At 43.1% G+C, this 72,089-nt stretch overlaps 1 protein-coding gene across 1 annotated transcript; it reads left to right on the top strand.

The window, feature by feature from the left end:
- The first annotated feature begins 9,246 nt into the window (after positions 1–9,246).
- On the top strand, positions 9,247–25,568 carry LOC311111431 (docking protein 4-like). Its single transcript, XM_084154146.1, has 8 exons — positions 9,247–9,330; positions 17,078–17,185; positions 17,786–17,900; positions 18,017–18,136; positions 23,657–23,846; positions 24,460–24,598; positions 24,694–24,808; positions 25,007–25,568. Exons 1-8 carry the CDS (start codon positions 9,265–9,267, stop codon positions 25,147–25,149), a joined length of 996 nt encoding a protein of 331 aa, XP_084010272.1. The 5' UTR covers positions 9,247–9,264; the 3' UTR covers positions 25,150–25,568.
- Positions 25,569–72,089: the final 46,521 nt, after the last annotated feature.

The raw sequence follows: 72,089 nt of genomic DNA on the forward strand, positions 1-72,089 counted from the left end.
ACAGGGGTGTTACTGGGGCAGGGGGGAACTCTGAAGGGGTACTCCTCCGTAATGGTACTATGACAATATGATTTCTGGTGTAAAGTTGGATTTGAGGAGCTGTAAAGTGTAAACTACAGGGTAAACTCTGCAGTGCCCTCCATTATGAGTCACTAAGATACACTGTGACACAACACACTTACACACATCCACACAATATAAATTGACCCGGTAGTAGTGGTGGCAGGAGCCATAGTTGCCTCACTGCAGCCAGATAAATGGGGAAATTCAATCAACCAATCATGAGGCCAGCTGAGTCCTCTTTCTTCACTTTATGCCTGATTCCCTTTTCTTCCTTTTGTGTAGTTTATTTGGATAGGGACAAGTACAAACACATTGACACATTGAACAAACAATCGTCTGATGCATTGCATTAGTGTTTCTAGCTCACGCTAATTTTCAACACCCGTCTCTAGATGAAAACAAAATGAAAGAAAGAAATACATAATCAATAACAAATCACATAAAATAACATATCTGTACATTACCATAATTATATCCACAAAGCAGATGTCAGTCTCTTTTCTTTCTATTTCCTTCCTTTCTCTCTGTCCTCAGCGTGTTTTATCAGCGTGTCCAGGTCAGTGCTGCGACTGCAGGTAATTCTCTCTGTGCTGACAGTGGAGACAAAAAGCTCCAGGCCGACAGAAAACCCCTGTCTAGAAAGCACCATGAAATGTCCTTCACCACAAAATGGCCAAGTGAATGACATGCGTAACAAAAGAGTGGAATACACCTCTCACTTTCTCTCATCCTTTCCCACTGTCGTTCGAAATGTTGTCCTAGGCTACTTTTATTCTCCACAACCTTGTCCTTGTCCCTGAACCCTTTGGCTTAGCGAGCAGTCTTTATTTGACTTCCTGTTGTTTGCCTCGCTTGTTTGTGTCCTTGGACTCCATTTTCAAGTTATTGTTTAGTCAAACCGATGGTTGATACCATAAAAAGAAGTCAATATTTTTATAATTTCTCTGTGGAAAATGCTTTGCATTGCCATTCCCTGCTCCTGTCAAATGAGCAGACAGTCTAACTTAATATTATGCTCCCATTTGTCTGTCAATATCATACCAGAGCGTAAAATGCTAGTTTAATAAACTGCTGTGCATTCATCGACTCTCACTTCTACATCCACCTTTCATTGGCTCTCTGGGTCCCAGAAGGCCAGGCTGGCTTTGGGATTGAATTGGACACTGAATCCTAAAATGACCTCCAGACTCACAGCCACCGGCAGTTCTATTACACATGTTCGAAAATAGGCAGCGTTCAATTCCAAATAGACTGGGGCAATTGATTCATGATCAATGATGAATGATTCTAATCTTGCATAGCCGGGGGATCAATCATGTTAATGCCCTGTGATTGGCTGAACTTAATTAGCTCAGGTCCCAGTCCATAGTTGATCTGGTGGTCTGCTTTTGCCCGGGTTCGTTTTGTGACCCCATGCTGATTCAGACCGACCATGGTTTCTCTTAGAATAGCAGGGCTAACGGTCCCAGGACAATATCCAGAACAGCCATTCGATGTCAAGTCTCTGTCATGTCCTCTGTGTCAATCGTTTTAGCCAGCCTTGTATCAACACACTGATCCATTCCCCAGACAGTCACATGGTGTGAATGCCTTTTCTGCCACCATGTTTAAAGACAGAGTTGAAGGTGTAAGTGTCAGACTCAAAGAAGGAAAATAAGTATGAAATGAGCTCTGAAACTTGGTGTGGCATTTTATTAGCCATTACTGTGACAGAGCTGTCTATTATCACCCTTTTCATTCCTTTTCATCCTACTCTCCATCTTTGTTCTCTCTGTCCTTTCCCTTCCCACATCCTCCCCTGACCTCATCCCTTCTTCACAGCAGTCTGTCTGTCCTCATTAAGCCAGGGGAGAGATGGAGGGAGTAGACGGAGGGAGGGAGCGTTTCCTGGGCCTTTACAGCTCTCTTCCCATGGGGTCTGCTTGTGGAGTCAAATAATAATTGGTGTGTGTTTATATGTGTGTGTGCGTGCATATGTGGAGAAGGAATCATACTGGTAGTCTGAAGAAACTGCACAGAGTCTGAAAAAAGCTCATGAGATACAGAGATTGTGGCAGGTTGAAAGAGTTTCTCTTGTGAGACTGAAGTGAAGTAGTCATCTGGGGTGTTCTTTTGACTCCATTAATGATATCAAGATGGCGGAGTAAGCCTGATGAGCCCTTAATCACTGGAACTTACTGGAGCAACAACAATGACTCACTAACTTTCACAAGTGGAAGTTACCATTTACTGTCCTGAGTTCTCTCTCTGAGGTAAAACACAACTCTGTTTCTCTCTCTCTCTCTCTCTCTCTCTCTCTCTCTCTCTCTCTCTCTCTCTCTCTCTCTGTCTGTCTGCCCGCCTCTCTCCCTCTCCATCTTTTCTCCCTCATTTAATGGAACATTCATGGGTATTTTTACTGGTTGATCATCCCTCTTGGCTGGTACCCCCTCTACCATCTTGTGTACCAGCTGCTTGTTGCCCCCTGTGTAGTAGACAGCCGTCTGCTCTGGTGGGGGGGTGGGGGCTCTCTCCTGGGGAATGGCTGTCACATGATGCCCTCAGATTGTGGAGGGTGAGGATGACTCATTATTATAAGGGTCCCATTTATAGAATAGACTGAGTGACATAGAGGTAAAAACAGAGATAGACATACTGTATAATCAATGGTGAAAGGAGAGAGATGGGTGGAAGAGAAAGTCATAAAGAGAGAGAACATGTCTTTTCCTCACCCCTAAATGGATGCTAGCTTCTCCAAGTTGAAACTGTTGAACATCACAGAGCAAATCTGAGAAAGTCTGTCAAACTCACAGAGCTGAAGTTAATAACCCTATGAAGACACGCGCATGTGCACGTGCACACAGACACACACACACGCACACTCTCATAGCATTACACTGTACTCCATCTCCTCTCTGTTCTTCCCCTCCCCACCTGATCGATGGCTGGAATGCTCCATTCTTTTCACCTCACTACCCTCTCCTAGGGAATGGAAGTGAAGTGGCTCATGAAATTGACCTGACACTGACAATCAACCCCTTTTTCTGTCTCTCTCTTTTTTGTTCCCTCCCTCCCTCCATATCGCTCCCAGAGAGAAGATGACATATCTGGATCTGTCTTGCGCCTAATGTAGCATGATCTAATTCAGCTGAAATGGGCACACCTGGCATTAGATTAACCTGCCCTGGGCACACCTGGTGCTCTGGGGATTTGATTAGGCTGAGATGGGCACAGCTGAGAGAGAGAGAGGACACAGGGGATTGGATTCACCAGACAGCAGTTCCAACTGGTACACATTGCAGGGAGAGCTGCTGTGCTGCTCTACTGAGCTCAGCTGTTAACTCATATATATACAAACACACACACACACACACACACACACACACACACAAACAAACAAACAAACGCATGCAAGCACGGAGGCACACACACACCCACACAGAAGGTCTGTTTGATGGAGTACAGATGCTGAGGCGTCTGTCTGTAACTACAACCAATGTCGTGATGATAGTGTAGTCACTCCCCTTCCCACATTAGCTTACATTCTGTATTCTGCTAATAACGCCCTCTACTCCTCTCAACTCCAGTTAACCAAGGCTAGAAAGGTTTGAAAACACAATCTGCCGCTTAGCCTCAAGCTATCTCAGGCAGTATCACAATAAACATTCCCTCGCTCATAAGACTCAAACTGACACAGGCCTCTTTGCCTAGACACATTTAGCTTCCAGCAAAAACAAACTTCCTGCATTCTCTCCTCCTCCTTCCAGCTAATCAGCTATCTTGCATTCTCTTCCCTGCCTTAGACTCCCATTGCCTGAATATAGATGTCAGATATGTACTTGAAATGGTTAGGTATTTACGAGTGTACTGATATAAGTAGGACACGTGACATCCCGGCAACTTTGAGAAAAAAACACTTGATATCGAAGTTGTGCCTGTTTTTCATACGTGTATCTGCCATCTCCTTGGCTAGAATGGTCCCACCTGCCTCCTCCCGACTGCCTTCCATTTTTTAATACATTTATTTTCCTTGTTTGAGCAGCCACTTGAGTATCTGGTCAATATATATAATGGATATATATATAATGGATACTCTGTGGTTTAACACACATCCCTGCCTCTAGCTACCACCCCTCCCTCATCTCAACAGGTCAGGAGGTCCATGTAGCTGCTGGCTCTGTGTGTGGTTCAATCCATCTTCCAGCAACAGGGCAGAGTGGAATCAGTATGGAACTCTGACATGGACAATACAACGCAGAGAGGAGAGAGGGAGTAGGTAGGGTTAGTCAACAAGCAAGAAGCGAAGAGAGGAAAGTGCATTTCTAGCCATCTTTGAAAAGCAAGTCAGGTGGTTTTTTCTGTCTTAAAGGGGCATTGTTGTATTTTGAGACAGGCTTGAATAAGCTAAGTATACAATAGGCAGAGGGTAGCATAATTTGTCTATGGGATAATGGTATGGGAATAATAATGAATAGTATTCTGTAAAGTGGTTTCTTGCATTAAACAACACAACATTTTCAGTCACCTCCTTGTCTGAAGGACAAGTGGATAAACAGGTTAATGTCAATCCCTACATGTTTTTTTTTCAAAAGTCTCAAGGAATGTAGGCCTACATTGAACACCACACATTGGCTGCTACTTTAGGCTGAACGATAGAACAGCTATTCCCATGTTAAAATGTTATGGGATGCATTTTCTCCATTTGTTTTTTATGATCAAATAGCCACAGTAGCGTACTTAGCCACTGTTAAAACTGTAACTTAAAGCGGGTACAGCCTCAGTGTTCACAGTAAACACCCGCCAGAAGTTTGCACTCAGCAGACCTGAAATTTGCTCAGTGCTGAAAGAAATTAGAGGGAACATTGGTTGGCTTCATCTCGGTATGATATGTCCCTTTAATGAGTCAATGATAGTGAATGAGATATGAGATCTAGCTTCCCTATTGTTATTCCAAGCATGGCATATCTCTGCTCTCTCTGTCTGATTTACATGTCTCCTCTCTACTCCCATAGCACAAACAGGCCTTTTGGGAAGACAGGTTTAGGTTCCCATGGTTACAGTGGATGTACTGGAAAGTGTTTTTTAACCCTCTGAATTGTTCTTATTTTCCATAGTTGCATTCTCCTTCTTAATTTGTACTCCTGGCACATTGTGCTTCATAGTCATTTGTATGCGGTGCAACTCCAGATTCCTCCTTAAATGTGTGGTTGAGAGGAGCTGATGAGCTTTAAGAAGAGGTTTAGCAGCCAGCTATAATATCTGTGATGTAACTCATCCTCTAAGAGAAGTAGAGAACAGACAACACCTGAAAGGCTCTCCTCAAAGCAGCCTGTTATCAAGTCGCTCTGTTCCCAGAGACAGGCCTGTCTGCAGGCTTTTGTCTCAACCTACACTTACAGCCAGAACAGGTGTTCCTGCCTCGCCTTCATTAAAACACTGCTACCCCCTCCGTCTCACCTCACGTCCTTCTTTAACAAGCTGTTTGTTCCTCGTTCGTTGGGAGAGGAGCGAAGTGGGATTCACTAATCTCTGAATTCATTATCTGCCTATTACCATCCCCGGCACCTGGGTCCCGACAGACACTCCTGTGTTCCCTCCATCATAAACACACATTATAAAGTAGTGACTGACGATACCGTCTGTCTGTTCCTAGAATCCCACTCCCAGCTCTGTGCTGGCCTAGTGGCTATGCTCCATTGTGTAAAACAAGCAGAGTACAATGGAATGGTTTCCTGTGCCGAAAGATGACACATGGTGTGATAAGGCTTTGTTTCTGTAGGGACAATGTGTTCTCCACACACTGAACGTATGTTAATGCGAATGTATTCCTCACTGATACATCACCCGCGGGCCGTTTACTGTCCGTCTCAGGGGAAAAAAGCTACTGATGTGTATCGATCGAAAAAAAAAAAGGTAAATCAGCACATCGCCATGGTTATGGGGCGGAGGTGGGTAGAGGGGGTGGGGGGGGGGTCTGGAACTGGGCCCTGGTGTTTCGCTGTAGAGGCTGGCACAGAATCAATCAGTGCAGGATCAGAATCAATGGCCTGTCCTATTTAAAAATGTTACGTTGGGTTTTGACAAGCTGATCGTCCATTGTGTGCACCCTTGCACTCTTTATTGATGTTCCCATCACAGACACACACACCCACCATCCCACCTCTGGCTTCAACCCCTGTTCTCCAGGTTATTCATTGCTGACCATGGATGTTGTTTGTAATAGGTGAATATATCAGCAATACTGCATGTGTAATGTGGAGAGTTGTGCTATCCTCCACTGACTCCTCAATCACCTCCATACCTACACTATTGAAGCTCTGCTTAACTAAGCATGGCCCTGGGAGTTATTTTATCTCACCAGGGTGCACATTTGTCTCATTTGAATAGCTTTCATGGGATTTAATTGCTTTCCAATTGTGCTCCAAGATATAATGGCACATCAAGTGTGTCTCAAGCACTCCCACTATGCTAACATTGAGCCAATCTCATCCACATAAGGATCCTCTGTGCAGCCAACATATATTCTTGTTCCCAGCCGTGTGTCTTTGCCAGGTACTACTTTCTTAGAATGCTGTTATGAGCCTGGCAAGCTAGGTTACCCACAATGGTAACACCAGCATCCCCAGAGGGCCACAGTGGAGCCAGTCTGCAGATGTTTAGCTCTATATGTTGGATGTGTGAGTGTTTCAGATGTGTGTGTGTATCTCTTCTGTCTGTAAGGTGTGTGTGTGTGTGTGTGTGTGTGTGTATTAGCCCCCTCCCCAGTGTGTGTGAGCCACTTCTCTAAACCAACAGTGCTGTGAGCGATTAGCCTGGCTCTGTCCTGGTTAATGAGGTCCTTGTTAAAGTTTAATGTCTCTGTTCCGCCGTAGTCAGGGAGATTTAGCGGCAGCTCCTCAGGGAGAAGATGCACCACACTGATGTCTGCCCCAGCGAGTAGAATAGTGATGCGTGGGTTGACTTATAACCCGCAGTCCCCGCGGTTATATCCGCGGGGCGGACGGGTTTAGGGTCATTAAATATTGGGTGGATGAAGGGTGGGTGGCGGGTGGGCTGGTTGAATAAAGAGAAAACAATACCTTAAAAAATCCATATATAATTGTTGTGCAATTTATATCTATAGGCTACATTGAGGTTTTTATTTGATTATTTTAGTCTATCTGGCGTTAGCGTGTAAGCCTAAGCTTTAGGATCTAACTGTGTGCGCGCCAAATAGCCTACACACCAATCACCAAATGCTTTTGGGAACGGGAGGGCCAGAAAAGTTATTTTTGGGAAAGATTTGGTGAAGTGGTAAAAGAGGATGATAGCAGTGCCGGCTATGTTATGTGTGATGATTGTGAGGCGCTATACAAATTTGACAGTCTCACAAGACAGCGACTTCAAATAGGCCTATGGCACATCAAGGGAACTGTTCAGATGGGTTAAATGGAAACTGAAGTCTGGACACTGACTGTAGGTTTATAACCTCTCACATAGCCTTAATATTAAGCAATTCTTGCAGTAAAATGATACACCAAATGTAGGATACATTTCTACTTGGGATCTTGAGAGAATGTGAATGTGAAATTAGATACCATCTGTAGAGGTGCTATCTTTATCAGCATCATAAAAGCGGATAGTATTTCAACCACATAAAATATGCATCAAAGCCAAACTGAAATCTTATCAGAAACATGTTGGGTCGTTTTCACAGCTTTCTATTTCCTTACAACTGGTCAAACTGATGTCGTTTGGAAATTCTGCACAGAAAATTGTTCAAAAAATAAATAATCATTGCATTTTCTCCCCGGTCTCTAAACATCTTTGCTCTGTGAAAGAAGCAGAGATGACAGAGAAATGTACCGATGTCAACTAGATTGACACATTCATTCTATTGATTTATGACATTATTCTGGGGAGCAAGGGATTATTTAGTCTTCTAGGGCAAGATATAATGACGGAAGAGAAGCTGCATGTATCTAATTATAGACAATTTGACTAAATAGCATACCAACATGTCGGAAATTATAATCAGAAACATATCTAAATCAGGCAAAAACAATCCTGTCCATTTTTTTTTTTTACTGTCTCTGACTAGCCTACAGCACATTTTCTATATTAGCGGGTTAGGGTCGGTTGCGGGCCTCAGATTTACACTTTATCACATATAGTTGGGTGGTTGCAGATGAGTTATTAGCCATTGCAGGTGGGTGCGAGTGAACAAACAGCTGATCCGCGCCCCACTAGAGCAGAACGCTAACGATGGCATCGTGTGGTCACAGGAGACACTGCCTGCCTTTCTGTCTCACTCTGCAATGCCCCCAAGGGTGTTCATGATGCGTGGTTGTGTGTGTCTGTCTGTCTGTCTGTGTGTCTGTGTGTGTCCTTGTGTGCATGCTTAAATTGCATCTGTGTGTGTTTGAATGTCTGTGTAGGGGCAATGATGCCATTGGAACTAAAGTATACTCTTGAGTCCCCCTCACCCCATCCCCTCACTTTAGAGCTCTGCATAACACATGGCTGCTCTCAGTACTGGGTCAAACAGATCTGGCTCATTTACGCAAGAAATCTCCATGATGGATCATCTAACCAACCAACATTCTTTTGATTTCAGTTGTTATTGAAGTAGTCTGCTTTGGTTTACAGCTGTCTTGCTTAACTTAAAATGAGTTTCTCCTCATTACTCTGATGTTTTCTTCTTGCTTGACTGGGAAGGAGGGTCTCCAGAAGAACCTCTGTTTCCAAGCCAATTCTAATGGAAGTTCCAGTAACTCCAAGACAGAGGCTGTGCTGTACACTATACATAATGATGTGTCACAGAAGCCATGCTACCAACTTGCCCTCAATAATGGTGTCTGCCAAAGCAATGAATAATGGAGGATAATGTTCCGTGTGTCTGCAAGCCACCACCATTCTCTCCTGCCACTTTAATGAATAATATATCCCCTGTTTCTTCTCCTCTCTCTCTCCTTCTCTCTTTCTTTAGGGACTGCAACGAAGGGATGAGGGGACAACGAGATGCGATAGAGGAGTGAGGGCGGTCTGAGGGCAACAGGATCTGAAAAGGAAGGCTTGGCTGATATAGAGGAGGGAGAAGGTAACCCCAGGACTTAAGAGGGGAAGAGGGGTGGGGGGGTGGGGGGAAAGGAAGGCGGAGGGCTAGGTGCAGGGCTGGACTGCAGCACTGAAGGACTGGATGCTAGCCTCAGTAGGCCCCAGCAGGTCCCAGCTCCCACAGAGATGGCCTCCAACTTCAACGACATCGTCAAGCAGGGATACGTCCGCATGCGCAGCAGGAAACTGGGGGTGAGTGGAGCCCCAAACTGAACTGGGGGTCTTTGGGGGGTCTCCGTCCTTAGCGAGGGGGTTGTGTGTGTGTGTGTGCTTGTCTGATTGTGTACTTGTGTGTGCTTTTGCATGTCTGCCCAAGGGAAGATAAAGATACTTTTTTAAACAAAACAAAAGATGATGCAAAACAACTGTCTGTATCTCATGAAAGAGAAAATAAAACAAGGAAGTGATGGAGGATAACGGCCTGGTTGTGGTGACATACAGTTTGTTGGTTGATTTATTCATTGATTTTCTCTTCACCTCTGTTTCAATCTATGAATATGAACATGAAGTATGCATATCAGTATGGTAATTCACATGAGTCAGAACTGAATGACGTACATGTGGTTGTTGGAATTAATCTATTGGGGATGAGTCAGATGAATTATATGTCAATGAACACAAATGAAATGTTTTAATTATACACTTATGAATATTAGTCAGTATGGCACAAACTGCCTGACATTTTAGCCTCCAGTCATAATAACGACTGCCAAGCACAATTTATCTGCTTTAGTTTTAACGATTCTCCGAGAAACTGTACAGGACTTTCAATGGTTTCAATAATGACATTTTTTATTTATTCAGATAAAATTATCCTTAAATGGATCGTTTTGGTTTCCCTCATTTCGCGGTATTGTTTTGTCTGTGTTGGCGTGAAGCCAGACTGAGGTGTGTCCTCACACAGAGGTCAAGTCCTTATCAGAAGGAGACTGATAGCACAGAGGCGGAGTGAGTGTGACACGTCGTGTGTCAGTGGAATAATTAACTGGCTTCAACCTGTTCTGTGAGAAAATGCCTTTATTAGACGAGGAAGGTATACTGTCTGGTGAGGACACAGCCTGGTAAAAGAAGGGTTAGATTTGTATGGCAAGGCTCATGATCTTCGTCATTTTCCCCATAGAACCATTTTTGGTTCCAGGTAGAACCCTTTAGTGGTAAACAATATTCTACTTAGAACCTTTTAGTGGTGAAAGGGTTCACTTGGAACCAAAAACAGTATTAGGCTAGTAGTTTGTGCAGTAGTAGTTTAATCCTGTGGTTGTGTTTCTGTGCTCAGGGGTAAATATACAGGCTTAGTGTCAGTGTGGTGTGGCAGTCCTCTGATGCACAGACTCAGTTACAGACACGGTAGCTCTAAAGAGAGATTACCCATGTCTGTATCTCTCTACCTACCCAGAGGAGAGAGTGGACTTACAGCTGTGCTCCCCCTCTAGGCTGGATTTGATATGCTACACACACACACACACACACTCAAACACACACACACAAATACACACACACACAACACACACAAACTGGTTTCTCTCTCAGCTGGTTCTGGCCCAGTATCTCTTATTGTGGTGTGCATACATGTTGATGATGCCTTGGGGCCTTGTTGGAGAGTCCCAAAGAGACCATCAGACTAACCCCTCTCTTCTATCCCCTAACCATATCTATCATTCTACCACCTCTTCCACCCACATATAATCCCTTCTTCAGCATCCCCCAGCCCTGCTAACCCTGTACAATGAACCTCATACCTCCCTCCAGCACTTTCTATCTCTGTCTCATGGCATGAAGTCTCTTCTGTTCTCTGACTAATTATTACATGAGGCAGGGTCTTGGGTTTCTGACCTGAGGAGAACACCCCAACAGTAGTTAGGCTTGTCTCTCTCTCTGTCCCTCTCACCTACATTTCTTTCTCCTTCATGCCTCTGTGGGGGAGTCGCTAGGAAGTGTGCACTCAGCAGGATTGTGGTTACTGTGGTAGTGTGGGGGTTGTGACACATACCTCCCCGGGGAAGGCAAGCAGTGGATTACCTGAGTTTGGTTTACACCCTCTCTCTCTCTGTCTGTCTGTCTCTCTCTTGCTCTCTCTCTCTCTCTTTCTCTCTCTCTCTATCTTGCTCTCTCTCTCTGTCTGTCTGTCTCTCTCTTGCTCTCTCTCTCTCTCTCTCTCTCTCTGGAATCTTGTCACTGCATGTTTTTTCATGGCTTATTTTCTCCTCCTTCATTTCTGCTTGTATCTCTTTTGTTCTTCTTTCTTTTTTACCAATCATCATCTCTCCCTGTTTTCTTCTCCTTCTCTCTGCCTCTCCTTACAGTGAGCACACAAAGTGAAATCAGAGGCCTTCACTCTGTCATTGTTTAGCAAATGTAACTTCCTAATTGTAAGTCGATTTTCCCCTCCAGCTGTTCTATATTATGACTGTGCACAGAATAACAACACAATGTCATAAACTCCCGCTTATGTGGCGCTAATGCTATTACAGCCGTATTCCTGCTTATCCTCCAGTTCTGCCATGTCATGTGTGAGTCCGCATTAGCAGTTGAAACAAAGCCTGTGTTCTGTTAGCTGTTTTAACGCTAGCTTCAGAGGACAGCCGCCCCAACTGGCCATTTCTCTCTGACACCACAGCTAGCCTGATTAAAGACTTCTGAAGACTATGGTCCAGTTGGTGCTCTGGCTTTCATCTCTGAAACAATTCCCTGCTATTGTTTTTGTAGTTTATATTTTATAAAGCCCTGTGGTTTTGGGGGAGAACATTCCTCTCTGTGTTTGCTGAATGTTCCTCTGTGTGTCAGTGAGCGTGGTAAAGGGCTGTGATTGACAGCTGAGGGTCCCATAGGAGGTAGAGCTGGACCTGGGTGTGATAGTCTAGCACCCAGAAGCTGTCTAATAGCTGTCTGCTGCAGCCTGTCTGCTTTCTGACGCTTATCTTCTCACTACACTACTATCATATGTGCATACCAAAAGACATGTAAGCATACCACATGCATACGGAAAGGAATGTAAGCATACCACATGCATACCAAAAGACATGTAAGCATACCACATGCATACCAAAAGGAATGTAAGCATACCACATGCATACCAAAAGGAATGTAAGCACACCACATGCCTACACAGATTCAAGCTATGAAAATATATACACACACACCCTAAAAAAGCAAACGTGCACGAATTCACACATACTCTAGTCTAAACACTGTGTATGAACACAAAATGTATCATTGTGCCCCTGTCCACTTCTCTTATCACATACGAGCACACTCTGTCTGCACAGACCAGAACAAGCACTCAAACACATCAAATGTGTACCCAGACAGTCACCTTCCTCTCCTGCCAAAACCATGCCAGTCTACTGCCACTCTGGCCTTCTAAGGCTGGACAGCTGGCCTCGCCATCTCTGTCTCTCCTCCATAGCCTATCAGAGCTGTTCCGGACCACTGCGCTTCTTTGCTCTGTCCTCCCCCTCCTCTCTCCTTCCCCCCATCCCCTCTTCCTCCTCCCCTCCAGCTCTCACTTTCACTCTCCCCAGAAGACCCTTGACTCCCCCAGTCCTCTGGGCAGGCTAATTAACTCTCTCTCTTTCTCCCTCATCTCCTCACTCTCCCTTTCCCTTTCTAACTCCCCCTCCTGCTGTGTTTCAGTTAAATTGCAGCACCCCAATCAGACTAATAAGAGGCTGTTTAGCATTCTGCTTCCGTTAGCGCTCGGTCCGTAGCGGTAGCGCTGTGCTAGCTGGCCTCTCCTCGCCTCTTCTAGCCTCGGTGGAGGAACGGCCCTAATTGCTTCGCAGCCATCCCACTTGACTGTGCCCTGTTTTATAAGCAGGCCGGAGGAACATCATAAGACACTTTACTGGGGAATCAACCAATTAGACGAGCCAAGGTTGATCAGGGAGGATGGAGAAGGTCTGAGGAGATGTGGTTTAGATAAACACAATGTCAGCGAGGACGTGTTAAATGTTTAATCCCACCTGAAGAGAGAGAGGGCTGATTGAACTGACTGACTGACTCAGACAGGGCAGAACCTTCTGGAATAACAGCTTGTCCTGATCTCTCCTTGTTTTGACCTACCACCGTGTGTCTAGTCTAGGAATGTCAGAATGATCATGTGCCTTTCCATTATATAAACAGAGCCGACTGTATGATGCGTAGATTGCCTCTAGCTAGATATTACACTGACACGAGACGGATTCGTGGTTTTGTTTCCTCACCACTTGTAACTGGCAGCGGTTGGGAAAAATTGCCAGCGAAACCTCAAAACGTTGTTTTCTCAAGTTCAGACAATCCTAATGGAGTTAGGTCAAACTACTGTTTTGATGGGAGGGAGAATGGAGTTGAAAATAACAAGCATCAGAAATCAAATGGACTCCCTTCACCTCACAATCCCCCTGCCTCTCTGAGACTGTTCCCACAGCTACAGTGACAGATCTAGCTCTCTCTTCTATCTCTCTCCTCTATTCCTGTTTCTCTCCTTTTTCATCCCCCATTTTTATTTCTCTACCTGAGCCAGCCCCCTGAGGAGCCAGTCATTTTGAGCTTCCAATGGGATCAGCTTAGAAAGATTGGATGGTGACTCATGTTTCCCCTTCAGATTTCTAGGTGAATAGATTTGGAATAAGATGGTGCCAATCATTCCCATTCATTTTCTATTCAGACCTGCACATTTCTCATATTCTGAACCACACAGCCTGTGTGTGTGTGTGTGTGTGTGTGTGTGTGTGTGTGTATTTTGGTGCCTGTGTGTGTTGTCCTGATTTTGTGTGTTGTCTCTGTTTGTGATAGTTAACCTCATTTTGTGTGTTGTCCTGTGTGTTTGTGTTGTCCTTTGTGTGTGTGTGTGTGTGTGTGTGTGTGTGTGTGTGTGTGTGTGTGTGTGTGTGTGTGTGTGTGTGTGTGTGTGTGTGTGTGTGTGTGTGTGTGTGTGTGTGTGTGTGTGTGTGTGCTGTATAATACGCTGGATATCAGCGTGGTGTCAACCTGTTAGCGTTATTAGCCGATTAATCCTGGGACCAGGCTGGGGTGGGGCTTGTCCAAACTGGGCTGCTGTGACAGGCAGGATCTCCTGGGAGCTAGGGGGATTAATGTAGGCTAACCGCCTCTGGCTCCTTCTGGGGCAGCAGGGAGCCCGGGATGGGCAGGAGAACCAGTGTGGAACCAATTATACTGAGGAGGGCAATCTGAGTGCAGTAGCAAAACCACTGACCAGGGAAGATACATTAGTGGTGCAGGATGTAGTACACGTGTGTGGGTCTGTGTGTAATGTATTTACACACTACACTGTATGTGGAGTCTTGTGTTCCCGTCAGTGTGTCTAAAGAAGAGCTCAGATATCACTCTCTGAAAGGGTTCTTAAAGGGATGTAATGGCTATGATATTGATCATTGATAACCCTTATGAATGCTGAGCCCACTTTCGGTAAGTGTGTGACTTGACTTTTCACATTCTCTTATCGGCCACACTGGGGAGATCAATAGTTCCTTACTCATGCCCTACTAATGCAAGGTTCTCTAGCTCTCACTCATTCACCCACTCACTCACTCACTCACTCAGCCCACGCCTCCCGGCCTGTTTACAGGGGATTAGCTCCACCTCAGGGGAGAGAGCCATGCAAACAAGGAATCCATGTCTACCTGCCTGGAATATCAATTGCAACCTACAAAATACTGCCTTTTCACTGTTCAGAAATGGCATGGGAGCAGGGACATTTGGAATACAATGGGAGACCATCTCCACAAATCTCATTGTTACAGGCACCTTTGCTTTCAACAGATAAAGGTGGGGACAAAATGTATTTCTCTCTCTCTCTCTCTCTCTCTCTCTCTCTCTCTCTCTCTCTCTCTCTCTCTCTCTCTCTCTCTCTCTCTCTCTCTCTCTCTCTCTCTCTCTCTCTCTCTCTCTCTCTCTCTCTCTCTCTCTCTCTCTCTCTCTCTCTCTCTCTCTCTCTCTCTCTCTCTCTCTCTCTCTCTCTCTCTCTCTCTCTCTCTCTGTCTGTTTGTCAGTGGTGGCCAGAGTAATTCTCCCTATAGGTGCTGTCAGGACCTGTGCTTTTTGACTTGGCTGGGTGGCTGGGTCAGTCTGTTTAAAATGCATTAGGCCTGGGTCGACAGGGCAGGGAGCATCGCTCCTCTCTTCTGGGGGACAAAGACCCTTGAAATTGGTGACAGCATAGGTGGATAAGGTGGCTGGCCTGTGCCCTTGGGTTTGCTGTGTTCAGTCAGAGGTGGTGGAGGAGGAGGGTGGCGTGTGTGTGTGTGTGTGTCTAGATGGGCTGTTCCTGCTGCTGAACACATAGTAAAAGCAGTAGAGGTGACATGATCAGAGAGACACTGAAATTGATTTTTGATTGCTTCAAAGTATATTTTTGGGAGAAAGGTAGGCTAATACATGACTATTCAGTCTAGTTCTGAACGATGTGACGTCCATCACTTCCTCATATTTAATGAACCAATGTACCTCATACCAAGGTATCAGAGCAGAATTTACTGCTCCCACTCCTCTCTATCTCTCCCTCTTTCCCTGTCTACCATATCCTCTGTTTCTCTCTCCCTTTCTTTTTTCGTCTAACCCTCTCTGTTACTGCTCCTCCACCCACTAGCTTAATTACCAGGCTTCACAGTGAGTTTGTCTGGCAAGGCCTGATTGCTCTGAATGCTGGAGCTGAGGGAGGAGAGGAAGGGGGGAGGGGGAGAACGGAGGGGGGCACGATAGTAGACCACAGCTCCAATGAAGAACTGAGCCAATTGGTTTGGAATAGCATTGTGGAGAACCAGGAGCTAGATGGCAGATACACAGAGGTCAATCTCCATTGAACAGCTTAATATCGTTGAGACATAATGGACTGGTGAGCACCAGCTCTCACCACGCCGTCAGCTATGCCGCTGAAGGTAGCATTTTCATCCCGCTGACACACCAGGAGCAGACAGACAAACAGCAATAGAGCAGCCAAGGTAGTCTCTTTAAAGGCTTCCTCTCTCCTCAAGGTTCAAATTCACTGCACCAATTAAAAACGCCACATCAGAGCAACGCTTTTTCCGTTCACCATGTCTCCATTTGAGCATGCTCACATTATGGGGTGCCTTTGTTGATGGCACTCTTGTTTAATCTCTCGATAAACACAATTGCATATTTAATTGGTCTTGTTATCTCTGTCACAGTGACACCGGTGTTTGTCTGTGAACAGCAGTGAGACATTGTCACTCAGTTTGGGGTCTTTATATTCATTATAACTGAGTCAGTGCGCTAAGGGGATTCACTGTCCCAGGCTCTGTGGCCCCTAGCTAATAAACAGGGGTGTGATAATGGGTTAGGGAAAGAGGAATGTGAGGATTGGTTTAGGGATGGCTGGCCCTGGCCGCTCCGTACTGTACTGTACAGGTCCTGAGGTTGCCCTGGCAACAGGAGGTTTGCTTCAGAAGGACAGTGGAACATCAATAAAATAAAGGCCCTGCCTTTTATAACAGAGATAAGGGGGATAAATGCAGCTAAAGCAATAGCTCTCTTATTGATGTGTGTGTGTGTGTGTGTGTTTTTCTCTGTGTGCCTGTTCGCATTACTGCGATGGATTTCTCATTATTCCGTCAGGAGAGTTTGTGTCTTCTGTCTGCCTCTTAACTCAATATCATATGCATAATAGAATTGTCTTGCATATATAATGTTTGACTGATGACATGGACCCGGCGCACTCCTTCTTATTTTCTGCCTGTCTCTTTCTCTCTTGTTCTCTCTGTCTCTCTCTGTCACTCATTGCTAATCACTAAATGCTATTTGATTTTCTTATAATGCTTCCTGGTTTATTGATCAGGTAAACCAGAGGCAACCATTGTTTGCCTGCTCTTGATAGCAAAAGAGTGTAAATCATTATGCTTGAATGGGGTGGATATGTTAACATTGACTTGCTGTTGGGTGGCTGGTTGCAGTATGTTAACTGACTGTTGTTTTTGTGTTGCAGATTTACCGTCGCTGCTGGCTGGTGTTTAAGAAGTCGTCCAGTAAAGGACCACGCAGACTGGAGAAGTACACTGATGAGAAGTCAGCTTACATCAGAGTCTGTCCTAAGGTACCCCCCGAGAGTGCTGCATGATAAGTCACGTTTCAATTGGCAAATGTCAGTTTGAAGGATGATGTCTTTGTGTGGTGCGTATGGTATTACTGTGAGTGGGTGATATATCTGAGGCTGTATAAGTGTGTGTGTGTGTGTGTGTGTGTGTGTGTGTGTGTGTGTGTGTGTGTGTGTGTGTGTGTGTGTGTGTGTGGCATTAGAAAGTCAGTCATTCAGTCAGTCTGTTCTCTGAGCCCCCCTGTGCAGCTGCAGGGTGCAAACGTGCGTGTCTGGAGGGATCAATACACACACACACACACACACACACACACAGGAGGCTGAAGGAGATGAGAGTAACACAGACGTTGCTCACATCAAAGCCAGCCTCCCACTCCCAGCCAGAAACCAGGCCTCTCTGAAGTGTCTGAGGATGGGGTGACCTCCAAAACATCCCGCCCCCCACTACACCTGGCTACAACACTCCCTCTTCCTCTCCTTTCTCTCTGAAAACTGAATCCGACCAACCGGCAGCACATCATACAGTATTTAGACAGCTTGTCTGACACTTTCAACCTCTCTCCATGTTTGTCTGACCTCTTGACCTCTCATGTTGCCTAGGTGACAGAGATCAGCAATGTGAAGAATGTAACAAGGCTCCCAAGGGACACCAAGCGCCAGGCGGTAGCCATCGTCTTTACCGATGACACCTCGCGCACGTTCACCTGTGACTCAGGTACTCCACACCACACCTACTGTATTGCAATAGATGTTTTCTCACAGTGCACAATCCTCTATGATGTTTCCTATTTTATGACGTCGTTCTCTGCATCCCCATTGGTCTAAACTCAGAGCTAGAAGCAGAGGAGTGGTTCAAAACCCTGTCAATCGAATGCCTGGGGACCCGCCTCAATGACATCAGTCTAGGAGAGCCGGACCTGCTGGCGGCAGGTGTTCAGTGTGAACATACAGGTGAGTGTCTGTCTCACTAGCACCATGACACAGTCCTGCTCCACTTTGCTTTACTTTGTTTGCTCAGAGTCTTTGTGCAATAATTTCCTACAATCGACAAACACTTCTGGATCATGAATCGGAAGCTACACACTTATCTCTCAGCCTTCCAGATCTGGAATACTACATTCATCCTTTGTTCCCCACACGGGCTTACCTGTTGCTGCTGACAGAGATGACCAAAGGCAATGCCAGTGACGAAGAAGAGGAATGGGGACTCCAAGCTAGGCTGAAAAGATGGGCTACACAGCCTCCTCTTCGTAGTATCCTGATGGCTAATGTCCTATTGCTGGAAAATAAACTTTGAACTCAGAGCAAGGCTTCAATCACAGAGGGACATCAGGGAATGCTGTCTTTGTCTTGACAGAGACATCCCACTGGGCACACCACGTCATTTCAACGTGGACATTTGTGTAATATATGGTTGAGACATTGATCAATGAGATTTCAACCTTTATTCACCAACTCAAAAAGACAGCCAGAAGGTTGTTGGATTCCCAATAAGTTATCACTATGCTTTCAACCATCTAAAAGCACAACCAAATTCCAATGAAAAACAACAATGTCTGATTTAGGTTTAGTTGTCATCTAAATGTGTTATCGCTGCGCTTTCAACCGTTTAAAAGCACAACAAAGTTCAAATGGGAATACAATGGCAGATATTTTGTATTTATACAACAACTTAATGTGTTATCACTGTGCTTCATCTAACAGCACAACCAAATGACCTGGATTGCAGTTGAGATTACATTAAAAGTACATAGTGCAAGTGATCAATGGCATTTGAGAATCTGTGCAGATGATTACAGCAATTGTGAAATCTCTACAGACCTTGCAACCTTTGCATGCTGTCTTGAACATGCACACTTTCTATGATTACATAAGAAGACATTTATAGTTACAGTAACCTCAGAATGTGGCCATGATGTGTTAGTCATTTTAAGGTTGAATAACTACTGTTACATACATTTGTAAGATAGCCTTAACTTTAGGCTATTTACTGTATTACAAAAATATTATTGAATTGTGTTTTGTTGACAATGTAACAAAATATAAACATTTGAAGGATATCTAATGCTTGGATAGTTTCATCTGAGCCACTGGCTTAATCCTATTCTTTAACTTTTATTTTTGGTTTAGTTGGAGATGTGAATCCAACATATAATTTGTTAACTTGTTGACAAGTTAATAGGCTATTTACTCTATTGCAAAAGGGATTTTGTATTGTGTTTGGTTGTCAACAAATTCCAGTTTGTCTACAAATTTATCATGTATATGTTGGATCCACATCTCCATCTCAACCAAGAATCAAAGTTAAAGAATAGGACTAAATCAAATCAAACTTTATTTAAAGTGCATTTAAAGTTTATTTTGATTTAGTCCTAATTCTTTAACTCAGATTTTGGTTGAGATGGAGATGTGAATCCAACGTATGGATTTAAAGCCATACTAAGTCAGTTGCACAAATGGAACTATCCAAGCAGAAGATACATCTCCTGCAAATGTTGATATTTGGTTGCGTTGACAACCAAACACAATTCAATATCCAGTTTGTCTACAAATTAATAATTTATATGTTGGATTCACGTCTCCATCTTAAACAAAAATCTAAGTTAAAGAATAGGACTAAATCTAATATAATCAAACTTTAAATGTACTTTAATTTGACTTACTCCTATTCTTTAACTTAGATTTTTGGTTGAGATGGAGATGTGAATACAACATATTAATGATTAAGTTGGAGATTACATTTGAATTCAACCAAAGCTTGAAACACTAGGTCTAGATTATATGTATTGTCTACTTTTAGTTTAACCGTGGCTTGAGTTGAAACAATAGTGGGTGATGACTTTGCAAATGCTATATAGTCCTAAATAGTATAATTGATATATGATTTATAAAATATGGTTACATTTAATTTGCTCTTTGGAATGATTTCGATAGCAACAGTGAATATATTTAGTAATTAAGAGGTCTCTTGATTATCATTGCCATGATAGCACATTGGTAGTAGTTAGTAAAAAATGTAAAAGCTAAGCAGGCCAGGGCTTGGTTAAAACTCTGGATGGGAGACCAAATGAATAGCTGTAGATCAACTCTCCAGTAGGAGGTGCTGCCCAGCCTATAGTTGTATTTATATACATAAAACGTTGAAAATCAGACTTTGTTTCAAAGGTACAAATTCAACATATTTTATACACAGTTTGTCTATGTTGAAAATTGGTTACAATAATGGCATAATCCTGTGGTTGAAATTTCACACTCAAAACAACAGTTTACATTAGCTGGGTTTCCATCTAATTGGCGTCAGAATTTCATGTGAATATAAAAAAATCTGCATAAAAACAATATGCGCAATTTCCCACCAAAGATGTTTCCATCAAATGGACATAAAAATTACCGTTACAAGTTAAATGGGTTTCCATCGCATTTTCAACTCTGCTGATGGTTTTGCCACAAAAAATGTTGCATTATAGGCTATAGCAAATGTGCCCAGTCTGGTCTTGGCACGTGCGCCCTGTCGTGACATTCTTTATCCGACATGTACTTTACTAATATTAAAAGATTGGATGGAAACCTGGTTATTGATCATTGTTTTCAAATCCAATGTATTTTCCACGTAGATTCCACGTCACAATACATTGACAAATTACGTTGAAACAACATTGATTCAACCAGTTTGTGCCCAGTGGGATGGTTTATGGACACTCAACTCTGCTATTCAACCAGACGGCTTTTCCATTTTCCGTATGGAACGAACGGCGGCTTCTGGTAAGAGCAGGGGGAGGTGTATGCTTCCTCATCAACAATTCCTGGTTTACCAAAGTTGAAAACTTCTCGTTCACCTGACCTGGAGTTTCTGATGCTAAAATGCCAACCCCACTATATGCCAAGGGAATTCACGTGTGTTATTATTACAGCTGTGTACATAGCGCCACAAGCAAACACCAAGGTGGCACTCAGCAAACTGTACATGAACATTAGCCAGAAAGAATCTTACCTGCAACAGGTAATGGGGATGAAGCACAGTTCCCGCTCAGCCCAGTCAAAACTGTTCGCTGCTCTGGCACCCCAATGGTGGAACAAGCTCCCTCACGACGCTAGGACAGCGGAGTCACTCACCACCTTCCGGAGACACTTGAAACCCCACCTCTTTAAGGAATACCTGGGATAGGATAAAGTAATCCTTCTACCCCCCCTTACCCCACCCCACCAAAAAAATTAATAAACATATTGTAAAGTGGTTATCCCACTGGCTATAAAGTGAATGCACCAATTTGTAAGTCGCTCTGGATAAGAGCGTCTGCTAAATGACATAAATGTAAATGTAAGAATCCTCACACCTGGAAGCAGTCTTTATTGTCATGAGTAATTTTAACCAAGCATGTTTAAAATACAGTATCACCAACATGTTTCCTGCCCCATGAGAGGAAACAACGTGCTGGACCATTTAAATGATATACAAACATCTGTGATGCTTACAAAGCCATCCCCCACCCCCACATCGGCCAATCAGATCATGTACACTACCTGGCCTGCTCGTCGAACATCGCATTCCAAAATCATGGGCATTAATATGGAGTTGGTCCACCCTTTGCTGCTATAACAGGCTCCACTCTTCGGGGAAGGCTTTCCACTAGATGTTGGAACATTGCTGCGAGGACTTGCTTCCATTCAGCCACAAGGACATTAGTGAGGTTGGGCACTGATGTTGGGAGATTAGACCTGGCTCGCAGTCGTCGTTCCAATTAATCCCAAAGGTGTTCGATGGGGTTGAGGTCAGGGCTCTGTGCAGGCCAGTCAAGTTCTTCCACAGCGATCTCGACAAACCATTTCTGTATGGACATCGCTTTGTGCACGGGGGCATTGTCATGCTGAATCAGGAAAGGACTTTCCCCAAACTATTGCCACAAAGTTGGAAGCACAGAATCGTCTAGAATGTCATTGCATGCTGTAGCGTTAAGATTTCCCTTCACTGGAACTAAGGGCTCTAGCCCGAACCATGAAAAACAGCCCCAGACCATTATTCCTCCTCCACCAAACTTTACAGTTGGCCCTATGCATTGGGGCAGGTAGCGTTCTCCTGGCATCTGCCAAACCCAGATTCAACAGTCACAATAAAACTTCAGACATGCCACAACCAAAAACCCTGGATGAACAGAAATATCCATACCATGCTGAGAGCCCGTACTGCAGCATTCAATGTCAGAAGAGCGAACCCAGATGACTCAGTGGCGCGCAATGTGTACAAGACAAACACGTACGAGCGCCACATATCCATTAGTGACGCACAAAGACAATACAGACTCAAACTTGAATTGATGTTCGACAACTCGGACTCACGTCTCATGTGGCAAGGACTACAGACTATCACAGACTACAAAGGCAAATCCAGCTGTGTGGTGCCCACCAAAGCCTCCCTCCCGACGAGCTTAACACATTATATGCTCGCTTTGAGACAGACAATACCAAGCCGTCCAGGAAGACTCTCGCTGCTCCAGACCACAAGGTGATTTTGCTCTCCAAGGCTGACGTAAGGAAAACTCTCAAAAGAGTGAATACTCACAATACGGTGTCCTCAGAGTTTGTGCTGACCAGCTGGCGGGTGTCTTTTCTGACATCTTCAACCTTTATTCCACACCTGCTTCAAGGAGGCCACCATCATCCCATTGCCAAAGAAAAACAAGGTGACATGCCCAAATGACTATCCCTCCGTAGCACTCATGAAGTGCTTCGAGAGGCTGGTCATGGCCCACATCAAGGCCAGCATGGCAGGAACACTGGACCCACTCTAATTTGCCTACCACTCCAACAGAACCATGGAAGATGCCATTTCCATTGCTATTCACACGGACGTAACACATCTGGACAAGAGGAACACCTATGTGAGGATGCTGTTCATTGACTACAGTTCAGCATTCAACACTATAGTTCCCTCCAAACTCGACACCAAGCTCAGAGCCCTGGGTCTGGACACCACTCTCTGCAACTGGATCCTGGACTTCCTGACGGGCAGACCGCAGGCTGTAAGGATAGGCAACAACACCTCCTCCACACAGACTCTTAACACAGGGGCCCCCCAGGGGTGTGTCCTCAGCCTTCTGCTGTACTCCCTGTTCACCCACTTTGTGGCTTTGCATGGCACCAACTCCATCGTCATGTAGTAACCAAAAAGTGTTAAACAAATATATTTTATATTTGAGATTCTTCAAATAGCCACCCTTTGCCTTGATGACAGCTTTGCACATTCTTGGCATTCTCTCAACCAGCTTCACCTGGAATGCTTTTCCAACAGCCTTGAAGGAGTTCCAACATATGCTGAGCACTTGTTGGCTGCTTTTCCTTCACTCTACCATCCGACTCATCCCAAACCATCTCAATTGGGTTGAGGTCGGGGGATTGTGGAGGCCAGGTCATCTGATGCAGCACTCCATCACTCTCCTTCTCTCCTAATAATATCCCTTCCTGTCTCCCTGTCAGAGCGTTTCAATGTGTTCCTACTGCCCTGTCCTAACCTGGACATCTATGGGGAGTGTATGATGCAGATCACCCATGAGAATATCTACCTGTGGGACATCCACAACCCTCGCACCAAACTGGTCACCTGGCCGCTCTGCTCCCTGCGCCGCTACGGAAGAGATGCCACGCGCTTCACCTTCGAGGCTGGACGGTGAGGGAGCGAGGGAGGGAGGGAGGGAGCGAGGGAGCGAGGGAGGGAGGGAGGGAAGGAGGGAGGGGTATGGAGAGTGAGGGATGGGGAGAAGAACGCAAAGCTGCAGAAAAGCAGGACTGTGTAACCAGTTGTCTGTGCCTAGCCCATAGATAGCTTGGTGAAAAACACATACAGACCACACACACGCATGCTCGCACTTGCGCGCGCGCACACACACACACGCAGACGGACAGGAGCCCTGTCCGGCAGAGCCTCATAAAGAGATTGATTTAATAGATTAGAGGAAAGGCGTTCTTATCTCCTCCTGCGCTTTGATAAACTTGAAAAGAAAGGATTCGGTCCACTTGCAGGGTGCCCTCCAAAGGACAAAGATAAGGGTGATGTACTGTCAGTACGGAGAACGTAGTCCCACACTGCCCCCTAGTGGTGGTTAGGATGCATTATTATTGGCTGTCAATTGCTTGAGAACAATTTGTGGTAAATACAGTGTGCCTGCAAAAGGACTGTTTGCAAAAACATATCTATATAGGATGAATTGTTGATATGACCTATATTATGGCCTGTATGCACATGCATGTTGTACTGAGCAGTGTGTGTTGGTGTGTTCCAGGATGTGTGACAGTGGAGAAGGCCTGTACACATTCCAGACGCGGGAGGGAGAGCAGATCTACCAGAGAGTCCACTCCTCCACCCTGGCCATCGCTGAGCAGCACAAGAGAGTTCTGATGGAGATGGAGAAGAACAGCAGAGTAAGGCACAGTTACACACACACACACACACACGCAGTATTCTCCCGGGTGGTTATATAATACTGTGTTTTCTATGTATTTTCTGTCTCTGTCAGTTGTCTAAAGGTTCTGAGACGGGCTCCTACCCCTGTACCCCCACGGCCATCCTGCCCCGCAGTGCCTTCTGGCACCATATCACTGGCACCCAGGGGGGCATGGACCCAGCCCATGGTAAACCACAGCCTAGACTACAATCTCAACCACACAGCACTGGGGCTAGAGTGGGAACATTGGTCTGAATATGGAAAGTGTAAACGTTTGAACATGGGGTCTGGAGTTTAACGAATCATACAGAAGCTTATGGAGTAGGCTGCACCTGTAGACATGACTATTTCTCGTCTGTCTCTTGTGTCTTGTCCTGTCCTGTAGGTGACATGTTTGGTGGTTCTCAGACTGGCGCTGATGCAGACCTGCTCTCCACCCGGCTGCCCTCAGAGCCACGCCACGCTACCATGCCCCTGGCACACAGCCGACACTCCCCCGCCCGCTACCCCACCTACCCCAGCCAGTGATCCCAGGGGTGCATTGCAGACCGCTAGCCTCCTCCACCATACCCCTACTCTGTACCCTGCACTCCTCCCATTCTCCTTTCTCTGCAGTGCTCACCTCGACTCCACGCCCCCTCATCTACCCTCCAGCCAATCAGGGTGGGGTGTGGGGAGTGGGCTCTCCCATGGGGTCATAGGACCTCCCCTAAAGCTGGGAGCTCTGTGAAGCAGGACGTGACAGCACCTCTGGTCTTCTCTCTAGTGGACGAGCCAAAGGCTGGTTACCTGAAGGAACTCCCAGAATCCCTCACTGTGGGGGCAAAGTGCATTGTGCGAGCCAGCAGTGGCTTGTTGCCTCTTAGTGAGCTGACATTGTGTCACGATGCATCTCTCTCTCTCTATGCATGGCCCCGGAGGAGGAAGATGAACAGCTCTGCTGTGGGCATAGAGGACAAACAGGAGGAGGAGGGGTGTGAGCTTTAAGGATGTGATTTAGTGGGTGTCCTCTCTTCTAACCCCTGTGATTTATTAATTTTTCTGACGGGATTCAGTCAGCTCTCCATCACCTCAACTCCCTTCGCAACAGACCTCTACATGTACCTCATGCCAGCTCTTAGCAAAGTTCAATGTTAGGGGCTCAGGACGTCCCCATATAGCTCTTATTTGGGGGCAGAACAGAAGGACCCCTTCCTACCATCCCTGCTCTCCAGCATGATAGTGATTGTGGCTCTCGCTCCAACCCATAACCTCAATCTGACAGACACGTATGTAAGACAAAAGTTTCCTCCCAAGAACTGACCTTGGCTTCCTTCTTCAACTCTGTGTGTGTGTGGGTGGAAGAGGGACTGTCCCTGGACTATCATCCCACCAAACACCTGGTCTAATTCCACAGAGAAACAAAGGACCACTTGTCTTTCATCTTTCTTTTTAAAAAACTTGTAGCAGACATAACAACCTGACTTTGCCTTGTATTCTGTACTGTCTGATAAAGAAAATAGACATAGATTTTTCTGGGAGGATAGAGAGAGGCATGATGAGAGAGAGGGAGGGAGGGAACCGTCGAACCATATGCCTCTGAAGTTGTGACTTTGTTTGTTGTTTTCTCTTGGTTTCCTGCCATTGGGTTGTGAAGCCATCCAGGGCTGTTCATAATATGGTAATGGAACCCTGTCCTCTGTGTGTGTACTGCATGAATGGGATACACAGTTACTGACATTTGGCCACTTTAAAAAATGTTAAGAGAGAATTTAGACATGGTAAATAATAAGCTAGATTTAAAAATGTAGACGTCACAAAGATGTAGCCACTCCCTCAAACCTCATCATTATTATTGTAGAGATCCTTGGTCTGAGGGAGACACCATAGGCTGTGTCATAGTGTGGCTCCTCAGTTAGTTTCCTCATTGAGATTCCTGTCAGGCACAAGTGCATAATGACCTAGTGAAGTTGTGATAATCATTATTAATGTCCTGTGTTTTTAGTTTCACAACATTCTGGTGTGTGGGGTGGTTTACCGCCTGACCAAAATGGTTCTGGACATGTTTGCACTTTTTTTTCTTATTTTTAAATGTGTTTTGATAATTCAGGAGCCATTGCTCTTAATTTGGGTCATGTGAGGGATAAGCACAGATCTAGGGCAGGTTGGTTAGTTACCTGCCTCAGAGGACCCTCACATGGAGTCCTTTTATTTTAGGACTGTAGCCTAGATACTGCTGGTGGTTAGTTAGTAGATGACTGTTGCACAAAGAGAGAAAAACATGTTTTTAATAGTTGGAAGGATAAAACCTGCCCTCTACACAGTTCTGACATCAGATTGGGCTTATAACTAATAATGCTAATTATTTAAACCCCATCTCAACATTAGCAGATTTGACTGACTATGAACTAAGACTTTCCAACTGTGTATTCATTTGTGACACTTGGATATAACCCAACTAATGCACCCTGTTGTTAGAGATGGGACTAATATGAAATATATATATATATATATATATATAGTATATCACCACTGTTAAAGTTACTGTACGTGAAGCTTATAAAATGAGGTAATTTTCTAATCTCCTTGACAAGGAAGTTTTGGTAGGGACATTGTGTAATGTTATTTATTTGATTTGGCCAGAGTGGGACAGTCTGATGTCTAAGGCTACTTATTCAATGCTGGAATCCAATAAAACACACATTTACAGTTTCTGTATTATTTATCTCATGTTAACATAAAGGGCTAAGCTTTTTGTTGAACATAATCTTTACCCTATGTATTGTGTGTTTGTGTACATACATGAGTTGTTGTTGCTGCCCTCTTGGGCTCTTGTATATACAGCTATTTATTTCACATCATGTGGTCTCTAGATGTGTGTGTGTGTGTGAGAGAGGGTGATGTGTATGTGTGTATGTTCTGTGATAGGGATTATTTGGGGGATGTTTATTTGAAATGCATGCACTCAACACATTTTTATACTGTGTAACGATGGCAAGATTGAAATGTTGTGGACTTGTTTGTCCAGATATGTGGGTGGAGATTTTTTAGAGACGATTACTTGGCACAGGGAAATAAAGAACAAAGATTCACCTGATCATGGGGTCATCTAAGTGATTTACTGATTGGATGAAAGAGAGATGTTACCATGGGGATGATGGATGGAGGGGAAGGATTGATACAAGTCTTCTGGAATGGGAGGAGTCTTCATATTCCCTCCATGGGTCCTAAACTATCACGTTTCATTCCACTTAGTCCCCTTTACCTCCTCTTCTGACAACTCTTTCGACTTCACGTATGTTTCCGTTGCTGCTCTTTCTCTTGGTTGCCTTTTTTATCGTCTCTGTCTGGTGAAAACCTCATCTCCAAAACAGAAACTTTCAGGAAATTGAAAATCATACTTTCCAATGAACAAACATACAATTATGAAACTTCAGAAGCTATTTTGAATACAATTTCTTGGTCGTAGAGTCACGAAATGTTCAGAGTACATTGAGGGCAGTTAGTGCTTTCAATAAATGTAAAAAAAATAAAAATAATGTGTGAAACATTTTGTTAGAAGGTTTTCATCAGACAGACAGCGAATGTATGGAAAGTGCTTGTACATTAGTTTTTCATAACAATTATATGGGCCAAATCCCTCCTGGATAAGAATTGCTATAGGACTGGATATCGCATGATCGATTGAACATCTGTTTTTTGTGGTGGTGAAAATATTGTTTTATTACAATGTTTGTAATAATTTCACAGACATGTTGGATCACTCCTTAGCTTTGTGGTTGATACTGGGTTGTTTCCACAGACATCACAACGTCATGTTATTCAACCTCAACACAACTACTTATTTGCGTAGCAGGCACACAAATGCAAACTTAACCTCACGTCACATAAAATTCACTTGCACGTTTGTATATTACAACTACATTTTACAACTGCAAATGACTAGATTGTGGGCCAAGCCACCTGTCTACAAATATTCAATTTCACCAGGACTTTTGAAAAATATAAAACATATTTTGCTATCTTTGTTTACCAGTTGTCCAGCATACTCTTGTTAGGTTTAGGAACCTATTTCTGCTGGTGAGGAATGGCGTGGACAAGCTGAGGTACCCTAATTTCAACCTCCAAACATGTTCCTCCTCCTTGTTAAGAAATCGGCTAAATGTGTGTTCAGAAGGTTTGATAAGAGTTTAATTCTTCAAAGCACTTTTACAGAGACAAAGATGTTGTGTTCTGTAGGGCAGTGGTTTATTTCAGACATTCACTACAATGTGTGATTCCTCAGTCAAACCATTCACAGCATCAGAGCACTTAAACGACGACCACAGACAGCCTCACTCAAAATTAGACAGTAGCTAAGAAAACCCAGAGACAAAAGACGGACTGTCCTCTATACAAGCCATTACATTACAGTCACTTTGAGCAACTCTTCATGTCAAATGAGTGGTTTCTATTCATTGTACTATTCCTGGTATCTGTTTAGTTTTGTTTGCACCTAATGGAGGACTTCTAAACCCAACCTCCTCTCCTCTCCGCCAGGGTTTCTCCCAGCTAGGGCTGTGTTACTTTTCTCTGAGAGCACAGAGAAAACAACGCTTTACAGCCCCACACAGTCCCTAGAACATTGGGAATAGTGCTTAAATTGAAATTAAAACATGAATACAATAAATTGTTATCTGTCTCGTAACATACTTTGCTCTGTCTCTGTGCTCGGTGCATTTCCTTTGGGTGAGGCACGTGGTGTGATTTGGGGAGACCACACTAAACAGGATAAAATAGGACTATAGTTTTGTGTGGGCTCAGCGCCTAGGACCCTGACGTAGGTCTGCTAAGAGCATGTTGCCATTGAAACCCCTGTTGCATGAATTCCTTTAACAAAATGCCATGTGTGTCCTGTAATGTTTGTAGTACAACATTTTGCAGTTTTTCAATAAAAACTCAACAACAACAAAAAATACACTGTAAAGAATGGTTGTGGCTTGTTTTTGTCCTGCCTCATCACATTATCATTTCAACATAGGCGTATCACCTTTTGTATTTTACCAAAGCTATATGGGCATTTCAATAATACAAAAAAAAACGTATATATATATATATATATATTATGAGCACAGTTAGGCTTAGATTCAATCAGATCAAAGCATAACCGGCGATAGCCGACACACAGAGCTGGTGTTTTGGCGGTGTCAGAGGTGTAACTACGTTAGAGCTGTCAAATCAGTGAGCAGCTGCTTGTGTGGTCATCGTCACGAAGCCACAGCCGTCCCACTCGCTTTAGAAGTTCAGTACGATAAAGTGTAGGCTGTATAGAAATAATGACATTCAAATTGAAAATCATTAAACAAAATAATACAGATTTATATCAGCCTAATCGAGATGTAGGCCTAGATTACACATTCCAGTGTTCGAAAATGTAACAAGGCTGCATGGAATTATTATTAATGCGACTCAGGACATCCAATGGCAATGTCTGCGAAAGGTATAACGCTGGGAGCTGTTTGCTGATTTGACATTTCCAATGCAGTTACACCTCCGACATCGCCTAAATACAAATAAAACTGCTCTGCAGTTGTCTGAACTGATTGAATCTAGCCCTAATCTTACGAGCAAACCTGGAAACACATGTTTTTAGTTTTGTGCTGCAGCTGGATGCATCTCCGTTGAACACGCTTCAGTGGATGCCGTGGAGATAGATGCCTATTCTGGCGGAGTTAAGGCCCAATAGAGTAGAAACAGGAAGATGCCTGTAGGTTGTAATAAGCGGTTGTGACTCGATAGAAGTGACTTTTCGTAGCAGGTTAGGAGAGCATTTTAGCTAACCCTAACCCTTTTTATAGTCTTAACCTAATTCTCCTAACCTCCTACGTTAATTGTCCTATTCTGCTGGGTAAGTTCTCCTAACCCTCTACGAAAAAAAAGCTGTATACCACCTAGTCAAAACCGTACTAAGCATGTTGACTGAATTACAAGAGAGCTGCTCATGAAAGATAATAAATCTGTCTTTGTATACAATAGTGACACCCAGTGGTGTAATAGACCCTAGGTCCTGACCATAGACCACAGTATCAGACTGGGTTGTTAATCTGCTGTCAATGCCACAACCAGGACATTACCTACAGTGTTTTATAATGGCATGCCTTTATTTACTAGATCTACGGACTATTACATTAATAGCAAAAAAGTAATTTAATAGAGTCATTAAATTACCATGATGAGCTTTTTATCCTTGAATTTGCATGGGATTGTGCTACTGTTTATGTATGTGTGCGTCTGATATGTAAATGCAAATATGAATGAGAACAAGGGCTGTATCTTATCTCACCGTGGAGAGAGTTGACAGTGCAGAAGATGTAGAAGGCTGTCTCCTTCAGGGGGCCAAACTGGAAGAGCAGGACCCCCCAGGAGACCCCCAGGAGCCAGGCCAGACCCAGCAGACTAAGTACTGTCCCCCTGCTCATACCACTCTCCCTCAGGACTGGACTCTGATGGTGGGCCCTCACCACCTTCACTGTCACAGACCCAAAGCACAGCACGTTCACCACGAATGTCAACACGAAGTACGAGAAGGACACCGTGGTCAGAGCAGAGTCAGTCAACCAGCACCTACAGACAGACAGACATAGAGGGAGAGGGAGGGAGGGAGGGAGAGAAGGGGGAGGGAGGGAGAGAAGGGGGGAGTCACAGTCACAGACACAGTCACGTACATACACAGACATGGACACAGTCAGTCAGTTTTTTACAGAGAGAAAGGGAGTCATTGGTGGTGGTCCTCTGTAGCTCAATTGGTAGAGCATGGCGCTTGTAACGCCAGGGTAGTGGGTTCAATCCCTGGGACCACCCATACGTAAAAATGTATGCACACATGACTGTAAGTTGCTTTGGATAAAAGCGTCTGCTAAATATTATATTATATTATATTATATTATATTATATGAAAACACATATAATTATAATTATAATATTACTTACATTTTAACAGCACCACCGTCTTACTGGTATATGTTGTATTCTCCATATTTGCCACAAGCAACAATTATGATAACTACTATGCCAGGTATTCCTGAAAGAGATAAGGAACATTTTCATTTGGGTTCCCCAGTTGAGTCAAACACCAAGAGACAGCATAGATACTTTAAATAAATGAATGAAAGCTGAAAAGATCCACAGATCCCTCCAGCATGGAGCTGATCAAGCTGGACAATACCATGTGCAGCTGGGTGAAACGGTTTCACTTCTCACTGTTCACGCCTAGTCTGATCATACTTGTCCTCACCATTGACTTACTGCACTCACCCCATCCTACCAGGCCCAGTTTGAGGAGGTATCTGTTGATGTGGATGTTGAAGACCCGGATGATGAGCAGGTAGAGGTGGAAGCCTTCCAGGGAGAACCAGGTGAGGGTACACAGCAGGGAGTAGTGGGTGGCTGTTGCTGTAGCAACACACAGGCCATGGACGCCAAGAGAGGCTAGGCTGTCGTTGGTGAGGAAGGTCAGGTTGAGGCACAACAGCGCCACGCACAGGTGGATATGGATGCACAGGGAATCATCAGATTTACCCCTTCTGGAGGAAGAAGTTATAATGAAATCTAATGTCAAAATCAACAACATAGCAAATCTCATTGTTATGGCAGTTCCTATCTAGGTTTCTTCTGCTTCCACTTTTGGGTCAGGTTACTGTAAAAGCACTGTGTGACAACTGCTGATGTAAAAAGGGTACTTTGAATCACAAAACGTGTTTTTCCAATGAGGATGTTCTGTTTGATTGGCATTGTGTGTGGTGGCTAGTTATTTGCATGTGTCATGAACGTAAGTAGTAGCTGTTGGTAGAATGTGACCTGAGGTGGATGAGGAGAGCCAGACATAGGAAACAGAAGGATATTCCACTGCCCACCCTGGACAACAACGTCAGCAAGCACTCAGAGGACGAGCTCAGACTGGCACTAGAGACACTGCCTGGTGCCTGCCGTCAACACACACACAGGGGCTAGATCACCCTTTGATTGATTGTTCAATTTAATTGATCGAAAGTCTGTTAACGTGAGGTCACAACATATTTTAAGAGTTAGGTTAAGAAATGATTTCTCGCCATAAGTACTGCGAAGAATGAAAGGTGGTCACAAGAGCATAATGTTTCATTTTCCTTTGTCTCAGTGACACATCCAGAGGAATTCCAATGTGCAACCGTATCCGTGAAACAAAGAGATACAGTAAAACATTTTCAACATATCATTTTGTTGTATATAGTGCGTCATAAAACTATATTGTTTAGTTAATTCATAACACTACCATTTTCAACATCCCAGAACACACGTTAGTGATTAGTTTTCCTATCAGAGAAAATAACCTGATTAGTCACTGTCCTATTCCAATCCACACCATATCATAAACATGTGAACATGAATTATTGGGGCCGTAAAGCAATTGTTGGATTACAGACAGGAAAATAATAGTAATCATGAAATAAATGAAAACGAGACTGTGACGGTTGATTGTGATGTGAATATGCACTGCTCACTAACCAGTGATGCATTCTAGAAGAGGAATGTGACCTTTATATGGTTAGTGAGGCCTGAGATGTCCTCTCCCACATCGATGGCCACCACTCGGCTGTTTAGGAGATCATCGTCGTTCTCCTCCACCTAGCCAAGGATCAGAAGAGAGAACAGAAGTTTGCATTGCAACTTTATATGGATGACAGAGACGCAAGTGTTTGTTTGGTCTTCCCAGAACTGTCAACAGGCTAAAAATACCCTTTAAATAAATGAAGCCAATTTCCATAGCAGGCTGTCACGATGCAGTTTGCTTCAGGGCTTCATTCAAATGTGCACTAATAACATCAGTGTATGTTTATACCAATTTGTTGTCACTACATGATTCACATACTAGAGTTAAAATGAGAAAGTACCACAGATGTTTTTCTGTGCTTTGCTTGAAATGAGGATGTCCTGAAATGTCTATGTGTGTTATGAGTGCAGGTCTGTTTCATTAGTCATCTCTGAGATGTTGTAGTTGTTACTGTTGATTTACCGGGAACAGGCTGTCATGCTCAAAACAAAATACTGCCAGGTTAACTTCCTCTGCCTTCTCCCAGGAAAGCATACAAGGCCTCAGTAGGAATCTTCATTCAAATCTCATCCATCTCCTCCAACGTGGCCTGGTGGAGATGGAGAAAGAGTTATGCATGTGATTACTATCTCTCCATTTTGCTTTTGAACCCCCCCTCTCTCTCCCATCCCTCTCATTCGTTGCTTACATTATTGGTGGAGGGTAAAGCCATTCTAAAGTTGTGCAAATTGTTCTTCTGATGTGATGTCACTGAGCCTTTGATGCTGCCAAAGATCACTTTCTGATGTCCCTGCTTGATAATGTTGTGAAATGTGCTGATGTAACTAAACATCAAAGAAGTTCAGAATAATCATGCCAAAAACGATACGATGAAAATATGTTTAGTTGTCAGTCAAATATTGACATAGCTGAAACGACAGTAAAATATAGTACATCAGTCCTGTACATAAGTACATAAGTGGACTTCCTTTTTTCGGCCATTCCTTTACATTTTCTGTTCAATTCATCAACAGAGGTCAGGTCATTCTCTTTTTATTTCTGCCAAGCTGTCATCAAGGCAAAGGTGGCTACTTTGAAGAAACTCAAATATAAAATATATTTTGATTTGTTTAACACTTTTTTGGTTACTACATGATTCCATATGTGTTATTTCATAGTTTTGATGTCTTCACTACTACTGTACAATGTAGAAAATAGTAAAAATAAAGAAAAATCCTTGAGTGAGTAGGTGTGTCCAAACTTTTGACTGGTAGTGTATATGTAGCCTAATATTTAAACACTTACAGCTATGTGGGGGGGGGGACACCTGAAATGCACTAATATGAAATATGTAGTTAGGCTGTTACTGGGTATTAAATAACCTAAGCCAATGGTCTATCTGCCTGCCAGGTCCTACACTAGATAATGTCTTAAGTACTATCTATCTGCCTGACAGGTCCTACACTAGATAATGCCCTCATCTGTGAGATGCACTCCATCCCTACAGTACTGCCCAAGGACACAGTGCTTTATGGCAGAGTGGCTGATTGTGGGCATGCGCCTGTCACGGAGAAATGCAAGCTGGCCCATGTGGAACTGGCAAACGACTTATGCCGATTCAAATGCACCATTTATAAATGAGGATGTGTGCTCTTTTACTGGAGTTGGACAGCAGTGTACAGAATTACTTGGGACATTTGTACCTGAAGTTTTGTATTCAAGGATTTAGAGCACCTATCCAATTTCAGATTTGTAAATATCTCTGTAATGTTTCTTAAGAGTTTTGTACTTGTCAAATGATTGTATTTTACAGGTGTTTCTAAGCAGTTTGTCATTTGTTGTAGTGTTTGTATCAGGAGTTATCAAAATCGTTCTTGACGATCCACAGCGTTATGCAGGCTGTTCTGTTCAATACCAGTGCTACCACAAATTATTATACTACTCAGCTGTTCATCTAGACCCAAGCTGTTCATTGAGACCATGAATAGTAGAATCAGGTGTGGTAGAACTGTGCTTGAACAAAAAAGCCTGCATAAACCTGTATCTTGTCAAGCAATTGTGTCCATCCCTGAATTGTATTTACAAAGTTGACTATATCTGATGAATGTACATTTGGTTGTACATTTTATTTTTAGTGATAACTCACTTTTGTTTACAGGTAATGTAGTACTAGACCTTTCTTCAGTAAACTATAAGGTACATTTTCATGTAAATAGTTAATGGGTACATACTGGTTATTTACGTATTTTCCAGGAGCTTACTTGAATGTCTTAAGAGAGATCAGGGAAAATGGTTACAGTTTACTCCATATTGGCTTAATTGGGTTCCTGGTTTTTCGCTTCCTGTTAAAATCAGCTGTTAATATTAAATAAATACTAACAACTGGATTATTTATGTTTCCATTAGTCATTATTGTTTAGTTTTACATAACTTGCATTGCTGTGTTATGCTGTATTATAATGTTGCGTAATCACCTTCCGGTGTAATAAACATGGAAATTAAAAACCCAAAACTATGTTTTAAGTGAGAACAGGCATTAGTCTGAAGCCAAAAAATAAAGGAAATTCACATGAGCACCACAATGCCTATTTCACCCATGCTCTACCAATGTTTTCCAGCAGACAGCTTTGACCTACTGCAGTAGCTACAGTATGTTTGTATTGTATTCAAACTACAGTGCCTTGCACAAGTATTCATCCCCCTTGGCATTTTTCCTATTTTGTTGCATTACAACCTGTAATTTACATTGATTTTTATTTGGATTTCATGTAATAGACATACACAAAATAGTCCAAATTGGTGAAGTGAAATGAAAAAAATAACTTGGTTCAAAAAATGCTAAAAAATAAATAACGGGAAAGTGGTGCGTGCATATGTATTCACCCGCTTTGCTATGAAGCCCCTAAATAAGATCTGGTGCAACCAATTACCTTCAGAAGTCACATAATTAGTTCAATAAAGTCCACCTGTGTGTAACCTAAGTAAATGATCTGTTACATGATCTCAGTATATATACACGTGTTCTGAAAGGCCCCAGAGTCTGCAACACCACTAAGCAAGGGGCACCACCAAGCAAGCGGCACCATGAAGACCAAGGACCTCTCCAAGGAGCTCTCCAAGGAAAATAACCTCTCCATCAACGTCAACAAAACAAAGGAGATGATCGTGGACTTCAGGAAACAGCAGAGGGTGCACCCCCCTATCCACATTGACGGGACCGCAGTGGAGAAGGTGGAAAGCTTTAAGTTCATTGCGTACACATAACTGACAAACTGAAATGGTCCACCCACGCAGACAGTGTGGTGAAGAAGGCGCAACAGAGCCTCTTCAACCTCAGGAGGCTGAAGAAATTTGACTTGGCACCTAAAACCCTCACAAACCTTTACAGATGCACAATTGAGAGCATCCTGTCGGGCTGTATCAAAGCCTGGTACGGCAACTGCACCACCTGCAACCGCAGGGCTCTCCACAGGGTGGTGCGGTCTGCCGAACGCATTATCGGGGGCAAACTACTCGCCCTCCAAGACACCTACAGCACCCGATGTCACAGGAAGGCCAAAAAGATCATCAAGGACATCAACCACCCGAGCCACTGCCTGTTCACCCCGCTATCATCCAGAAGGCGTGGTCAGTACAGGTGCATCAAAGCTGGGACCGAGAGAATGAAAAACAGCTACTATCTCAAGGCCATCAGACTGTTAAATAGCCATCACTAGCACATTAGAGGCTGCTGCTGCATATTGAAATCACTGGCCACTTTAAGAATGGAACACTAGTCACTTTAATAATGTTTGCATATCTTGCACTACTCATCTCATATGTATATACTGTATTCTATTCTATAATATTCTACTGTATCTTAGTCCATGCCGCTCTGTCATTGCTTGTCCATATATGTATACAGTGGGGAAAAAAAGTATTTAGTCAGCCACCAATTGTGCAAGTTCTCCCACTTAAAAAGATGAGAGAGGCCTGTCATTTTCATCATAGGTACACGTCAACTATGACAGACAAATTGAGAAAAAAAAATCCAGAAAATCACATTGTAGGATTTTTAATGAATTTATTTGCAAATTATGGTGGAAAATAAGTATTTGGTCACCTACAAACAAGCAAGATTTCTGGCTCTCACAGACCTGTAACTTCTTCTTTAAGAGGCTCCTCCGTCCTCCACTCGTTACCTGTATTAATGGCACCTGTTTGAACTTGTTATCAGTATAAAAGACACCTGTCCACAACCTCAAACAGTCACACTCCAAACTCCACTATGGTCAAGACCAAAGAGCTGTCAAAGGACACCAGAAACAAAATTGTAGACCTGCACCAGGCTGGGAAGACTGAATCTGCAATAGGTAAGCAGCTTGGTTTGAAGAAATCAACTGTGGGAGCAATTATGAAGAAATGGAAGACATACAAGACCACTGATAATCTCCCTCGATCTGGGGCTCCACGCAAGATCTCACCCCGTGGGGTCAAAATGATCACAAGAACGGTGAGCAAAAATCCCAGAACCACACGGGGGGACCTAGTGAATGACCTGCAGAGAGCTGGGACCAAAGTAACAAAGCCTACCATCAGTAACACACTACTCCGCCAGGGACTCAAATCCTGCATTGCCAGACGTGTCCCCCTGCTTAAGCCAGTACATGTCCAGGCCCGTCTGAAGTTTGCTAGAGTGCATTTGGATGATCCAGAAGAGAATTGGGAGAATGTCATATGGTCAGATGAAACCAAAATAGAACTTTTTGGTAAAAACTCAACTCAACGTGTTTGGAGGACAAAGAATGCTGAGTTGCATCCAAAGAACACCATACCTACTGTGAAGCATGGGGGTGGAAACTTCATGCTTTGGGGCTGTTTTTCTGCAAAGGGACCAGGACGACTGATCCGTGTAAAGGAAAGAATGAATGGGGCCATGTATCATGAGATTTTGAGTGAAAACCTCCTTCCATCAGCAAGGGCATTGAAGATGAAACGTGGCTGGGACTTTCAGCATGACAATGATCCCAAACACACCGCCCGGGCAACGAAGGAGTGGCTTCGTAAGAAGCATTTCAAGGTCCTGGAGTGGCCTAGCCAGTCTCCAGATCTCAACCCCATAGAAAATCTTTGGAGGGAATTGAAAGTCCGTGTTGCCCAGCGACAGCCCCAAAACATCACTGCTCTAGAGGAGATCTGCATGGAGGAATGGGCCAAAATACCAGCAACAGTGTGTGAAAACCTTGTGAAGACTTACAGAAAACGTTTGACCTGTGTCATTGCCAACAATGGGTATATAACAAATTATTGAGAAACTTTTGTTATTGACCAAATACGTATTTTCCACCATAATTTGCAAATAAATTCATAAAAAATTATACAATGTGATTTTCTGGAATTTTTTTTCTCATTTTGTCTGTCATAGTTGACATGTACCTATGATGAAAATTACAGGCCTCTCTCATCTTTTTAAGTGGGAGAACTTGCACAATTGGTGGCTGACTAAATACTTTTTTCCCCCACTGTATATTCTTAAATTCCATTCCTTACTAGATTTGTGTGTATTGGGTATATGTTGGGAAATTGTTAGATATTACTTGTTAGATATTACTGCACTGTCGGAGCTAGAAGCACAAGCATTTCGCTACACTCGCAATAACATCTGCTAAACACGTGCATGTGACAAATAACATTTGTTTTGATTTGAAACAGGTCAGGGACAAAGTTGTGGAGAAGTACAGATCAGGGTTGGGTTATAAAGAATATCAGAAACTTTGAAAATCCCACGGAGCACCATTAAATATATTATTTTAAAAAATGGAAAGAATATGGCACCACAACAAACCTGCCAAGAGAGGGCCGCAAGGAGGGCATTAATCAGAGAGGCAACAAAGAGACCAAAGATAACCCTGAAGGAGCTGCAAAGCTCCACAGCGGAGATTGGAGCATCTGTCCATAGGACTACTTTAAGTCGTACACTCCACAGAGCTGGGCTTTACGGAAGAGTGGGCAGAAAAAAAGTAAGCAAACATGTTTGGTGTTCGCCAAAAGCCATGTGGGAGACTCCCCAAACATATGGAAGAAGGTACTCTGGTCAGATGAGACTAAAATTGAGCTTCTTAGCCATCAAGGAAAATGCTATGTCTGGCTCAAACCGAACACCTCTCGTAACCCTGAGAACACCATCCCACAGTGAAGCATGGTGGTGGCAGCATCATGCCGTGGGGATCATCGGCAGGGACTGGGAAACTGGTCAGAATTGAAGGAATGATGGATGGCGCTAAATACAGGAACATTCTTGAGGGAAACCTGTTTCAGTCTTCCAGAGATTTGAGACTGGGACAGAGGTTCACCTTCCAGCAGGACAATGACCCTAAGCATACTGCTAAAGCAACACTTGAGTGGTTTAAGGGGAAACATTTAAAAGTCTTGGAATGGCCTAGTCAAAGCCCAGACCTCAATCTAATTGAGAATCTGTGGAATGACTTAAAGATTGCTGTACACCAGCGGAACCCATCCAACTTGAAGTAGCTGGAGCAGTTTCGCCTTGAAGAATGGGCAAATTTTTTTTGTCTTATTTCTTGTTTGTTTCACAATAAAAAATATTTTCCATCTTCAAAGTGGTAAGCATGTTGTGTAAATCAAATGATACAAACCCCCAAAAAATCAATTTTAATTCCAGGTTTTAAGGCAACAAAATAGGAAAAAAGCCAAGCGGGGTGAATACTTTCGCAAGCCACTGTATGTGTAGGCAGGTTGCTTAGGATTCAAACCTCCTCAAACAGCCTAATTCATACTCTTAGCGGAGGTGCTCATAAATACTGTATAAATATTTGGAGTGACCAGTGTATTTTCTCACAAAAAGATGGGCATGCCATTGGTAGATGTTCCTGCAGTACCTGGTAAAAGAACAAGCACACAACACAGGATGTTTAAGGAAATATACACTGAGTATACAAAACATTAAGAACACCTGCTGTTTCCATGATAAAGACTGACCAGTTGTCACTTGTTAAACTTCAATCAGTGTAGATGAAGGGGAGGAGACAGGTGCAACTCAATATTAGCAAGGTGTTCCTAATGTTTGGTATACACAGTGCCTTGAGAAAGTATTCATACCCCTTGACTTATTCCACATTTTGTTATGTTACAGCCTGAATTCAAAATCTTAGCCCATAATGACAAAGTGAAAACGTGTTTTTAGAAATTTTAGCAAATTTATTGAAAATGAAACACGCCCTTGCCAATGTCTCTTATCTGTTCATTGTTGGTAGAGGTGGGGTCAGAGAGCTGTGGCATGTAGAAGTATTAGTTTGACAAAAGTATTTTGCATTCAGAAACATACCGTAATCAAGTGAGTTCAAAATCACTGTCGCCCCACCTTAATTCGCCTGTCGAATTGTAATGGTAGAGTCTGACTGTAGCTTTTTCAGAGATTGTAGCTCCTCTTTGCTCAGGTTGGGTTTCTTCATTATTTTATTCTGTTCACACTAAACTTTTAGAGCTCGTCTTCCACAAGGTGGCAGAATGTTTCCACATAATGATTTCAATGTTTGGGAGGGGTGAAAGTACTCTTAGGTTTAAATTGAACCCCCTCAATGTCAATGACACGGTAGGCATATAGGTTATCTATAATTTTTTATTGTTTTATTTGCACACAAGAAAATACAAAACAATATGATCAGAGATTAAAAGGAAAATTAAAAGAGCATATGCAGGAGAGGTAGAAAAACACATAGAGGCTTGTGAAGCATCTCCCCCTTTCAAATGATTATTTACACAAATACATTATTTACACAAAGAAAAACGTTTACACAATCTAAATAAAAATATATATTTGTAACCATTCATTTCACATCCCTGCAAATATTGTTTTTGTGTTATGATAAGGTACTATCTACTTGACTAATTTAGGCCTCATTTTATCTCAGGTAGCCCATAGGCTACTGTAGGCCTATTCTGCAAAAACCAAAGGGGAAATCAAAATGATCCAAAATGTTACAGATGGACTAAAAAAGGACATACTATCTTTCAGAGGATTTTTTATGACAATCAAAGAAACAGAAAGGCACCACTTGATAGTCGACCACTCCATCTTACCCTCATGCACAATGGTGAGTAACAGATCGGGTAGCCAAACGTATTTGTTCATATTTTCAGAGATGGGGATGAAAATAACTTGAACCTAATAGATGTGTTGCCTATTTACCTAGGACTATACACATCAAAACTGAATATGCATGGAAGATGTGTCATAAAATACAACAACATGCACAGCAAAAAGTGCAATAAACAGCACAACTTTGAAAAAAAACGTACGAGCAAACCTAGAAACACGTTATTATTTTGGTGCTTGCCCTTTAATTGATGCTTATGTTTGCCTATAGTGGTATGTTAAACCGACATACTAAATATTGTGCTTCTGTGGTAACAAAATGGAAGCCGTGGTATTAGTAGTAACCATGTTAGTCAGGGACTGGCCTCAGTTGGATGCATCTCAGTTGAAGAAGCTACAGTGGTTGCCGTGGAGATAGATGCCTTCTCTGGCCGAGTTAAAGCCCAATAGCGTAGAAACAGGAAGAAGCCTGTAGGTTGTAATAAGGATTTTGACTGAATTACAAGAGCTGCTCTTGGAAGATGATAAGTCTGTCTTTGTATACAATAGTGACACATAGTGGTGTAATAGAACATACTGTAGGTCCCTGACCATAGACCACGTTCTTTGACTGGGTTGGTAATCTGGTATCAATGCCACAACCAGGACATTAACTACAGTGTTTTATAAAGGCATGCTTTTACAAACACCAATGTAAATGTGTTTTGCATCCACCATGCCCCTAAATATATGTACCATTACATTAACAGCAGTTAAATTACCATGATGAGATTTGTATCATTGACTATGCATGTGATTGTGCTTCCGTACACAAGACTTCCATGTATGTATGTGTGCATATGTGTGTTCCTGATGTGAATGAGAATAAAGGGCTGTATCTTATCTCACCGTGGAGAGAGTTGACAGTGCAGAAGATGTAGAAGGCTGTCTCCTTCAGGGGGCCAAACTGGAAGAGCAGGACCCCCCAGGAGACCCCCAGGAGCCAGGCCAGACCCAGCAGACTGAGTACTGTCCCCCTGCTCATACCACTCTCCCTCAGGACTGGACTCTGACGGTGGGCCCTCACCACCTTCACTGTCACAGACCCAAAGCACAGCACGTTCACCACGAATGTCAGCACGAAGTACGAGAAGGACACCGTGGTCAGAGCAGAGTCAGTCAACCAGCACCTACAGACAGACAGACAGAGAGGGAGAGGGAGGGAGGGAGAGAAGGGGGAGGGAGGGAGAGAAGGGGGGAGTCACAGACACAGTCACATACATACACAGACAGGGACACAGTCAGTCTGTTTTTTACAGAGAGAAAGGGAGTCATTGGTGATATGAAAACACATATAATTATAATTATAATATTACTTACATTTTAACAGCACCACCGTCTTGCTGGTATATGTTGTATTCTCCATATTTGCCACAAGCAACAATTATGATAACTACTATGCCAGGTATTCCTGAAAGAGATAAGGAACATTTTCATTTGGGTTCCCCAGTTGAGTCAAACACCAAGAGACAGCGTAGATTCCTTAAAGCAATGAAAGCTGGAAAGATCCACAGATCCCTTCAGCTAGGAGCTGATCAAGCTGGACAATACCATGTGCAGCTGGGTGAAACTTTTACTTCTCACTGATCACGCCTAGTCTGATTATACTTGTCCTCACCATTGATTTACTGCACTCACCCCATCCTACCAGGCCCAGTTTGAGGAGGTATCTGTTGATGTGGATGTTGAAGACCCGGATGATGAGCAGGTAAAGGTGGAAGCCTTCCAGGGAGAACCAGGTGAGGGTACACAGCAGGGAGTAGTGGGTGGCTGTTGCTATAGCAACACACAGGCCATGGACACCAAGAGAGGCTAGGCTGTCGTTGGTGAGGAAGGTCAGGTTGAGGCACAGAAGCGCCACACACAGGTGGATGTGGATGCACAGGGAATCATCAGATTTACCCCTTCTGGAGGAAGAATTTATAATGAAATCTAATGTCAAAATCAACAACATAGCAAATCTCATTGTTACGGCAGTTCCTATCTAGGTTCCTTCTGCTAAATCTTTGGGGTCAGGTTACTGTAAAAGCACTGTGTGACAACTGATGATGTAAAAATGGTACTTTGAATCACAAAACGATTTTTTCCAATGAGGATGTTCTGTTTGAGTGGCATTGTGTGTGATGGCTCGTTGTTTGCATGTCGTGGACATAAGTATTAGTTGTCGGTAGAATCTGACCTGAGGTGGATGAGGAGAGCCAGACACAGGAAACAGAGGGATATTCCACAGCCCACCCTGGACAACAACGTCAGCAACCACACAGAGGAGGAGCTCAGACTGGCACTAGAGACACTGCCTGGTGCCTGCCGTCAACACACACACAGGGGCTAGATCACACTTTGATTGAGTGGACTTAATTAAATCCATATCGCGGTTTAGCATGATTGAAATTTAAAGGTCATTTCCAATTGAGCGGACATATAAGTAGCTTAGCGTGAATGCAGTCTCCGCGAAGGCGGGAACATTGCACTTAACTTTCGATTGTGCTATACTGCAGATCTTCCGCGACATTATTTGAATCGAGCCCTTAATTAATTAATCGAAAGAAGAATGTTAAAATGAGGTTATAACATATTTAAGCTAGGTTAAGAAATTATTTCTCACCATAAGTACTGCGAAGAATGAAAGATGGTTACAAGAGCATATTGTTTGATTTTCCTTTGTCTCAGTGACACATCCAGAGGAATTCCATTGTGCAACACTATCTGTGAAACAAAGAGATACAGTAAAACATTTTCAACATATCATTTTGTTTCATAAAACTATTATTTTGTTTAGTTAATAAATAATACTACCATTTTCATCATCCCAGAACACACATGTTAGTGATTTGTTTTCCTATCAGAGAAAATAACCTGATTAGTCACTATCCTATTCCAATCCTCACCATATCATAAACATGAATTATTGGAGCTGTAAAGCAATTGTTGGATTGCAGACAGGTGAAATAACAAAAATATAATAAATATTAAACAAGAGAGTGTGACTGTTGATTGTGATGTAAATATTCACTGCTCACTGACCAGTGATGCATTCTGGAAGCGGAACGTGATCTTTATATTGTTACTAAGGTCTGAGATGTCCTCTCCCACATCGACGGATACCACTCGACTGTTTAGGAGCTTAGTGTTGTTCTCCTTCACCTAGTAGTGATCAGAAGAAAGGATATACATTCTCTCTAAAGACACAAGTTAATAAGACATTTCAGAGAGGACCACATTTCTCCTCAGAACCAAATACCTCAAAGGATATATTTTTGTATAGGCACTGGGCATGATGTTTGAGTCACAACAACAAGCAATTATATATTTCTCAGTAAATTTGTTCTCTTTTATCTGAAGTTCTGTCAACAGGTTGTATTGTAGGGGCTTTTGAGCAATAGTGTGACTGGTTGCTAGCTTAGAAGCACGACAATGAATGAATGAAAAAGTGGGAGAGCAGGCAGAAGTTTGCATTGTAACTTTACATAGATGACAGAGATACAAGTGGTTGTTGTGTCTTTAAATAAATGAAGCCAATTTCCATAGCAGGCTGTCACGGTGCAGTTTGGGCTTCATTCAAATGTGCACTAATAATGTCAGTGTATGTTCATACCAATGTGTTGTCACTACACTATTCACATGCTGGAGTTAAATGAGGAAGAACCACAGATGTTTTTCTGTGCTTTTGTTAAAATGAGGATGTCCTGAAATATGTCTATTTGTGTTATGAGTGCAGGTCTGTTTCATTAGATATCTCTGAGATGTAGTTGTTACTGTTGTTTTACCGGGAACAGGCTGTCATTCTCAAACCAAAATACTCCCAGGTTAACTTCCTCTTTTGTGTGTCCCAGAAAATCATTAAAAGCCTCAGTAGGAATCTCCAACCAAATGTCATCCATCCTCTCCAACATGGCCTGGTGGAGATTGAGAAAGAGTTATAAATGTGGTGACTGGCGATATCCACATTTTGCTTTTGACCTATCTCTTTCCATCCCTCCCTTTCGTTGATGCTTACATTATTGGTGGAGGGTAGAGCCATTCTAAAGTTGAGCAAATTGTTCTTCTGATGTGATGTCACTGAGCCTTTGAGGCTTTCAAGGATTACTTTCTGAGGTCCCTGCTTGGTAATGTTGTGAAATGTTCTGTGGTAGGGGAACAAAAAAATCACAGTTCTGAATAATCCAACCAAAAAAGAATCCATGAAAACATGTTTAGTTGTCAGTCAGACATTGACATAGCTCAAATTACATTAAAATAAATGTCAGTCAGGGCCTGCCCTAGGCATAAGCGACATAAGCGACTGCTTAGAGCCCCCCAGCAACACAATTTTGCTTAGGGCCCCTAAAAGGCTAGGGCCGGCCCTGATTTCAGTTCAAATGATAAGTGGACTAACTTTGTTATGGAAATCGACTTCTGGTCATTCTTTACTGTATCTGACTTTCCTTTACATTTCCTGATCAATTCATCAACAGAGGTCAGGTCATTCTTTTTATATGTCTGTCCAATGTCTTCAGAATCACATTCTCTCAAAATATTTGAGGTGGTGATCGTGATATTATTTTTTGGTTTAATAGGAGTGGTCTGACTTAGATTTTCCATGTTGATTAAGGTCCATTGATCCACACATTTCATTAGACACATTTCTTTGCAGTCATCAACATATGGATGAGTGATGTTGATTGGGCAATCTGTAAGTAGAGAACATAGTCCAGGGTATTGGTCAAATCAATTTACACTGAGTAAAGACGCATGCTTTATTATGGTTCATGACAAAATAAGGCTAGATAATCTACACATGATTCCTCTTGGCAAATGGGTGATGTTTGTTTCATACATTTGATAATAACCTGAGTAAAGTTTAAATAAATGAATACAAATATGTTACTCAGATATGCAATAGTGTTTTCAGCAGTTGGACATCAAGGTCAAGAAACTGCACTTTGCTGCAACCAAATTACCTGATAATACAGACAACAAATCAGAAAGTTTGCGGTTTGTGCTCAATGTGAATGAAGACACCTGTCTTTGTCCAGAGTCGATGCACTTCTGGATATTTATTATGTCCATTATTAGACTATACATCAGTGGAAGACTGGAAATTGTGCAGTTGCATTCAGGTCCTGAAAGCACGGCAAGAAATTCAGTACAGATTATTTTCACATGTAAGTGGCAATAGTGTCTCTTGTGAGAGAAACAGGGTAAAATAAATATAGTTAGAATATAGTTGAACATACTGTTAGAATTGTTTTCAACCACACAATGTATTGTATGATTATCTGCTGCGGTCTCTTTGTTGGAATTTTCACGAAATTTGATACAATCTGAAACAAACAGTTGATGCAATCCCTGAACAGTATTCAATTCCATGGCTTACTGAAGTTTATTCAATTTAAGGGTATAGTCTTTTAGTTATTCAAAACACAAAAAAGTATTTTATGATAATTAAGTTATTAATCAGTCTTAATGACAATATACAATAATGTAATGCATTTAGTAATTTTTTAATAAAAAGTAAAATGTTTGTCAACAACACCATAGTTGAATAGAAAAGATACATAGTTCACCATCGTGAAAGCTGTTGTCAATGTCTATGAGGAATTCTTTATTTTTTAAATGCAACAACAACAAAAGGTCCTCTCCACTGACAAGACAGATCTTACAGAACAATTAAGGGGAAAAGATACGTACATATTCCATTCCCTCTGAGATCTAACCAACCATCTGAAAAAAAAATCACAAATGTTGGAAATTAAATTACAGTAGGTGTTTTTTGTGGCAAAAACTGTACTATTTCATAGACCTACTAAACATCCAGGGGAAAAAATATTTGGAGTGAGAAGAGACATTTCAATACATTAGCCTAGTTAGTTAGTTAGTTAGTTAGTTAGTCTACACATTGGTCTATACTCACCAGGACAAAGTGGTTGGGAAGGGGATGCTTCATAAACCATCAACACAAAACAATAAACCACCAACACAAAAACGCCAAATTGTGAAATTTGAAACATATTAGATGAAGATGGAACTGTAAATTAGAAAAATACCACATTATGAGATTTCAGGAAATACCTTGGGAAATAAATAGCTGGCCACTGGGAAACTATACAGACATATGTGATCCCCTGTAGCTCAGTTGGTAGAGCATGGCGCTTGCAACGCCAGGGTTGTGGGTTCGTTTCCCACGGGGGGCCAGTATGAAAAATGTATGCACTCACTAACTGTAAGTCGCTCCGGATAAGAGCGTCTGCTAAGTGACTAAAATGTAAAAATATAATCGCGTGAGCCATATTTCAATTGTACATAACCTTACGTAAAATGTCATGTTCAGTATGCAGGCTATACATTTTGTTAATCAACTTAACAAAAACACAAGGTGCAGAAGGTGTTCAACTTACCTTTCATATGAATTGATTCCTATCAAGCTCCACACTCGCAACGCTCTGTGACTCTGACAGAGAGAAGTCAATATCAAGGAAGGAAAAATGCAATGTTTTGCATGTGGTGGTTAAAGGTCCAGTGCAGCCATTTCTATCTCAACATTATATAATTTCTGGCTAACAATTTAAGTACCTTAATGTGATTGTTTTCAATTAAAATGGTCAAAAAGAAACAATATATTCTTAGAAAAGGCAATTTGTCAAGCAAGAATTGTAGTAGGACTGTTTGGGAGGGGTCTGAGTGTGGAGGGGAAACTGAAAACGATCTGTTATTGTCAGAGAGGTTTGGAACTCTCTTTCATAATGTTTTACTAACTAATTTATCACCTGGTGATGTCACCAGGCACACTCTTTGAAAACCGAAAACCTTAAAGGGTTCTTGGGTTGTGCCCATACGAGAACCCTTTGAAGAACCCTTTTTGGTTGTATGTAGAACCCTTTCGGTTCCAGGTAGAACCTTTTGGGTTCCATGTAGAACCCTTTCTACAGAGGGTTCTACATGGAACCCCAATGAGTTCTACTTCGAACCAAAAAGGGTTCTCCTATGGGGACAGCCGAAGAACCCTTTTGGAACCCTTTTTTCTAAGACTCCCACCAAAACAGGCTGAAATTTCAGCCATTCTTTTCAAACAGCTCTTACACTAGCGGTGTGCCGAGGAGTCGGAAGAAACAAGGATATTAACTGATATGGACAATTTTCTGGATATGATTATGAACCTATTATTTTTTGTAATTATCCGTGATCAGAAAAAAAGTTTTTTTCAGGTGCCAGCAAGCAGCTTTCTCATGTCAGTCAGTCACATAGTTTCTAAACCATACTGTCCTGTATTTGAGTCAGTCATGTGCGTGGTCTAAATAACTCAACTGGCTGGTTTACCTGTCTGTAAACAGAAGGGCGGGCTGTACGTTGAGCCTGCTGCTCTGATTGAATAGAGTGAAGCTCTATTTCTCCGTTCACTTGCTTCATAATTTCACCCAATCACTTTTCCTCACATGTTTTGGGTCTGCTCATTTAGATTGATACTGCCTGCTACTGTGATAAATCACATGGTGAGGATGTTTCTATCAAGCTATCAATGTGCATAATATCTAACAAGTGGGGCAAGGGAAGAGAAAAAATATTCAACTCTAATGCGCATTCTGACTGAGTGACAGCAAACTTGGCTGCCTGCTGCAAGTTGAGGACACACAGACACAGACACAGACACACATACACACCCACCCCTCCACATGCTGCTCCTAATCTGCAGCTTTTTTGCAGTGAGAACGTGCAGGGAGGTATTTTGCCAACATCTATTTGGGCATATTAAAACACTTCAGTTTCTTCTGATCACGAGTATCATTTGATCCGATCCGACTATCAACTGTCAATTTACAGATACTAGTATGGCCATGTCGGCACACTCCTATCTTACACTAAAATGGCATTATCATCATTTTCACAATTTGACAGTATTATTCCAAGCCCATAGTGTGGAAATATATATAAAACACCTAAAAAAAAATGTGGGACTGCACTAGGCCTGTCACGATCATTGAAAGGAGTGGACCAATACGCAGCGTGGAATGCGAACATCTTTTATTTATATATCACCACACGAACAAAAACAACAAAACGGTACGTGAAGTCCTTGGGTACATACACAAACCAACACAGAACAAGATCCCACAAACACAAATGCCCAAACGGCTGCCTAAGTATGGTTCCCAATCAGAGACAACAAGCAACATCTGATTCTCGTTGCCTCTGATTGAGAACCACCCCGGCCAACATAGAAACACAATGAACTAGATCCTGAACATAGAAAAACAAAACATAGACTCTACACACCCTGGCTCAACATAACAGAGTCCCCAGAGCCAGGGCGTGACAAGGCCTTTAACTGGCATTTGACTGGCCTAGACTTACATTTGGGGTGTTGCACGGTGTTGGCCACATGGCCTATTCGATCATCAGGTTGTCCTATTCAAAGGCCAGCCCTTAGTTGTTAGTTTCAGCACCCCCCTGAACTACACTGAATATATATATATAAAAGTCAACATGTAAAGTGTTGGTCCCATGTTTCATTAGCTGAAATTAAAGATCTCAGAAATGTTCCATACACAAAAAAATATTATTTATCTCAAATTTTGTGCACAGATTTGTTTTCATCCCTGTTAGTGAGCATTTCTCCTTTGCCAAGATAATCCATCCACCTGACAGGTGTGGCATATCAAGAAGCTGATTAAACAGCATGATCATTACACAGGTGAAGCTTGTGCTGAGGACAATAAAAGGCCACTCTAAAATGCGCAGTTTTGTCACACAACACAATGCCACTGATGTCTCAAGTTTTGAGGGAGCGTGCAATTGGCAGGTATAAGCTACGGACAACGAACACAATTGCATATTATCTATGGCAATTTGAATACACAGAGATACCGTGATGAGATCCTGAGGCCCATTGTCGTGCCATTCATCTGCCACCATCACCTCATGTTTCTGTCACTTTATTCTATTCTATTGTATATATAGCCTCCCTACTGTCACTTTATTTTTACTTCTGCTCTTTTTTTCTCAACACTTTTTTGTTGTTTTATTCTTACTTTTTTGTTTAAAATAAATGCACTGTTGGTTAAGGGCTGTAAGTAAGCATTTCACTGTAATGTCTGCACCTGTTGTATTCGGCGCATGTGACCAATAAAATTTGATTTGATTTGATTTGAAATAGTGGTCACACCAGATACGGACAGTTTTTTAAAGGTATCTGTGACCAACAGATGCATATCTGTATTCCCAGTCATGTGAAATCCATATATTAGGGCCTAATTTATTTATTTAAATTGACTGATTTCCTTATATGAACTGTAACTCAGTAAAATATTTGAAATTGTTGCATGTTGCATTTATATTTTTGTTCAGTATATTTTAGATGTCAGCATCATGCTATTTTCATTAATTTTGGAGTAGAATGTCCTTTTAAAAAGTCACCAGTACTGACCTTCTCACAGTCGTTCTCCCCCCCACAATTGTAGGTCCCTCCGTTATGTGCTTTTCTCAGTATATATTGTTTAGACTAGTATGTTCACCTCGCGAATCCCAATTTATTAACTGCTCACAACTGCATTCTGGTGTAGATATTGATAGCTCTTGTAGATATGTATATAATGGTGTTTGATAATATGTTTTATATCATTATTATTTTTACAAATGTACTGACAAGTGACTAAATGATTCCAGCTGCATCAGAAACCAATAAAGTGTTGACTTCAGCTTCTGGTTCGTCATTGTGATATTCATGAAACGTATTTGGATAAACTACCTACAATCTTACTGTCACCGTGGGGACGACGTCGTCAATATACTTATTAATGAAGCCAGTGACTGATGTGGTAATCTCTTCAATGCCATTGGATGAATCCAGGAACATATTTCAGTCTGTGCTAGCAAAACAGTCCTGTAGCTTAGCATCTGCTTCATCTGACCACTTCCATATTGAGTGCATCACTGGTACTTCCTGTTTGAGTTTGTAGCTTGTAAGCAGGAATCAGGAAGATATAGTTATGATCAGATTTGCCAAATGGAGGGCAAGGGAGAGCTTTGTATGCATCTCTGTGTGTTGAGTAAAGGTGATCAAGAGTTTGTTTTCTTCCAGTTGCATTGGTGACATGCTGGTAGAAATGATGTAAAATGGATTTCAGTTTTCCTGCATTAAAATCACATGCTACTAGGAGCTCCTTCTCCGGATGAGCATTTTCTTGTTTGCTAATGGCCCTATACAGCTTGTTGAGTACAGTCTTAGCGCCAGCATTGGTTTGTGCGAGATGCGTCCAGGTGAGTGTCTAACGGAATGCGCTGAGATGGAGTCAGGCAGCTCTTTTTTTTTTATGAAGCCTAGAGACTGAATATGGTACCAGCCGTCTGGTATCTTCAACATAGAAACCACTTGGATTGCCTGCTTCTGAAAACGCGAGTCTATTTCCTCAACTCAAAACGGGCGCTGAGGCCTCGTGAACAGCCAGCGTGATGACGCTACAGAAGCGTGGGGGATGCAAATGCACTGTTCGCATGATCCTGGGCGACACTGCGCATGTGCGCCATTGGTCAGAGCAGACAGCCTTGCGTGAAGAGCCATCTGAAGGGGCAGGACGCCACCTTGTGGACTGGGAGAGATTGGTTATTTTTCAATTTCCATCACTCTTGACCACTCTTGAACATGGAGAAGGGACACTTTTCATCCAACTCACATGCGGGAGACACAACACTTTTGACACCCGTGAACACTTGAGGTTTAAAAAATGTTGTTTATGTTCCAAGGTTCGCCTAAAGCCTGGCCCACTCTGGGTACAACGGCTCCGGCAATCAGTGAGGTCCCCGATTTGGCAGTGCTGTTGTCACAAAAAAAAACTTTATCATGGAGGTTACCCTACCAACCAGTCATAGGTACTGGTGACAAAACGCCTTGTAACCTACCTGGGAATGGGACAAACAGCTCTGAAAAACTAACCACTTCTGTTGTTACAGACGGAGCTATTCATAATCAAATCTAATTCCCAGGAATGAAAAGCATTGAGCTGGAGAAAGGCAGCTCATTTTGGGGTTCATATGAACCACAGAGACTGTGTGTGGGATAATAGCATGGTCGTATCCAACCCTGCTTGTTCCCTCGACTATGCTACCAACAACTAATCACCTATAGAGCCCATAACCTGTATCACTAGACACCTCATAGGGACTAGTGAGCTACAGGCAGGAATCAGCAATGTATCCCAGTACTGAGCTCCCGCTTGTGGACAAACATTGAAGAATTGTTTGCTGCTGAAGAGTGGGCCAAATTACCAGTATAAAGGTGCAGCAAGCTCATTGATGACTACAATAAGCAAGTTATGAGTTATCTTGGCCGAAGGCTGTGCAACCAATGACTAGCTCCACGATGTCAATCAGTTTGTCCATGCCACTTGTCTTTATTTCCTAATAAAATTATATAATCTTAAATTTACAAAAATAAAATTGGTTCTGGAATGTTGATAATACAATAACAAGATGTGGAGACCAAACTTTTTTTTAAATTTCAACTTATTTGAGAAGCAATAGGGAATTAATTGTTTAAGAAAAGTGCAAGGGTGCCAATTTACACTACATGGCCAAAAGAATGTGGACACCTGCTCGTCAAACATCTCATTCCAAAATCATGGGCATTAATATGGAGTTAGTCCCCCCTTTGCTGCTATAACAGCCTCCACTCTTCTGGGAAGGCTTTCTGCTAGATGTTGGAACATTGCTGTGGGGACTTGCTTCCATTCAGCCACGAACATTAGTGAGGTCGGACACTGATGTTGGGCGATTAGGCCTGGCTCGCAGTCGGCGTTCCAATTCATCCCAAAGGTGTTCGATGGGGTTGAGGTCAGGGCTCTGTGTAGGCCAGTCAAGTTCTTCCACACTGATCTCGACAAACCCTTTCTTTGTGGACCTCGCCTTTGTGCACCGGGGCATTGTCATGCTAAAACAGGAAAGGGCCTTCCCCAAACTGTTGCCACAAAGTTGGAAGCACAGAATCGTCTAGAAGGTCATTGTATGCTGTAGCGTTAAGATTTCCCTTCACTGGAACTAAGGGGCCTAGCCCGAACCATGATTAACAGCCCCAGAACATTATTCCTCCTCCACCAAACTTTACAGTTTTTACAATTTTATACACCTGTCAGCAACGGGTGTGGCTGAAATAGCCGAATCCACTAATTTGAAAGGGTGTCCACATACCATGTATTATATTTGTCCACAACTGAATATGCTGAGAGAGGATGACAAGATCAAACTAAACCTTTTGTTTTCCTATCAAAATCTCATATAAAGACGATTCGTCTCATTATTAGTATATATCTATAATGTTGTACATGTACAGTGCAAGCTATTACAAGGACAAGCAGCAAGAGAAAACCCAAACTATCTCCTTTCTGGGTGGAACCATCCTCCCTTATGCAACATCATAACCACTCAGAAAGTGCGTGGGTCTACACCAGTGGCGGCTCCTGAAAAAATTCTCAGGGGGGGCAATTTTTCTGATGATTTAGGTGACCTACACACATTTAAAAAAAGATATGTCCAGCAACAACATGAAGACAGGGGCAGCATATAAGTCAATACTGATATACACATTACTTGCTTCAAAAAGGCCTCATGGTTGAATTGGAAATATGTGCACCTGAGCAAGCAGGAGCTTTTGATAGAGGCTACTGAAAACATTGATGCAAGTTATTGGTAATAAGAAATTTTTATAGACTTCCATATTCTGCCCTCTTGTATAGATTTGTGAAAATGAACAGTGATAGACATTTTGCCTGAAAACAGAATTTGAAAATAATTTCTAGAAAAGGTAAACACAGCTATCTGTATGGCTTTGTAAATATGAACAACCATATTCTGGCCAATTGTATAGATTTGTAAAAAAAATTGTTTACTTTAAAAAAAATGAAAAATAACTATTTTAAACAACATCAACTGTGAACTGATTTGGGCGTGTGTGTGTTAAAGAGACAGACAGGGAGGGACAAAGAGAGAGAGAGGCTACATTACTTGTACTGAAACTGTTCTCTTCTCTCTTTCAATGCAGCAAAGCGGTCAATGACTTTCTCATTGAAATCAGGCATGCTGAGGACTAGTTTACTAGTTACTTTTTAGCTTGCTGCATGATCAAATTCAGCTGATGCGCATAGCAATGCATGTAATGGCCTTTCTTGAAATGCTCACGCACCTTTTGCCTTCTCTCGCCTCATCACACTGGCTCCATCGTAAGCTTGCGCAATGAGTTTGACTTTCACGTCGTCGGCAAAAAGACCGTTCAGTCTCTCCAAAAGCACACTGGCGATTGAGACTGAGGTTGATTCCGAGATGGGAAGGAACTCAAAAAAGCGCTCCTGCACTTTGTGGTTGTCTCTTTGATGTGAACTTCTTTCAAAGAGACAATCGAGTTGCACTGAACGCTATAGCCATCTTGATAGTAGTACGTGAATTGATTGATGCTGCTACCCGCTCTTTTCTTAGTTACGTTCATGGTTACGTTACGTATGACGAAAGCGCGTAAGTGCAAGCCCTCAGAAACCCATAGAGATTGTATTGAAAGCTCTGAAATTTGAAAAAAATAGATTTTACATGGGAGTCTATGACAGACTTCTGGGCGATTTTCAACCTGACTGAAATCGCCCCAAAAGGGGGGGGGGCCATTTGAAGCACGACTTTAGCCTGATTGGACATTTAGTGGCAGTGTGGCACTGTGGCAGATCAGACGTCTAGATTACAACACTGATAACTACTGTTGCCGTGATATAATTGATTAGAAAAAAAATCCCTTCCTTTTCCCGTTTGGCAGTGCGTCGCCCATATCGCCCTATTGAACACACCGCCCCTGGTCTACACGCAACTCCCCCCCCCCCCCCCCCAGTTTTATCATTGCACTGTGATACAAAAAGTGGGCTTTAGGGCCATGCAGACGCCTCAGAGCGGTCGGGTAGGCTGTTTGGCGGTTTCAGATGGCTGGATTTAGGACCACGTGGACACCACAGAGCGTGCGGACAGCCGGTGTGAAGGCAAAGCTTCTGAAAGGCTGGCTTAGGACCCGCACAGGAGAGTTGAACAGAGCCAGGTGTTGTCTGCGTGGAATACTGTGTATGTGTTGCGCTCTTTCTCCAAGTCATACACAATGAGAAATGTACAGACACACAAATATCATGATATTTATGCCTATGTAACTTTCTCACTCATCATTATTCACGATTCATTCAGGATTATCCGTAATCATGGTAGCATCTACATTAATGTAGAAGTGTTTAGAAACATATTCTATTCTTATTTACAATAAAAGTGATTCCAAAATGGCACAATACATTATTTACCATTCATTTCTATTGGGCATCAAATAATCTGAAACACAACCAAGACAAACAGCAAATGCATCCAATAAATGTGTAGAATCACAAGCTTGATGTAGTCATTGGGTGCTTTTAGGGGTGTAACGATTCGTTTTAACAACGATTCGATTTGTATCACGATTCGTGGTTGTCGATACATTCAAGGACGATATTGGTTCATTTAGAACGATACGATCCGAAACGATTCAGTGACTTGAAATCGATTCAGTAACCTTTTAGCCAAAAATTCAACCAGTGTGACTGAAATAAATACCTGGTAACCAGTTGCATTTTAATGGCTGGCAATAGTCTTTATATTTTTAACAGTGTTTCATGCCTCCATGCAGACCATCTGGTATTATGAAACTTACCCAGTTCCACAAAGGAGATCCCATTTTCTTCACATAGCTTTATTCAGTGCAGCAGTTTTTTTTGCTCTAGCATCGCTCACACCATCAGCGGGGAGTTACGAGCCAAGTTGCAGTCTGCTGAATTTTGGGGGCTGCTTTTTGATGGATCTGATGTTTAGCTTTATGGAAAGAGAAAAATATTAAACAGAGCTTGCCGCTGTTCTTCATTCAGCTTGTCTCGCCATCTGGCAAGTGGGCGACTGGACATTTATTCTCGGCTAGCTTTTAGCAATGGCTTGCGCCACATTCGTGTGCTCCTTGCTCTTTTCATGTTTGTCAAATAAAGGATGGTTGAAATTCTTTGAGCCTTTATAAAATGCACCTGTTTTGTCTGCTAGATGTGGATTTGAGTGGCAAATCTTGCACCACATTTCAGTGCGCTCATCGTTAGCTTCAAGCCACTGCACATCTTGGAGCCACTTTTCCGAAAAAAGTATTTTCTTCGGCTCTGGCTCCAGTTGGCGTTTCTTTGTAGGTGGCGAAACGCCAAAGAAGCTGCTTAATGTCTGTTGCTTTTTGGACATCCCTGACAGTAGTTGACAAGCAACATGTCATGTGTAAGGTTAGATGAGAAGATCGGTCAAGTACGCAAAGGCGCGTAGTAACACAGGTGGCATTACGCATTCCTGATTTTTGTCGCGCTTGCGTATCTGCGTACCAGTTATGTGCACCCCTGCATATAAAGTCTGACGTGCTTAAATCCAATGGGTTATTTCCTAGTATCGATACAATCGATTTATTACATTTTAAAACGATGTTAGATCGATATATGTTGTCCAAAAGGCCAACTCGCCGAGCACAGATCGATGTAGTTGGATCATATGAATATAAATCGATACATCGATGTAGTAGATGGATTGTTACACCCCTAGGTGCTATGGATATGGGACCAAATACTTACATTTTTACTACTTTAATACACATATTAGTGAATTTGTCTCAATGCTTTTGATCCCTTAAAATGGGGGGACTACGTACAAAAAGTGCAGTAATTTCTAAAAGGTTCACCCGACATGGATGAAAATACCCTCAAATTACAGCTGACAGTCTTCACTTTAACCTCATAGTCATTGTGTCATTTCAAATCCAAAGTGCTGGAGTATAGAGCCAAAGAAACATCAAATTAGTCACTGCCCCAATACTTTTGGAGCTGACTGTATTTGCATATGTTATGGTCTTGTGAAGGCTGGCTAAATTCTGGCAAAGAGTATGTTCTTTTATCTCAGCATGTCTACAGATTATCCCTTCTCCCTGTTTTTGTTTGTGTGGAAATGTAAGATACTGGAGACTTTTATCAAAGGAAACTGTGTAACCTAATATTTATTGCGGTTAAGAAATCAATTGCCATTAATTGGAAGGTTGGCTATCCTCTCGTAATGTCACAATGGATGGCAGGAATGTCAAGTTATGTATCACTAGATCTGATTTATTACAAGATTAAGGGAATACTGGGCAACTTTCATAAATTCTGGATGCCTTATATTGAATACAGCACAACAAAAGGAGTTTTATTTTGCTTACTTTTTTTTCAAACCTTTCCCTTGGGGAAAAAACGGTGGGAAGGAAATTGTGTTGGGGATAGAGTTGAGTTATTGACTTGACTGGTGTGGGTCGGGCTTACAGGCGGCTCGGGCTGGCAGGACTGGCTGAAATTTGATATAGAGGATGTCAATCAAAAGTCTTTGTACTTTTTTTTAAGAGTTGTTCATTTGTTAGGCTATTGGTGCAACACAATATTGATTATTGAATTACCTTTGATCTAGTTCTGTTTTATCAATGACTTAAACATACTTAATATTGATCGCTTACCTAACTTGATGACTGTGGGCATTTTTTGCTTACTTTTTGTTGTTCTAAATAGAGACGTCTAAGGGCCATGGGTCATATTAGAAATTCGGAACCCCTTCCAGGTTATGTCCCCCCACGTCTAAAACCAAAGTTGCGCCTCTGATTGAATGAATCCACAAACAACAGTATTTAAAACCTGAAAAGAGAAACAGAAATAGCCTTTCCCAGATGGCATCCCTGTGTGTGTTACGTAATACACAAAGAGGTACGGCTTAATCGGGTCCATGTAACAGCGAGCGATGCCCCATAATCCAATTCCGCTGCATCATTCCACAGCTGTGCTGTTTTAGGAAGCCATTTGTGGAAGTGCTGGCGGCTCTCTTCTTTCTTCTCCAACACAGACATTGCCGGTCAGTTGGTTGAGAACACCCCCCACCTCAGGGCACACTTCTCCACAATCACACCATTATGCACCAGGAGAGAGAGAGCTCTGCCATCTTACCCAATATTTGGAACCAAGGACTGATCACCCCAATCCACAAAAGTGGAGACAAACTTGACCCCAATAACTACCGTGGGCTATGCGTCAACAGCAACCTTGGGAAAATCCTCTTCATTATCATTAATATCAGACTAGTTCATTTCCTCAGCGAAAACAATGTACGACAGACCACATATTCACCCTGCACACCCTAATTGACAAACAAACCAACCAAACCAAAACATAGGAAAAGTATTATCATACCTTGTTGATTTCAAAAAAGCTTTTGAATCAATTTGGCATGAGGGTCTGCTATACAAATTGATGGAAAGTGGGGTTGAGGGAAAAACATACGACATTATAAAATCCCTGTACACAAACAACAAGACAAAAACAGGTGTTCCAAAAAAGGTCCAGTTGCCAGGACCACAAATACAAATTCCATCTAGACACAGTTGCCCTAGAGCACACAAAAAAACTATACATACCTCGGCCTAGTCGCTCTGGATAAGAGCGTCTGCTAAATGACCTAAATGTAAATGTAAACATCAGTGCCACAGGTAACTTCCACAAAGCTGTGAACGATCTGAGAAACAAGGCAAGAAGGGCCTTCTATGCCATTAAAAGGAACATAAAATTCGACATACCAATTAGGATCTGGCTAAAAATACTTGAATCGGTTATAGAACCCATTGCCCTTTATGGTTGTGGGGTCTGCTCACCAACCAAGAATTCACAAAATGGGACAAACACCAAATTGAGACTGCATGCAGAATTCTGCAAAAATATCCTCAATGTACAACGGAAAACACCAAATAATGCATGCAGAGCAGAATTAGGCCGATACCTGCTAATGATCAAAATCCAGAAAAGAGCCGTTAAATTCTATAACCACTTAAAAGGAAGCGATTCCCAAACCTTCCATAACAAAGCCATCACCTACAGAGAGATGAACTTGAAGAAGAGTCCCCTAAACAAGCTGGTCCTGGGGCTCTGTTCACAAACACAAACAGACCCCACAGAGCCCCAGGACAACAACACAATTAGACCCAACCAAATCATGAGAAAACAAAAAGGAATTACTTGACACATTGGAAAGAATTAACAAAAAAACTGAGCAAACTAGAATGCTGTTTGGCCCTAAACAGAGAGTACACAGTGGCAGAATACCTGACCACTGTGACTGACCTAAACTTAAGGAAAGCTTTGACTATGTACAGACTATGTACAGACTCAGTGAGCATAGCCTTGCTATTGAGAAAGGCCGCCGTAGGCAGACCTGGCTCTCAAGAGAAGACAGGCTATGTGCACACTGCCCACAAAATGAGGTGGAAACTGAGCTGCACTTCCTAACCTCCTGCCAAATGTATGACCATTTTAGAGATTCATATTTAACCTCAGATTACAAAGATCCACCCAATTTTGATAAACTCCCTTATTTATTGGGTGAAATACCACAGTATGCCATCACAGCAGCATAATTTGTGACCTGTTGCCACAAGAAAAGGGCAACCAGTGAAGAACAAACACCATTGTAAATACAACCCATATTTCTTTATTTTCCCATTTGTACTTTAACTATTTGCACATTTACATTTTAGTAGACGCTCTTATCCAGAGGGACTTACAGTTAGTGCATACATTATTTATTTTTTCATACCCCCTGTGGGAATCGAACCCACAACCCTGGCGTTGCAAACGCCATGCTCTATCAACTGAGCTACATCCCTGCCAGCCATTCCCTCCCCTACCCTGGGCCAATTGCGCGCATTGTTACAACACTGTATATATACATAATATGACATTTGAAATGTCTTTATTCTTTTGGAACTCCTGAGTGTAATGTTTACTGTTAATTTTTATTGTTTATTTCACTTTGGTTTACTATCTACTTCACTTGCTTTGGCAATGTTAACATATGTTTCCCATGCCAATAAAGCCCTTAAATTGAAATTGAAGAGAGAGAGAGAGAGAGAGAGAGAGAGAGAGAGAGAGAGAGAGAGAGAGAGAGAGAGAGAGAGAGAGAGAGAGAGAGAGAGAGAGAGAGAGAGAGCGAGAGAGCGAGATGAGGGGTTAGCGTTAGCTCCTCTCTGTAGATATATGGCACATTAGTGGATGTTGGATTATGTAAAACTGTGACTAATCTTTTGTTCCCCCCACACCTGTGATTCACCAGACTGGCTGATCTTCACTGCATTTCCTTTTCAAATGAGTGACACGGCTATGACTGTTTAGTCTCTATCTACCTCTCTGCTCTCTCCATGTCTCCACCACTTTCCACCTATCGCTTTTGTCACAGGTGAGGTCTTAAGGTGCAGACTGTGAAGCCAAGAGAGAGAATTTGACTATTGGTGAGATAGCAAACAGAAATTGTTAAGGAAGAAGCTGTTCCAGTGTTAGTTAGCACTATCCTCTAGTGGTGTGTCAATGCAAGTGCATAAGGAGAGTCAGCATGACCACTAGCATGACCAAACCCGCAGGCAATCAAGATAAACAACAATGTTACTGAGTGGATTCCCTTGTGGAATTTAATTAACTGACAACTTAAATCATATTTAATTTATTTTGGTCAATTTAGTTTGACCTCTGTGTGGTGTGACCAACAAACGTGTCTTTTTACTACAGGCCGATTCAACATTGCCATGTTTTAAATAAATACAAACTCTTGGGTTCTTAACAATCTAACACAAAATACAGTTTTTTTTTTCTCTGCTTACACCATCTGCTCCAGGAATAATGAGTGTTTTAACATTGTCAATGTGATTCCCTGGTTTAATTACTAAAAATGATTCCTGCATTGGCCAGGATTCGAATACGGGACTTCTGGGTTTGAAAGTGCTCCAACTTGCCATTAGAAAAGTGCAGCAAGCTCATTGCTGGCTACAAGAAGTGTTTGTCTCCAGTTATGTTGGGCAAAGACCGTGCAACCAAGTATTAGCGCCAGAGGGTCAATAAAGTTGTCTATGCTATTTCTCTTTATTATCTAAACTAAAATTATAAACTTCAATTTACAAAAAGAAAATAGGTTCTGCAATGTTGAAAATCCAATAACAAGGTGTAGTGATCATAAAAACTGTCATTGTATCATATTATGTTCCCGCCTCAAACTGATTTCCAAAAGTACATGTGTATGTACAGTGGGGAAAAAAAGTATTTAGTCAGCCACCATTTGTGCAAGTTCTCCCACTTAAAAAGATGAGAGAGGCCTGTAATTTTCATCATAGGTACACGTCAACTATGACAGACAAATTGAGATTTTTTTTCTCCAGAAAATCACATTGTAGGATTTTTTATGAATTTATTTGCAAATTATGGTGGAAAATAAGTATTTGGTCACCTACAAACAACTAAGATTTCTGGCTCTCACAGACCTGTAACTTCTTCTTTAAGAGGCTCCTCTGTCCTCCACTCGTTACCTGTATTAATGGCACCTGTTTGAACTTGTTATCAGTATAAAAGACACCTGTCCACAACCTCAAACAGTCACACTCCAAACTCCACTATGGCCAAGACCAAAGAGCTGTCAAAGGACACCAGAAACAAAATTTGTAGACCTGCACCAGGCTGGGAAGACTGAATCTGCAATAGGTAAGCAGCTTGGTTTGAAGAAATCAACTGTGGGAGCAATTATTAGGAAATGGAAGACATACAAGACCACTGATAATCTCCCTCGATCTGGGGCTCCACGCAAGATCTCACCCCGTGGGGTCAAAATGATCACAAGAACGGTGAGCAAAAATCCCAGAACCACACGGGGGGACCTAGTGAATGACCTGCAGAGAGCTGGGACCAAAGTAACAAAGCCTACCATCAGTAACACAATACGCCGCCAGGGACTCAAATCCTGCAGTGCCAGACGTGTCCCCCTGCTTAAGCCAGTACATGTCCAGGCCCGTCTGAAGTTTGCTAGAGTGCATTTGGATGATCCAGAAGAGGATTGGGAGAATGTCATATGGTCAGATGAAACCAAAATATAACTTTTTGGTAAAAAGTCAACTCGTCGTGTTTGGAGGACAAAGAATGCTGAGTTGCATCCAAAGAACACCATACCTACTGTGAAGCATGGGGGTGAAAACATCATGCTTTGGGGCTGTTTTTCTGCAAAGGGACCAGGACGACTGATCTGTGTAAAGGAAAGAATGAATGGGGCCATGTATCGTGAGATTTTGAGTGAAAACCTCCTTCCATCAGCAAGGGCATTGAAGATGAAACGTGGCTGGGTCTTTCAGCATGACAATGATCCCAAACACACCGCCCGGGCAACGAAGGAGTGGCTTCGTAAGAAGCATTTCAAGGTCCTGGAGTGGCCTAGCCAGTCTCCAGATCTCAACCCCATAGAAAATCTTTGGAGGGAGTTGAAAGTCCGTGTTGCCCAGCGACAGCCCCAAAACATCACTGCTCTAGAGGAGATCTGCATGGAGGAATGGGCCAAAATACCAGCAACAGTGTGTGAAAACCTTGTGAAGACTTACAGAAAACGTTTGACCTGTGTCATTGCCAACAAAGGGTATATAACAAAGTATTGAGAAACTTTTGTTATTGACCAAATACTTATTTTCCACCATAATTTGCAAATAAATTCATTAAAAATCCTACAATGTGATTTTCTGGAAAGATTTTTCTCATTTTGTCTGTCATAGTTGACGTGTACCTATGATGAAAATTACAGGCCTCTCTCATCTTTTTAAGTGGGAGAACTTGCACAATTGGTGGCTGACTAAATACTTTTTTCCCCCACTGTACAGTGTCTCTGCATTCTGTAGGGTTGAAGGGAAGGCTGGCTGTGTTGTGGAAGTGAGTACCCCTATCAAGGCCCCTCAACTGTTTGAAAACTTCAGCTCTGGTAGGAAGTGGCGGGCTAAGGGGTCAGAGTTCACTAGTGTCTCATTGACTGAGCGCTGCAGTTGAGAAAAGCGTCCGTTAAATGATCGTGGGAATAAGGGGGCCGGTGGTGGGGGGCTCTGGCTCTGCACACTGGACAGGACAGGGAAGCTCTACAAAGGACTGTGGTGGGAGCTCTGCTCTCTCTCTCTCACATCTGATTCATGACTGTGTTTAGCAGGCCTGTATCTGTCTCCACTCCGTGCTCACTTTTCTCCAAGTGTCGTCAGAGGACTTTCAGACTGGACCTATTGAACCCACAGATAAAGAGTTCCGTTTTAAGAGTAACACCCTTCCCTTATCCCTAGTCCTTACCTGTTGGCCCTGACTATCCCCTCTGTGGCCTTCAGTCGTTCCTCTAGTCTAGACAGATGACAGATACCAGGACTGCTGGTCAGAACACACAGTATAGGGCTACAAGTGATGGATATTTTCACTATTGCCACTTATACATCTACAGGTGATAGTACCTACTGATACGACTCGCTGGTCCAGGTTTGCTGTTTATCATAAGGGTGAAGTTCCTCAGGTTGCAGTGTTTCATTGTCACAGCAGCATGGGAAACCATGTCAGGACCCTTACTAGCCTGCTGTTCCACCCTGACAGTGGACCAGCCTCTCCTTGTCTCTGCAGTGCTGGGCTGTTGTCTCCTGTTGTCCTCTCTGTTCAGGGGGGTTGCATGGAGTTGGCCCTGGGGTGTGGTGAGGGTCACTCAGCAGTCACAGTGTGCTCTTTTCAGGAGCACACACACACACACACACACACACACACACACACACACACACACACACACACACACACACACACACACACACACACACACACACTTACTCATATACTAACGGGCAATAATGGACACTCAAATTCACTTCAGTGCACATGTCTAAACACACAGACACATCGCAAGCAATATTCAGTCCTCATCCGACAGACGTATCATCAAGCTCTTAAAGGCTGAGTAGGGCTAGGAGGGATCCAAGAGGCAGAGAGAGGGCGAGAAATACAGAGACAGAGATGTGGACACGCATGCTGATGATGGCCTCCACATTCTTGCCAGTTGTCATGACGACACTGCACTGCCTCCTTGGCCTAGCTACATGCTCTAGGATGTGTGTGTGTGTCAGGGTGAGAGGAAGTGCTTGGCCGCATGAGATACACTGTGTGTTTGTGCTACGAGGGTCTGCTGGTTGGAATGTTAAACGGAGCACTGAGCAGCAGTGTTTCTGGTCTTTCATGGTGCAGACGAGTGTTGGTGTTCTTATTAAAGAAATCACATCCTTCACCATCCTCTCTGAGCTGATACAGAGACAGAGAGAGAGAGTGTGAAGGGAAGGAAGTGAATGAAAGGGAGATGTGAGGTGAAGGAGGGGATGAGAGAGGCAGATGTAGCTGGGGTTGAAAGGAAATCCTGGCTTCAGCATAAAGCTGGTTGGCCTCCAGCTCTCTTCCTGTCTTATTCATGGTTCGGTTAGGAGAGGCTATATGTCATTTGTCCCATTCACCTCTAGGAGAAGGCTATTTACCTTCCCAGCAAATGTGAGAAATATTCACTATCCAATCAAGTGAAACTTCACCACGAAATGCAGGGGACTTATTAAAACATCATGGCCATGTTAGCACAGGAAAGATATGGAAACTCAAAACATCAGTGAATCATTATTACACACGCAATGAACTTTCCCCATGGATCTCCCCAGAGCCATGTTCTGTCTCTTTGTCCACATGGAGCTGGTCTGACAACAGTCTCTCTCTCTCTCTCTCTCTCTCTCTCTCTCTCTCTCTCTCTCGCTCTCTCTCTCTCTCTCTCTCTCTCTCTCTCTCTCTCTCTCTCTCTCTCTCTCTCTCTCTCTCTCTCTCTCTCTCTCTCGCTCTCTAATTCAGATTGCTTTATTGGCATGTAATACAATTTGTAATATTGCCAAAGCAAAGCAATATTGCCAAAGGTGCTACATAGAACCTAAAATTGTTCTTCGGCTGTCCCCATAGGAGAACCCTTTGAAGAACCCTTTTTGGTTCCAGGGAGAACCCAAACGAGTTCTACCTGGAACCAAAAAGGATTCTACCTGGAACCAAAAAGGGTTCACCTATGGGGACAGCCGAAGAACCCTTTTGGAACCCTTTTTTCTAAGAGTGTAGTGGTACAGCATTTCAGTAAATACAGTACAATGCAATGAGGTTAATGAAATACAGTTAATTTCAGTAGTAGTAATAATAATAATAACAAAAATAATACATATAATCATGTTTACAGGTACATTTAATTAAAAGAAAAAGAAAGAAGAGCAAACAAATAAACAAAAAAATGTACACGTATTACTTGTAAGTTATATACAATGTAAACACTTCAAGGAATTAATGGTCATGGGATGTCCCTCAGGCTATGGCAATCATATGCATATCTGGCAGTAATATTTAAGGTTTCTCCCTCACCCAGAATAATTCCCAGCTTTATGTCATTAGTAAATGCACAGAAGTTGGGAATTAATTGAGATATTGTCTTGAAAAAATATTATCTTATTTGGGAGTATTTCTCACAGTAGAGGAAAAAGTGCATCTCTGTCTCTACCTCCCCTGTCGTGCAGTGACTACATAGACGCTCCTCTTTGGGTGTCACACCCTGGCTCTGGGACTCTATATGTTGAGCCAGGGTGTGTTCATTCTATGTGTTCTGTTTCTTTGTTGGGTGTTCTAGGTTGGTTATTTCTATGTTTGAATGAATGACTCCCAATCAGAGGCAACGAGTGTCAGCTGTGTGCTGGTTGTCTCTGATTGGGAGCCATATTTAACTGTCTGTGTTTCACTTTGTGTTTGTGGGTTTTTGTTCCTTTACGGTCATTGTTACTGTGGACTTCACGAGTCGTCTATTGTTTTGTTTTTTGTGCGTTAGTATAATAAAGTCAATCATGTTCGCTCAACACGCTGCGTATTGGTCTACTCCTTACCCAGACGATCGTGACAGAAAAACCCACCATACAACGACCAAGCAGCGTGTCCAGGAACACACGCAGGAGGTGACTCTGGTGGATGTCCTCCTCGGTTGGGGGCAGATTACCGAGGAGGAGGCTGTCCGGTACCGGAGGGCTATGAAGGGGGAGACCCAGGCAGGAGAGGAGCAGCGGCGTCAGCAGTGCCATCGTCGGACGGACGAGAGGCACCCCCAATAATTTTTTAGGGGGGGGCACACGGCATGGGCGACTGGGCAGCAGGAGGCTGCCACAGGGCGAAATAGGAGACGAGGAGAGAAGGCCACCGGGTTTGGGGGACCAGAAGGCAGGTTGGCGGAGCCTGGATGGAGAGCAGAGCCAACTCCCCGTACTCAGGCATGGCAGCATGAGACTGGGCAGGTTCCGCGGTATGCGGAGCTGCGCACTGTGCCACGAGTGGTCCGGCATAGTCCGGTACGTCCTGTGCGAGCACCCTGCACGTGTTGTGCGAAGGTGGGCATGCAGCCAGGACGGAGTGTGCCGGCTCAGCGCTCGGGGCCTCCAGTGCCTCTCCTCGGTCCCGGATATCCTGCGCCAGTATCACGTGCTGTTATGCCAGTACGGGTACACAGCCCTGTACGTCCTGTGCTGATGCCTCACACAGAGTGTGTGAAGGTAGGCATTCAGCCAGGACGGGTTGTGGCAGCTTTTCACTCCAGGTCTCCTATCCGTCTCCATAGCCCAGTCCGGCCTGTCCCTGCTCCACGCACCAAGCCTACGGTGTGCGTCGCCAGCCCTGTCCGGCCTGTCCCTGCTCCACGCACCAAGCCTACGGTGTGCGTCGCCAGCCCAGCCCGGCCTGCTCCTGCTCCACGCACCAAACCTACGGTGTGCGTCGCCAGCCCAGCCCGGCCTGTTCCTGCTCCACGCACCAAGCCTACGGTGTGCGTCGCCAGCCCTGCCCGGCCTGTCCCTGCTCCACGCACCAAGCCTACGGTGTGCGTCGCCAGCCCAGCCCGGCCTGTTCCTGCTCCACGCACCAAACCTACGGTGTGCGTCGCCAGCCCAGCCCGGCCTGTTCCTGCTCCACGCACCAAGCCTACGGTGTGCGTCGCCAGCCCTGCCCGGCCTGTCCCTGCTCCACGCACCAAGCCTACGGTGTGCGTCGCCAGCCCAGCCCGGCCTGTTCCTGCTCCACGCACCAAGCCTACGGTGTGCGTCGCCAGCCCTGTCCGGCCTGTCCCTGCTCCACGCACCAAGCCTACGGGGTGCGTCGTCAGCCTGGTCCAGCCCGTTCCTGCCACTCGCACCAAGCCAGGGGTGCGAGTCGTCAGCCTGGTCCAGCCCGTTCCTGCCACTCGCACCAAGCCAGGGGTGCGAGTCGTCAGTCTGGTTCAGCCCGTTCCTGCTACTCGCACCAAGCCCGGGGTGCGAGTCGTCAGCCTGGTAAGACCGGTCAGCTGCTCCACAACGGAGCGTAAGCAATCTGCTCCGTCAATGTCCAGTCCAGATCCAGCCAGCGGGGTCAGACCGGACCAGGGGCGCTATGGGGGGTTGATTGGAGGGTGGTGGGCAAGGCCGGGGCCAGAACCGCCGCCGAGGAGGTATGCCCGCCCAGCCCTCCCCTGTTTTGCCTTAGTGGAGGCGCGGTCGCAGTCCGCGCCTTTAGGGGGGGGTACTGTCACACCCTGGCTCTGGGACTCTATATGTTGAGCCAGGGTGTGTTCATTCTATGTGTTCTGTTTCTTTGTTGGGTGTTCTAGGTTGGTTATTTCTATGTTTGAATGAATGACTCCCAATCAGAGGCAACGAGTGTCAGCTGTGTGCTGGTTGTCTCTGATTGGGAGCCATATTTAACTGTCTGTGTTTCACTTTGTGTTTGTGGGTTTTTGTTCCTTTACGGTCATTGTTACTGTGGACTTCACGAGTCGTCTATTGTTTTGGTTTTTGTGCGTTAGTATAATAAAGTCAATCATGTTCGCTCAACACGCTGCGTATTGGTCTACTCCTTACCCAGACGATCGTGACATTGGGTAGCAATGTCTTTTTTTGTCTCCTTTTTTCTATAGCCAATTGGTGGTCAGTGAGCCTTTATTTGGTCAGGATATGTCTCTGTTTTAGATCTCTGACTGAGTAGAGATATTATGCCAATTTGTATTCTCTTTTGAGGGCCAAATAGAAATGTAGTTTATTCTGTGTTTTTGTTTCATTTTCCCAATTTGTCAAACAGGAGGTTTTCATTTCTGTAAGAATTTGATTGATTTCCCTGTGTGTTTGGATAATATGGTTGTTTAGTGTTTTTAACAGCTGACATAGGGGACTGTTTTCATGGTTCAGCTCTTGGGTTTCCAGTGCTTTGAATTATAAGGATGTTTTGGGGCTTAATTTCAAATGGTGCCAAAATGTTAGTGTCCTTTTCTTTATATTTCCAATTAAAGGGAATCTTCAGAGTTCCGCTCTGCATACATTATTTGGTACTTTCTTTTAGACATTTTGGATTATTCTACTCTCTCTCGCTCTCGCTCTCGCTCTCGCTCTCCAGAATAATATCTGTCCCCTGACTACAATATGAGGGACATCCCCAGAAGAGGCTGCCTGTTCTTTGACAGAGCACTGCTCTTCTCTGCAGGCTGTTGTTTTCAGCCTGTCACTGTCTGAATTGGCCTGTATCTCCATGAGATGTATCTCTGAGGTTTCATTTGGGGATGATCATCCCTTTTGTAGACAGTTTTTAACACCCTTCTACATTGTCTGTGGTGCAGAGTGCCGTAAACAGGTCTCACTCCTGCTAAATATTTGGACTCTGAGGTCAGAGTGACTTTGAGCAGAAATTGGAGATGGGGTACTGGTAAACAGGAAAAACACGTCTCGAAATGTGAACACTTGATTAAGGACATATTTTCCCTCTTCCTATTGGAGGCATGGGCTCTGATATAGAGTTTGGTTAGTTTATTGAATTCCTTATTCTTAAGTGGCATTTAGTGGGGTTTTTGACTCATGGGTTCTAGTATTTTATGTTTCTCCATTTCCACAGTGAATGTATCCAAATACAGGCTTTAACCTTTCTATCCCTGAGCATCCCTACTTTATCCTAACTCCTGGTTCTTTCCATAAAACCAAATACTAATGTGATGAATGAGATTGTGAAGAGACAGGAAAGGGCAGGATGCTGTCTTAAGCTCCTCCACCCCCTGACAGTCAGCATCCCACACCTCTCTCAGTTAAACAAAGCTTGCGGCTGCTGCCAAGGTTATGCTTCAAGGTTCTACTGTGCAACAAGATACTTCAACTCCTAATGAGACCTACGTTTACTATCAGAAACTAAAGTTCATTTAATCTATTTCTCCAGGGGTCCTTCCATGTCCTCTAGGCTTGCATAGAGAGTTGCCCTAGCAGCCAGGCTAGTTAAGTCCCTGGCCAAAGCCTCCTCAGTCTTTGTCTGTGTCTCTGCTTAGGGTTAGGACCCCCTCAGTCACATCCCTAGCATGGATGGTGCATTTCTGGATTGTGTGTATGGAGTGACATCATACTGGATGCTCTCTTACTAACAGTCATGTTGACTTGAGTCTGACCCTGAGTGGATCCAGGAGGAGTTAGTTGATGCTGTCATATAACCTGCTCCTCACCTGCATAAAGGATACCAGGACACTGGAGAAGCCAAGGGTCCATCATTGAGCCTTCCCTGGTATGTGGGCTCTGTAAGCAAATCAATCAAGATGATGGATAAAATACTTCAAGATTAAATATGTGGTGTCCACGAGGGCTCACCTATGCCTTTTCAGTGGGAAATGTCATATCAATGTGTACCAGGAATTACATAGTACTAAAGAAGCTATACATATTAGCCATGTTTTATTTGTTGATGACATGAGAAAAAGTGTTAATTCAATTCTGAATGTTTTCACCAAGCTGTATATCCAGGTGCATGTTATAAGCTCTGTATCCAGGTACATAATGTACCATCTCCATCTGTACAGCCTTGTGTCTTAGCTGTGTTGTGCTGGTCCAGACTGAGCTTCTGATGGCAGTGAGCTGGAGGACGTTATTGTTCCTCAGGGACATGGGGACTCTTGACTGGCAGATGATGCCTCTCTTGATCTGGGCTACTGCATTAGTGCTGGCACATGCTACTCAGCACTGTGGGTTTGTATGTGTCTCTTTTAATTCAGGCATTCAGTTGGATAGTGATGGATATATGTGACACAGACATACTGTAGTCATTTCCTGTTAGTGATTTATACCAGGGATCCCCAACTGGCGGACCGCGGGCGATTTTTCTTAGTCGTTTTTTTTACATTATTTTTTGGACATAAAAGACTGTAAAAACACCAGGAAATCAGCTCCAAGTGATTTTGATTTGGAAATCTGTTCCCAAGTATTCCCAAACATAATAGAGAGACACGTAAACGTATACAAATGTAAGCAAGATTTGAAATGATTATGTTTTCATCAAATATTATATGTGTTTGGGCTTCTTGCGGTCAATTTGCAGTCTACAAATTATTTGTAATTATGTTCCGGCCCCCCGACCATCTGCTCAAGAAAAAAATCGGTCTCCAGCTATATCTAGTTGAGGATCCCTGATTTATGCATTCCATATTAGCAGGTAATTACTGGTAAGTTCAAACAAAATAGGGGAAAGAGGAACCACTCCTGATCTTTCTTGGCTTTGAGTCAGACCTGGTATAATCTGTCTCTACTCTGAAATAGACCTGTTCCACTAATTCAACTGTTCTTCCCTGTGGATTCCATTCAGTGAAAGGGTCCTCCCCTCTAGACTCCTCTCTGGGATACACTGAGAGAACAACGTTCTCTCTGTGGACCTACTTAGAGCAGCCTCCTCTTCCAGCCCTCAGGAAGTTAAATAGTCTCCTCTCCCGAGTGGACACATAGAGATGCTCCAGGTATTCTCACACTAAGGGAGAGAGGGAGACTGAAGAGGACAGGCCAAGGTTGGAGGTTTGCTGCGTTAAGACGCATCTCATTTCTTAGTTGACTGAACAAGGAGGAAGGTCACAGGCCATCAAGCAGGGCTCATTAACATGGCTGTGATGGACTGAAAGATGGAGGTGGGAAACACAAGTGAAACACTCTCCTTTTCCTTGCTTTGTTCCATACTTGAGAGCTCCTCTTAAGTTGTGCTCAGGGACTGTAAGTGTCCTCTTTACTCTTTCGCCTGTTGTTCTCTAAATCTCCCTGTTGCTCTCCCATTTCTATCAATCAATCTCTCTCTCTCTCTCTCTCTCTCTCTCTCTCTCTCTCTCTCTCTCTCTCTCTCTCTCTCTCTCTCTCTCTCTCTCTCTCTCTCTCTCTCTCTCTCTCTCTCTCTCTCTCTCTCTCTCTCTCTCTCAATTCAATTCAATTCAATTCAATTTAAGGGCTTTATTGGCATGGGAAACGTGTGTTAACATTGCCAAAGCAAGTGAAGTAGATAGTAAACAAAAGTGAAATAAACAATAAATATTAACAGTAAACATTACACTCAGAAGTTTCAAAAGAATAAAGACATTTCAAATGTCATATTATGTATATATACAGTGTTGTAACAATGTGCAAATAGTTAAAGTACAAATGGGAAAATAAATAAACATAAATATGGGTTGTATTTACAATGGTGTTTGTTCTTCACTGGTTGCCCTTTTCTTGTGGCAACAGGTCACAAATCTTGCAGCTGTGATGGCACACTGTGGTTTTTCACCCAGTAGATAAGGGAGTTTATCAAAATTGGGTTTGTTTTCGAATTCTTTGTGGATCGCTGTAATCTGAGGGAAATATGTGTCTCTAATATGGTCATACATTTGGCACGAGGTTGGGAAGTGCAGCTCAGTTTCCACCTCATTTTGTGGGCAGTGTGCACATAGCCTGTCTTCTCTTGAGAGCCAGGTCTGCCTACGGCGGCCTTTCTCAATAGCAAGGCTATGCTCACTGAGTCTGTACATAGTCAAAGCTTTCCTTAAGTTTGGGTGGGTCTCTCTCTCTCTCTCTCTCTCTCTCTCTCTCTCTCTCTCTCTCTCTCTCTCTCTCTC

This window comes from Coregonus lavaretus (genome assembly GCF_964263955.1).
Source record: "Coregonus lavaretus genome assembly, chromosome: 37".
NCBI lineage: Eukaryota > Metazoa > Chordata > Actinopteri > Salmoniformes > Salmonidae > Coregonus > Coregonus lavaretus.

Coding starts and splice junctions, on each gene's coding strand:
- LOC311111431 (XM_084154146.1), top strand. CDS start 9,265: ATGGCCTCCAACTTCAACGACATCGTCAAGCAGGGATACGTCCGCATG. Junction 17,186..17,785: donor ACATCAGAGTCTGTCCTAAG/GTACCCCCCGAG, acceptor CATGTTGCCTAG/GTGACAGAGATCAGCAATGT. Junction 17,901..18,016: donor CACGTTCACCTGTGACTCAG/GTACTCCACACC, acceptor GTCTAAACTCAG/AGCTAGAAGCAGAGGAGTGG.